The sequence below is a fragment of the Gossypium arboreum genome, chromosome 10 (genome assembly GCF_025698485.1).
Source record: "Gossypium arboreum isolate Shixiya-1 chromosome 10, ASM2569848v2, whole genome shotgun sequence".
In the NCBI taxonomy this organism is placed as follows: Eukaryota; Viridiplantae; Streptophyta; class Magnoliopsida; order Malvales; family Malvaceae; genus Gossypium; species Gossypium arboreum.
Genome location: NC_069079.1, coordinates 125,453,715 through 125,525,803, shown reverse-complemented (window position 1 = coordinate 125,525,803; position 72,089 = coordinate 125,453,715). Strand labels below are relative to the sequence as shown.

At 31.9% G+C, this 72,089-nt stretch overlaps 5 protein-coding genes and 1 long non-coding RNA gene across 6 annotated transcripts; 2 read left to right on the top strand and 4 right to left on the bottom strand.

Annotated features, from left to right (window-relative positions):
• Positions 1–100: 100 nt before the first annotated feature.
• On the bottom strand, positions 101–1,029 carry LOC128282285 (uncharacterized). Its single transcript, XR_008272506.1, has 2 exons — positions 743–1,029; positions 101–475 (listed from the first exon to the last, which is right to left on the bottom strand). It is a non-coding gene; the product is annotated as an uncharacterized LOC128282285 (long non-coding RNA).
• Positions 1,030–20,223: 19,194 nt separating this feature from the next.
• Positions 20,224–22,442, top strand: LOC108451312 (F-box protein At2g39490-like). The gene is given in 6 exon segments (XM_053020344.1): positions 20,224–20,463; positions 20,465–21,022; positions 21,381–21,533; positions 21,640–21,679; positions 21,895–22,209; positions 22,390–22,442. Coding segments are annotated over 6 exon segments (1,359 nt in total).
• Positions 22,443–40,983: 18,541 nt separating this feature from the next.
• Positions 40,984–42,747, top strand: LOC108451311 (F-box protein At2g39490-like). Its single transcript, XM_017749015.1, has 3 exons — positions 40,984–41,778; positions 42,140–42,292; positions 42,400–42,747. The coding sequence occupies exons 1-3, from the start codon at positions 40,984–40,986 to the stop codon at positions 42,745–42,747; spliced, it is 1,296 nt and encodes a 431-aa protein (XP_017604504.1).
• A 2,928-nt stretch (positions 42,748–45,675) lies between these two features.
• On the bottom strand, positions 45,676–46,961 carry LOC108452003 (aquaporin TIP1-3). The gene is made up of 3 exons (XM_017749729.2): positions 46,714–46,961; positions 46,336–46,586; positions 45,676–46,249 (listed from the first exon to the last, which is right to left on the bottom strand). The coding sequence occupies exons 1-3, from the start codon at positions 46,844–46,846 to the stop codon at positions 45,875–45,877; spliced, it is 759 nt and encodes a 252-aa protein (XP_017605218.1). The 5' UTR covers positions 46,847–46,961; the 3' UTR covers positions 45,676–45,874.
• Positions 46,962–51,258: 4,297 nt separating this feature from the next.
• LOC108452025 (receptor-like protein kinase THESEUS 1) lies at positions 51,259–54,089 on the bottom strand. Its single transcript, XM_017749755.2, has one exon. The coding sequence runs from the start codon at positions 53,914–53,916 to the stop codon at positions 51,412–51,414; it is 2,505 nt and encodes an 834-aa protein (XP_017605244.1). The 5' UTR covers positions 53,917–54,089; the 3' UTR covers positions 51,259–51,411.
• Positions 54,090–60,673: 6,584 nt separating this feature from the next.
• LOC108453452 (ABC transporter B family member 6-like) lies at positions 60,674–68,872 on the bottom strand. Its single transcript, XM_017751559.2, has 11 exons — positions 68,103–68,872; positions 66,703–66,757; positions 66,426–66,601; positions 66,113–66,313; positions 65,070–65,329; positions 64,685–64,995; positions 64,347–64,567; positions 63,899–64,239; positions 62,987–63,765; positions 62,656–62,897; positions 60,674–62,478 (listed from the first exon to the last, which is right to left on the bottom strand). The coding sequence occupies exons 1-11, from the start codon at positions 68,505–68,507 to the stop codon at positions 61,249–61,251; spliced, it is 4,221 nt and encodes a 1,406-aa protein (XP_017607048.1). The 5' UTR covers positions 68,508–68,872; the 3' UTR covers positions 60,674–61,248.
• Positions 68,873–72,089: the final 3,217 nt, after the last annotated feature.

Sequence of the window (72,089 nt, the reverse complement as noted above, 5' to 3'; positions counted from 1 at the left end):
TTGAAATAGCACCCAACTAGGTGCCGTCTTCTGCATATAAATTTTTTGGGCTCAAATGAAAATGGGCAAATATCATGAATAGTCCCCATATTTTACAAACTTTCATGATAACTAATTTTAATTACTTTCAATTATTTTTTTTTCAGTTTCAATACAATATTAATAGGTTCCAAGACAAGACTTTGGTGGGAACGACAAGTAAATATTGTACGAGCCCAAATTTATCCAGCCTACTAGAAGACCCAAACACATAAATAAATAAAAGTTTCAAAGTATAAAAGTCCAAATTACAAAATTGAAACCCATTACATATCAAGACCAAAAGCAAGCCAAACAAGATGACCTAAACCCTAGCCCAATTAACCCAAACCTAAACAAAATAAAAAAAACCTAGCTTCGACCACTGTACGCCTCTACTGCTCCTTCCCCGCACGCTACCGCCGCCTCCACGCACGTCAGACGCCACTGAAATCACCTACAACACACAAACGAAAAAGAAAAACAAGAAAATGGCAAAAAACAAAAAATATGGACAAGAACAAATCTTGTACTTCGGCTATAAAGGCCTCAAAATTTCATTGTATTTTATTACGGACGAATATTAAAGAATCAAAAGCAAAAACACAAAAAAAGGTCGACTTGATTTCCATTTCTCGTGTTCTTTTTGTTCCTTTTTTATTTTTTTTATTTTTTTACTATAAATCGATTTTAAACAATAAAAAAAAGAGAACGGGACACTTACCTGAATCGCCCCTGGGACGCGCGTCGAAGCCCCTCTCCGCCGTCGAGACCGAGTCCAAAGGGAGAGGGGAGGCCTTCTTCTCTCGGGCTTTCGGGTTGAGAAAGCATGGCCTTCGGGCATTTTAAACGGGGGATAAAAACCCCCACTTTCACGCGACTCTGACCACCACTCGCCGTGGATGGACGGCGAGCTGACGGCGGCGATGATGGGTCTCAAAACCCTAGTAGAAAAGGGAGTGGGAGAGAGCAAAAAAGAACTCTCTGATTTAAAAAAAAAAAAAAAGAGTGCAGAAATGAAGAGAATTTTTTTTTTTTTTGCTTTAATAGAAAGCACAAAACGGCAGCGTTTTAGGTGGCCTTCCTAGATGCAAAACAACGTCGTTTTGGGGAAGGTCGACCTGAATCCGACCAGGACCCAGGGGGGATCCGCGTGTTTCCCATTATTGGGATATTTATGCGCGAGGTCCCTCTGCCTTTGTGTGCGCCACAATTTGGCCCTCTCATTCACTTTATCTATTTTTATAAATTTGACTGCACAGTTTATTTTTAATTTCGTTTGGGTTCTTGCTGAAACGATGCGCATAAGGGTTGGGAACATTTCCCAGTCAGTCCTTCATCGTTTCAGCGCATTTCGTCTCAGTCCTTGACCACCTTTTTCTCATTATTTACAATTTTTACCTTTAAATTTTTATTTAATTTCAGTCTAGTCCTAGTCTGTTAATTTACTGATTTATTCATTTATTCAGATTTTTTTTAGGAATTGTTTTATTATTATTATTTTAAGTTTGTTTTCAGATATTATTTATTTTAAAATCATTTTCTTATTATGTATTTTAAGTCTTTACATTTTAAAACTACTATTCATTTTAAATTCTACATATATTGTTTGTTCTTAACTATTATACATATTACTTATTTTGAATTTTTTTCTTTTTCTTATATCTTTTTATTTTAAACTTTCGTATGTGTATATTATTTATTTTAAAAATTTCTTATATGTTATTTTGTTATACTGTTTTAGATATAAACTATTTTAAATTCTTTTATTATTTGTTGTAAACCTCTTATTATTATTTATCTTAAGATTTCATACATTACTTATATTAACTGTTTTTATATTGTTTATATATATATTATTTATTTTAAATTTTTCACGTATTATTTATTTTAGACTTTCTATGTGTTCTTTTAAATTGTTATATATATTATTTATTTTAAGATTGCATTATTTTATTTTTAAATTACTTTATGTATTAATTATTTTAGATTGTATTATACTATTCACTTTAAATTGTTTTTATAATATCTATTTTAAACTCATTTTTATGTATTACTTATTTAAAATTATTTCATTATTTATTTTAAATGGTTTTATGTTATTTATTTCGTTCTCTTGATTATTATTGTTGGTATTTAAGTGACGTATGTCATGTGATTATTGCCATTGTTTGTTTTATAATTCGTTCATCCGTATTTTCATATCATTGTTATTCACTTGTATAATATTGTATCCATGCATTATTATTCCATGAACATTACTATATTCTTATTTCATGTCATCGTATCGTGTATTAAGCTTCAACATGCTTATCCAATATGGATCATTTTATTTTACTCCAAACAAAATAATACACATCGTTAAATATCATACTCGCTATATTTCAAAATAAAAATTTTCTAAATAAGGCTATATTTCTCGTTTTAGGAAATTCGAGGAATTGTGCCCTAACGGGGTTTCAATTTTCTCGTTAAACCTAAATGACCAAATATCCTTTTAAATTCCAAAACACATGAAATTTCAATCAAAATTAAAGACAAACTTGTGCTCGGGAGTTTAAGGTATCGTGTCCTAACTTACGGGATGTGATACTCTGATATCTCGAGACGAGAAAATCTTTAGCAATCGTTTTAATCTAATTCAAGCTCTTTTAAAATCGTCGTTAATAAAAAAAGGAGATCGTATTTTAAATCTGTTCCCGATTTTCAACTTTCGACATTAAGACATTAACTAATCAATTTGGTACTAATTTTGGGCGTGACGAGGGTGTTAATCCTTCCTCGCACGTAACCGACTCCCGAACTCGTTCTCTCGAGTTTCGTAGACCAAAAACACCATTTTAGTATACTAAAACGTTTTATTAAAACAAAGGTGATCCGATCACACCTAATAAAGATCGGTGGCGACTCCCGTTTTAATTTTCATTTTCAAACAAAGTCGATTCCTGTGTTTAAAAAAATGGTTTTGACAAATAAGACATTTATTTTATCAATTTCCCTTTTTTTTAAGAATTTAACTTGAAATTTTGATAAAATTATGAGGATCATTTGTCATATTATTCCTTTCTTATGATCAAATAAAAGAAAGGTTAAAATATGTCATAGGTCCCTATAATTTTCATAAATTTGGAACTCAATTCTTATATTTTATCTATAGGAATTTGATCCTCTACTTTTCAAAATGATGATGGTGTGATATTTTGAAACAAATAAAATACTCACTTTGTAGCATTATAACTTAAAAACAACATTGTAATAAACATGATTTTAAAAATATTTTTAACAATATTAATAGTTGGGTGGAATTTTAAAATTTGAAAAGTAGGGATTAAATTATTATAGATAAAAGAATAAGGATTAAATTTTAAATTTCTGAAGAATAAAAACTTATAATATATTTTAACTTGACAGAAATTATGAGTATTGAATTGGAAACTAGCTCTAGAAAAATAATTCCTATAGCTAAATATTTTGCCCCCTGATCCCTTATGTACTCGACTCACAAAAGCTTTATATTCACTTTTACACAAGAAATTAAGCCCTAACTTAGATTTCAGTTTATAAGTGATTTGAAGCGTAGATTATCACCATACTAATAGATTCCAGTTTAGATGAGGATATATTAGAGTTTTAGCCAAGTGTTAGAGCAGTGAAGTTGAGGGTTTGCTTCCTTGAATTCATCATACAAATAGATTTTGGAGATTTGATTGTTGATTTTCGTTAGTCTAACTTAATTCTTTCTTTTGGCATTGAGATTGAAGTTAAGGAGAAAACAAAGGAAGTTTAGTTGGTATCGGTTTTTACATCCGATATACTCTATATGCTTCCTACATTCTTAGCTTAGACAGATTTGTTAATTTGAATGGTCAATAATGCCAAATTATGTTTTGAAATGATTTGCTTGAGATTTGTATGAGAATGTGTGCTTATGTATGATGAACATTAATTTAACTGTTTGCATTGGTTGTGGATTTGACATGTTGTGGATTTAATATGCTAAAAACATGCTTCTGAAGTAAAAGAGATAGAATTTATATTATTAAGCACTATCAAATGATTTGGAAAAGAAAATATTGGATATAGTTAATATCACATAGGATATTTTGAACTTATAATGTGATGTGTATGGGTTGGATTTGCTTATGCATTTCGGGAGATTATGTTATCATACTTATGTGCAGTATTTTGGTGTGTTCGGATGGTTTATTGTTGTGCTTTGCACACTTCAAGTGTGTTTAGATGAATATTTAATGTGTTTGGAGGAATATTTGTTATGATTGGAAAAATATTTAGTTTGTTCGAATGGATATTCGGTGTATTTAGTGAATTATCCGTGTGACCAAATCTTTTCTTTCATATTTGTTTAATAGGGAAAACTTTGGATAATATTTATATGTGATATATGGTTAATGAGATTTGAGTTGATTTTGAATATGACAACTTGTGTTGTATGGATACCTATTGATTGTGTGTGTACAAATAATAATACAGGTCCTGAGGAAACCAATTAAACTAAAGTAAATGTAATACAATTATACATTTTAAAAATATGGACATATGTATTTAGAAATTTCCTCTTTTAGTAGTTACGATATATGTAGATATACCTAAGTCAAACATTTAGTAAACAATAAAAGATGTTGATTGAGTTTTAATTCAATTGGTATTAATATTATTATCAATGTAGGAATATGTAAGTTTGAACGTGTTGAAACGCGTTTATCCTCCTATTGAAGGGTTGAGATAAATTATGAGTAGTTCTAAGCATTGTATCTACTTAAAAAACAAACTATTTTCTTCAGTAAATATTAAAAGGAGACAAGCCATGAAATCATTAAAGCGTGGGAACTAAAGGTGCTCAAGGGTCGGGTCGAAACATGATATTAATATATTTTATGTTTGTTCAAGTTCGGCTTAGCTCGAAATATGGGCTTAAAATTTTACCCAAATCCATCCATATTTGTAAAAGACTAACTCAAGCCTAATATTTTAAATATTTTTTTATTTTAATAATTTTTTTTAGTTATTGAAAATTTTTGTATAATCATTTTAACATAATTTTAATGATTACGTTAGAGTAGTATTGTAACGCCCCAATTTTCGGGAATCCTGTGAATGTTGGTATAGGTTTAATTATGTTAGTGGGCCTCTAGAAAGCCCAAGCTTAAGATAGAACCCGACAATTTTAGTTAATTTTTGTTCCATAAGAAAAAGGGGGTGAAATTATGAAATAGGACCTATGTGAAAATGTTTGAAAATGCTATAGGCTAAATTGAAGTGGCCAAATAAATAGGAGTGCAAAATAGGAGGATTTGCATGACAAACCTCCCATTTTACATGTAGTGGCTGGTCATCATGTTGTTGTAGACAAAATGTGCACTTGGTATCCATAATTTATGGTACAAATTGACACAAATTGATAATGGGTTAAGTAAATGTTCCATGATAATGGGTTAGGTAAATGTTCCATGATAATGGGTTAGGTAAATGTTCCATGATAATGAGTTAGGTAAATGTTTCATGATAAGAATTTCATGTCTTTTGTATTAAAGAATTAAATGGATGAAATATGAAGTTTTATTAAAAGAAAAAGGGGTGAAAAGAACAAAGTTTTGTCCATCTTTGTTCATCATAGCTGAAAGTTAGAGAAGAGAAAGGAGAGGAGAAAGCTCTTGAGTATTTGGTCATTAGGAGGAGGAAAATTGAAGGTAAGTTCTTGGTACCTTGCTTTTATCTTGATGTTCATGAGTTCTTCTTGATTCTACCTTAACTCTTGAAGTATATTTTGATTTTTAGTTGTGTTGTGAGCATTTAGTCATGAATTAAAATGAAGGAAATGGTTGTTGTTTCATGTTCTTTTGATGAAAAATGGAAGATAGGTGAAGTTGAGCCAAACAAATGAGCATGCATGTGCCTTAGATGTTAAAGGGAAAAATCAGCTAACATGTTGTGCTTTAAAATGATGAAATGGAGATTATACTTAAGTAAAATCATAGATATGTGATGATTGATTGGTGATATACATGTTTAAATAACATGCATGCAAGGTATGTGTGAAAGAGTGATTTGGTAATAAATCTGCTTGGGACAGCAGCAGTAACGTGACTTTGGAAAATCACCATAAATTGTGGGAGATGAATTAGAAGCTGAATAAATTATGTAATTAAATCTTATTGAGTATAGTTTCTAATGAAATAAACAAGAACATATTTTTAATTCTGTACAATGAGAAATTTGATTCGTAATGAAGAGTGGTCAGATTAGTCAAACAGTGAAACATGGGAAACTTTGAGAAAAATCTGGTATTGATTGGCTAAACCAAAAATTATGAAAATTTTATGGATAGAAGATATATGAGTCTATTTTCAGGGAAAATTAACGGAACTTGATTTGGAGTTTTGTAGCTCCAGTTATAAATGATTTAGTGACTGTTGCTCAGGAAGACAGCTTGCAGTGAAATTATGATTATGTGGTAAACATTGACAAAAATTTGTTAATGAGTTGCTTATTGATTTCTTATAAGCTTACTATGATCTGTAGGTGTGGTTGGCCGAATATTGTAAGGGGTTAATGCGTAGTTTATATTTGAATAGTTAGATTAACGTGCTAGTAATCCAATTGTAGGCGGTTCGTGTGTGGATCTCACAAGATATCGTCAAAACAGTGTGTAACCGACACCCTCTCATAGACTAGATTGGCAAAAGCGAAAAGTGAAATGCCGAAAAGTCGGTATTTTGGGAATTTTTGAGAGTGTCGAATGCTCGTAAGATAGTTGGGTTTGTATATTTGGTAATCTAAAGTAATAAACTGCAGACGCGCGATTTCGTACATTTTGATAATTTGGGATTAATGGGCCAAAGATCGAGTTCATGGGCCAACGGGCCCAATTCGGTAAGTATGCGCGGTAAGTGTTCTGATAGTACGTAAATAGTTAGGATATGCATGAAAACCCTGAAAGTAGCTAAATTACTATAATACCCCTATGTATAGAAAATTACTGTTATACCCCTAGGTGCAAAATTACCGTTATACCCCTAGGGTTAATTTTGACTGAAAAGCATGACGATCGATTTTGTATGATGTATGCCATGATTATATATCATTGCATGGGGACATGGGTTATATTATGGAGGAAGCGTTCGGTGGCTATGCCACAAATATCGATCTGGTGGCTCGCCACAAATATCGATCTGGTGGCTCGCCACAAATATTCGATCTGGTGGCTCGCCACATATATCTGATACGTGGCTCGCCACGATTATTCAGATCTGGTGACTCTGTCACATTATTCATTCTGGCAGCCATGCTGCAAATTCGTGGTGTGTAGCGGTTGGGTGGGTCGAGTTGTCTCCCCACGGTGTAAGGTTGGTACGGGGTGTATACGGTTGGATATGGTTGGGTTTCGCATAAACATGTAATATCTATTCGTTCATTATGGGCCTATGGGCTTTATTCGAATTGCTTTTGGGCTAAGGCCAACTTAATCTATTTCTGTGGTTTAAGCTGATATAGGCTATGGTTGGGTTAATTTACACACTGAGTTTCCCCAAACTCACCCCTTTTATTTTCATCCACGCAGGAAATACCCAACCATAGTGGGCTTGGAGTCGTGAGGGAATTCGGAGTGGCCACCCGCTCGAAAGTTTAATTTTCTTCCGTGAATGGACATCCTTTTAATTACGTTTGAGGTTTTGGGCTTTTAAATGTAATAAGGCCGCTTATTTATTTTTTATGGTTTTTAATATGTATTACTAAGATAGGTAATACTTATTTTAACTGTTGAAATTGGATAGCTTTAGGGCACGTTTTCAAAAACAACAGTTGATTTCAAAATAACACGACAACAAGCAAAGCTTCCGCAATGAAAGTATTTTCCAAAATTAATCACTTTTCCTAAAAATGACTTAATCGAATCGGTTTCCTAGAAATATCCATGACGTTGAGGTGTGGCAATGGCGGTATGCATGTCTAGGATTGGATCCGAAGGAGCTTGGTATAGCGATCCGATGGACTCACCACCTCTTTTCCGGTTTCCTACCTGGTGCACAGCTTCCATTCACTTTAATACTTAATGAATTAACCTTTTGAACATCAAGTACGATTTTCTGGACTTAGAATGGAAAATTTTTTTTAACGTTTTTGATGTAGCATGCGGATCCGCCATAACTTGAAATTTGGGTTTGGGGTGCTACAAATATTATATATTTAGTATAGGTTTATTTTTTATTGTGTTATAAATTACATAATACATAAAAACAACGTAATATAAAATATTATAAACTTAAAAACAGCTCAGGCTGAGCCCAGACCTTAAATATTCAAACTCGAGCCCGACGTATATTTTAAACAAGTTTAATTTTTGTCCAAATATATTTTTGAGTCTAATATTTTATTTAAATCTTTTAAATTTCAGACTAACTTTTAAACTTATACGATAACTCAAATTATGAACAAGTCTAATAAAATTATGAAAACACTATGAAATATCAATATTTAGTAGACAAAGACAAGTACTTAGTTATTATTGACACTTCGAAATTAGCATATCTTTGAAATTATTTAGCATAAAGTAAAAATTTTATCAAAAAGTCCTATGGCTACAGTGTAAAATTAATAGAAATCTAAGTTGCTTGTGACTTTTGCATTTGACTTAGCTTAAAACTAAGCCAATCCAATTGATAAACTTGTATACACAAGCAATTGAGATTAATTTTGTATATAGAGATTTTTGAATAATTTATTAATTTATTAATTTATTAAATTTCTTAATAATTATTTATATTTTTAAAACATTAAAACGTATAATCCTTTTTGTTTTCTGTATTATATTGGTTGGTTAAATTATGATAATATATTGACTGATACTAGATACTAAAGCTTATAGTCATATATTAAAGAATAGGAGGTGTTGAGTGTCACATCCATGGGAAATGAAATTTTCATGGGAGAAGTTGAATAATTAAATCAACTTGCAGAAAGACTTGAATCTGAGAAAAAAACCCTTAACTATCAATGAAAGATTTTTTATTTATTTATAGATACTATGTAATAGTCTAATAATTAAGGATATTTACTGTTTTAAGTATAATTTGAATTTGAGTCGTACTAATTACGTTGATTATTCAGATTTTGTCTTATTATTATAATTTTAAAAAATTTGTTTATAGTCTTGTATTTTAATTTTAGAAAGAAAATGAAATTTATGTGATAGGTAAAATATAGGTGTTATAATATCCTTCAATTCTCATTGTATATATGAAATGTAGTTAATTTATTTTTATTTTAAGAATTTAATTATTTTACTTTTTAAATTTAAAATTTATTTTAATTGTTAATATCATTAAAATATTTTGTTAAATTGAAATTTATTACAACGTTATTTCTTTTATTACATGACTATAGAACAAATATTTTATTATTTCAAAATAAATTTAACAATTTTAACATTTTCACTTGAATTTTTAAATTAAAAAAGTAAATAAATTAGGTTAGATTCCTAGTAATAAAAAGTTGAAAAGAATAAAATTATAAATATACAACCTATTTTAACTAAGAATAAATTTTAGTCATCCAAGTTGCAGGAAATCCGGGTACCAAATGATGCACCAAAGGACGTCACATCATGGTAAGCTTCGCTATAAAATCCTTCAGATTATATTTTATTTTACTAAAAATATACGTCCTCTAATAAAAATAATATTGTGATTCGGAATAAAATAGATAAAATTAATAATTTAATTATCAGAAAAAAAATTTAATTATAAAATGAAGAAGCTTTTAAATGCTCTTACAACACAAATATAAAAACAAATTACAACCACAACAAAATACGATAAGCCCAAATTTCACCACTGAGAAACAATCACTTTCAATTCATTTCCCTAAAAATGTCAGACAGAAACTTGGCCCCTGACATGATTTCTTTTTGGTTAAAAATCATTTGAAGACAGAGGCTGATGGGTGCTATCACAAATGAAGATTATGGCAGCAATTGCGGTCAAGTATTTGGAGGTAAGTTTGTTTTTATGATTTCTTTTTTATTTTTGTGTGTGTTTTACTTGTCTTTTTTAAAAGTTAATAGATTTACAGCAAAATTCAATGGACCATTTGTTTTTAAAGATATTTGGACGTGTACAGCTTGATATAGATTCCTTGTTAAATAAGGAAGGTTACTTTTCATGTTTTGAAGGTATTAGATTCAATCAAAATCTATAAGGAAGTAGTATTTTACATTATTAGTGTAACGCCCCAATTTTCAGGAATCCTGTGAATGTTGGCATAGGTTTAATTATGTTAGTGGGCCTCTAGAAAGCCCAAGCTTAAGATAGAACCTAGTAATTTTAGTTAATTTTTGTTCCATAAGAAAAATGGAGTGAAATTATGAAATAGGACCTATGTGAAAATGTTTGGAAATGCTATAGGCTAAATTAAAGTGGCCAAATAAATAGGAGTGCAAAATAGGAGGATTTGCATGACAAACCTCCCATTTTACATGAAGTGGCCAGCCATCATGTTGTTGTAGACAAAATGTACACTTGATATCCATAATTTATGGTACAAATTGATACAAATTGATAATAGGTTAGGTAAATGTTCCATGATAATGGGTTAGGTAAATGTTTCATGATAATAGGTTAGGTAAATGTTCCATGATAATGGGTTAGGTAAATGTTTCATGATAAGAATTTCATGTCTTTTGTATTAAAGAATTAAATGGATGAAATATGAAGTTTTATTAAAAGAAAAAGGGGTGAAAAGAACAAAGTTTTGTCCATCTTTGTTCATCATAGCTGAAAGATAGAGAAGAGAAAGGAGAGGAGAAAGCTCTTGAGTATTCGGTCATTAGGAGGAGGAAAATTGAAGGTAAGTTCTTGGTACCTTGCTTCTATTTTGAGGTTCATGAGTTCTTCTTGATTCTACCTTAACTCTTGAAGTATATTTTGATTTTTAGTTGTGTTGTGAGCATTTAGTCATGAATTAAAATGAAGGAAATGGTTGTTGTTTCATGTTCTTTTGATGAAAAATGGAAGATAGGTGAAGTTGAGCCAAACAAATGAGCATGCATGTGTCTTAGATGTTAAAGGGAAAAATCAGCTAACATGTTGTGCTTTAAAATGATGAAATGGAGATTATACTTAAGTAAAATCATAGATATGTGATGATTGATTGGTGATATACATGTTTAAATAACAAGCATGCAAGTTAGGTGTGAAAGAGTGATTTGGTAATAAATCTGCTTGGGACAGCAACAGTAACGTGACTTTGGAAAATCACCATAAATTGTGGGAGATGAATTAGAAGCTGAATAAATTATGTAATTAAATCTTTTTGAGTCTAGTTTCTAATGAAATAAACAAGAACATATTTTGAATTCTGTACAATGAGAAATTTGATTCGTAATGAAGGGTGGTCAGATTAGTCAAACAGTGAAACATGGGAAACTTTGAGGAAATTCTGGTATTGATTGGCTAAACCAAAAATTCTGAAAATTTTATGGATAGAAGATATATGAGTCTATTTTCAGGGAAAATTAACAGCACTTGATTTGGAGTTTCGTAGCTCCAGTTATAAATAATTTAGTGACTGTTGCTTAGGAAGACAGCTTGCAGTGAAATTATGATTATGTGGTAAACATTGACAAAAATTTGTTAATGAGTTGTTTATTGATTTCCTATAAGCTTACTATGATCTGTTGGTGTGGTTGGCTGAATATTGTAAGGGGTTAATACGTAGTTTGTATTTGAATAGTTAGATTAACGTGTTAGTAATCCAATTGTAGGCGGTTCGTGTGTGGATCTCGTCAGCATATCGTCGCAAACAAGTGTGTAACTAACACCCTCTTTCTTAGTCTAGATCGGTAAAAGTCGAAAAGTGAAATGCCGAAAACCGTATTTTGTAGATTTTGAGTGTCTGCGAATGCTCGTGAGGTAAATCGATTAATGTTTTTGGTAAGCTGCAATGTTTGGACCGCAAAGTGCATGATTTTTGTACCCTCGATATTTTTGGGCTTAATGGGCCAAAATTGGAATGATGGGCCAACAGGCCCAATTCGGTAAGAACCCTCAGTACGTGATTCTGTTAGTACGTGAAAAGTAAGAATATGCATGAAAACCCTAAAATAGATAAATTACTGAAATACCTTTAAAAGTGAAAAATTTATAGTTTTACCCTAGTAGATAAATTACCGAAATACCCTAGGGTTAAATTGACCTAAATGCATGTTTGATGTTGTTATTTATCGCATGTCATGTTGTTATTATCGATGCATGGGATGGGATATTGACGAGGAAGTACTGAAAGTGGCTTGTCCACGTCTTGGAGGCTCTGCCTCAATATATTGATAATCGAGCAAAGCAAGGTCGCAAATGTGGAGTGTTAAATTTGGGTGGGTTGAGCTATTCCCACATGGAGTGTATGGCTGGTACGGGTAGAGTGTAGTGGTTGGTGGGTTGAGTAGTCTCCCCAAATAGGCTTGCATATGTTTACTGATGTTGCATGTATTTTGAAATGGGCCTATGGGCCATACTGTTATCTGAATAAGGGGCTAAGGCTCAGTTTATTGTAATCTGAAAAGGGCTCGCCCGATACCACTATTACTGAATGGGCTTAGGCCCAATGGGCTTGAGCTGACTTGGACTTTGAATGGGTTTTCCTTACACTGAGTTTCCCAAACTCACCCTTTTATTTTCCTCCACGCAGAAATCCCCAACCATAGTGGGCTTGGAGTCGTGAGGGAATTCGGAGTGGCCACCCGCTCGAAAGTTTGATTTTCTTCCGTGAATGGACATCCTTTTAATTACGTTTGAGGTTTTGGGCTTTTAAATGTAATAAGGCCGCTTATTTATTTTGATGGTTTTTAATATGTATTACTAAGATAGGTAATACTTATTTTAACTGTTGAAATTGGATAGCTTTAGGCGCATTTTCATAAACAACAGATTGATTTCAAAATAACACGACAACAAGCAAAGCTTCCGCAATGAAAGTATTTTCCAAAATTAATCACTTTTCCTAAAATGACTTAATCAAATCGGTTTCCTAAAAATATCCATGACGTTAAGGTGTGGCAATGGCAGATGCATGTCTAGGATTGGATCCGAAGGAGCTTGGTACTTAGCGATCCGATGGACTCACCACCTCTTTTCCGGTTTCCTACCTAGTGCACAGCTTCCATTCACTTTAACCCTTAATGAATTAATCTTTTGAACATCAAGTACGATTTTCTAGACTTAGAATTTTTTTTTTTTACGTTTTTGATGTGGCATGCCGGATTCGGCCATAACTTCTGGGCCGGGTTTGGGGTGCTACAATTAGATTATGATTCTTATGTAAACAAAGTTTAAGTAGCATATAAACTGAAATTTTGTTTAGGTCAAATTCAACATTGAGAGAGTTGAGACTTTGAGAGTTTGATAAAGCACAATTTGTTCACGTTAGGAATGTTTTATATTTGCATTGTTTTTATAAGCAATCAAGAGAATCTCTTGAGTTGTAAGACTAAGCTTTCGAGGGGGAAGCTTAGAGGAAAAGTGGTCTAGTCTTTGCACAATTGTGAGGTTGTTAAATTAGTGAGTGTTAAGCCAATGTAAGGACTTAAATCATTTGTTGAACTATGAGAAAGATAGTGGATCATTGTGTAACACCCCTAACCCCGCTTAGACTTTATGGCCGAATCTGGGAGTGTTACGAAGAAGGGTTTTAAATTACATCTTTCAGGTTAAAACATATCATTTTATTAGTTTACCAATCGGAGTCTTAATATCCGAAAAAACTTGTGTTATTAATCTTATTTGAAACCATTTTAAGTTATCAAGAATTTGCAGCAGAACTTTGAAAATCATTTTATTAGAAACCATGCTTGTGTTTCCAAAAACAATTTGTTAAAACCATTTGTTTGCATAATGTGTTTTTGTCAACGTTGCGGAAAAGAAAGCAAAATAAAATCCAAATCCAAAAGTTAAAACCATACAGTCCAGAGAGTCCCAAAAATTACAAACTCTCAAGAAAAACCAAATTTTAAAATAAAACCGTTATATTAAATAAAAACAGTTCTCCATCGAGTGGTCACTATTGAGCCTTCGTCGCACCGGCCCGCCTAAGTTTCTGGATTACCTGAACAGTTCAGACAAACAGATGTAAGTTTTCATAAACTCAGTGTGTAACCCAACAGATATAGTCATGCAACATTCACAGAATCTCAAATGTAGACAGAAATAGAATCGGACCTAAGTCCTTAATAGATACAGATATAAGAATCAGATGTACAGAACAGATATAAAGAATCCTACCTCCATCCTCTATACACCATCTCTGTCTATCCCATCACACCATGTGGGGTTAAAAACACCCATCCAACCCTACACACCATATAGTGTCGATGCGACACATAACAGATAATATGCAGGTGAAAGGTCATCGTACAGATCACATCCTCCACATATGTAAATCCCACTCAAACACAGACACAGAATACGGATACAGAAACAACAGATTTAACATGCTTAACACTTTCGTATACGGATAACATACAATCTTAAACATTGCAATCAGACATACATATCAGTATCCTACTCAGATCAAGTTATCAGAATATCAAATCACATGAAATAAGGTTTGGTTAGCCCTTACCGACCTTACGGTAAGTCCACAGTCGATCAGAATGACCTGCGTGACCCTTGGGAAAATTTCAGAATTTTGGATCCACATGCCCGTATAGTTTGCCCGTGTGGGACCATATGCCCAAATTGGCCTTACCGGTGTGGCTCACTCATGTGGTCCCACACGCCCATGTAGCTCACTCGTGTGGTCCCATACGCCTAATCCGGCCTAGCTCGTGTGGCCCACATGGCTACATGTTCACCGTCACACGGTTGTATCTCATACACGACCAGTCACACGGCCGGGTACACGCCCGTGTGGCATCGACAATACCCTTTTTTGGCTTGTACTGAACCTTAATTTTTTGTGTTTAGGGTACACACCTGGTTCATTTTTGAAGAATTCACACCCCCGGAGTGAACAGCACCTAAAATTTCCAACCAAAACACCTACAATTAACTTTAATTCACAAATCCAACCAAGACACCTCTTAGGCACAACTCGAAAAATACAACAGAAAAATGCATTAACGATCAAAAAGCTTACCCTTGACAATAGCAACCTCGAAACTTCACTACACCACCAAAGGGTCTCGGTTTTCCTGAAAAGCACCTACCAAAACGGTATATCGAATTAACTCAAACATCAATAGGAACAAAAGTAAAAATAAGACTCTCATAACACCACGACGAACCTTTACCTTCAAAATCATACGATGGAAACAAAAACTAAAACACCGTGATTGGAAGAGGAAATTTCAACAGGAATCAAAAAGGAAGAAAGAAGGAAAATTTGATAGGAGAAGAATATAGTAGCATCAGAAAGAGAGAGAGTTTTCTTCTTCTTGATTTTTAACTCAAATTAATTTTTGTAACACATCTCTAAAATCTCTCTAACTCCCCATTACTCCACTAACCCAAACCAAACACTTCAGAATTCCAGCCCCATCGAAACTCTGTCAGACAACGAGATAAAAATTAACATCCACATTCACATAAAGATTTGAACTCAAGACCTTAGGGCAAACTAACTCCTTACCACTCAAACCAACAAACTCATTCTAATATGAGTTTACAAACAATATAACATAAGCCTACCCAACAGGGATAAGGCTTAGATAAAAAATAACAAAATTTTCCGAATGTGGGACTTAAACCCAAGACCTCAAACACACAATTAAAATACTTAGCCACTGAAGCAAATACATATTTATATTAGATTTCACAAAAACAAACTAAATTATTCAGGGCATTACAAATTGCTCTAGACAAGACTCCGCAGGCGTAAACTGAAGTCAAACTGCGTAAACAATCTCTATGTTCTTTATTGTTAATGCACTTTATGTTTCATGATAGAAACCATAGCCACAGTTCCAAGCATCATTTTAGCCATAGTTTTTGTTTCTTAAGCAAGTGCACCCCCTCTATTTCTTCATAACGGTTTAGCACATTCGAATTCATAACAGTAACATTGTTGATGTCAATCAAGATAAAGGCTCAATCAGCAATTTTTGAGATTTAGAAGAGTAGTTAATTTATGATAGGATTAATATGTAGTTTATCCCCTGAACTTGTTCAAAAATACTCAGTTAGTAACTGAAATTTTTTTGTACCTAGTTGGTACTTGAACTTGTATTTTGTCGTGCAAATTGGCATATACACTAACACCATTAGTTTGTATTGACGTGATACTGATAGCTAATCTGGTGGTGATACATGACAGCTTTTCAGTATGTTAGTCATGTTCCGAAAATAAATAATCTTTTTTTTAAACTTTGAAATTAAATAAATTAATTAAAAATATATAATTTTTTGCCTAGGTTCATTCTAAATGTGGAAAAAAACAATTAATTTATATTTTTTAAGTTTTTTTAATTTTGAAATTTATATATGTCATGTGGCATTTTGAAACATTATCACGTGTGTCGAAACTAGTTTTTTATATCTGAAAAAAATGGGGATCAACTTTTAAAACAAAATGTGGAGTCACCACCAATCTTTTTGTTTAGACGTGATTGGATCACCTAATAAAACATTTTAAAACAATTTTGGTCCACGTAAATTTAAAAATGGGTTCGGGAGCCGGTTACGTATAAGGAAGGAATAGCACCCTCACTACGCCCAAAAACTGGTACCAGATTGATTAAGTGTTGTCCTTATGTCTAGGGTCTTTTCAAAAAATTTGAAATATAATTCCTTTTAAAACATTTGAGTGGTTTAAGCTGGTCGTCAAAACTTTCTCGTTTCAAAGGTATAAAGCATCACATCCAACACGATAGGACATGATCCTTTATACTTTTGAGAACACGATTGAGTTTTGATTTCCAAAAGCTCTTAGGTCAAAAATTACAAAAGGATGTCCAAATATTTAGTCCAACGAAAAATCAAAACCCAGCACAGTAGGGCACGATTTCTCGAATTTTTAAATACTGAACATTGCCTTATTTTAGGATTTTTAAAAAGATTTGTAAACTCAAAACATATTAATTTACTTGAAATAAAATGGAATAATTGATTTTAAGGACTTGGAAATTATAGAGCGATATTTGTAAACCAAAAAGAAAAAATAAAAACATGTGATAATATGCATGCATAAAATACAATAATTAGTGAATCAAGATAACAAAACTTTATTTGACCAACCTTCGAACAAACAATTAAATATAATTAATTCAAAATATAATCAAATTCACAAGCATGGGTGAACAACAATTAATTTAATAATACATAAAACGAATAAATGTGGTGTAACAAATGTACATGAAATGATATAAAAACAATTAACACATGAAATACCAAGCAACATAAAACCAATATGATACAAAAATCATTTCTATAAATAATGGATGAGCAAATAACATATGCTAGAACTTGAAATAATTTATAAGAAAAATAAAGAATATAAATATAATAATTAATTTTTCTTTTAAAATTGATATTGCAAAAGAAGATATTTAAATCAAATAATATGCCAAACATTTAAAAAATATTATATATATATATATAAATTGACAATATACATACAATGAAGGAGAATTTAAATAATATATAAAATATGAAATGATAGTAAGAATGCAAAATAATATTTTAGGAAATAAATTATACACATAATAGATTTACAATATATATATATATATATATAGATTTATAAGCCATTTATATGCAAAAATAATCATGGAATTTAAAAATATGAATTATAAGATTAGATTAATTTTATTATAAGTTATATATGTAATAGATTTTAAAAACATAATTATGTATACAAAGAAAAATATATATATGTATAGAATATATGGATCTAGTAATGCATATAGATAAAAAATATGTACCAATGTATATGTATGTGTATAATAATAATTTAAATAATGTATAAAACATGTGGGATTTTCTTTTAAATAACAAAATATATATTAAAATATGTGAATAGATTGAAAAGCAGTTGTATGTATGAAATAACATAATATTAATAATATACATAGACTAAAATTACCTTTATTATTAATTATATATATAACAATGTGTAAAAAACATTTACATAAAATAGTAACAAAATGTGAAAATGATATGATAAAAAACAAATTTACAATATAAAAAATACAATTACCAAGGTAATTCAAAATATACAAATAAGTAAACAAGAATAAAAAATGACTTGTGAAATGAATCTAAAAAAACTTAATTAAAATCAAATTAAAACAAAAGAGATAATTTACAAATAAAATAATCAAAAAGAGGACCAACGCGCCACGTGTGCAAATGCACAAGGACCAAATCTGGAAATATTCTAGATCTCAAAACGCTGCTCTAAGGCGTGGTCTAAATCGCAACAACACACAAATTTTAGGGAAATTTTAAAAAACAAATAAAGTAAAAATAAAAGCCAATTGAAAATCGGCGCGAAGGGGAGGGACTAGCCACATAATTTTCCCATTTGAAGCGCAAATGCGCGGATCTAGGTTTTGGAGCGGGTCGGCACGCGGATCTACTTCCCTTAAACGACGCCGTTTTATTTTGTTCTAAAATTAAAAGAAATTGAAAGGCCTTTTGCCATTCCCTATAGCAATTGAATCAAAACCCTAATGCCCCATATTTTTCCCTCATTTGGCTGATTCTCATCCCCCCAAACAACAAGCTACACGTTCAAGCTTGGGGAATGACTTTTCAGCCTTGAAATCTCCTCTTGGCTTCGATTTTAACAAAGTGAAAAGGAAATCTATGGCGTATTTGCCAGGTAAGAACCTCTTTCTTTTCTTTTTATTTGCTTTCAAATATAAAAATGATAAACCCAAAAGAACGAAAACCAGAAAAAAAAATAGAGTATCCAGAGATTTAAATCGAAAATCACCTTTGAATTTTGGTGGCCTTTTGGTGTATTTCAGTATGCGTAAATATTTGCAGGTACACTCGGTGGCTTTTATAGCCGAAAAAATACAAATTTAAAAATCTATTTTTTCTTTTTGCTATTTTTCCATTATATTTTGCTGCTTCTCGTGTATTCCTTTTGCTGTGTTTGTTTTTCCTTCTCGTAGGTTCTGTTGACGTGGAGGCGTACGGAGAAGAAATCACTCGTGGGGAGGCCGTTCGTGAGAGGAGCAATCTGGTGACCTGGTGTTTCCAGAGGCTTCCCCTGCACGGGCCATTTGGACCAATTCTAGGATTGGGCTTAGTGGAGTGCTATTTTATTTGGGTTGTTTTGGGTTCAAGTTAATAGGGTTTTTTTTTTTTAGTTTGGGCCAATAAATTGGACTTTGGGTTAGTGTTTTAGGCCTTTATTTTTGTAAAAGGACTTGGACTTTTTAATTTATTTGGCTCATGACTTTATTTTTTATTATTATTATTATTATTATTATTCTACTTTTGGTTCTGGTTTAGTTAATTTTTTTATGGGCCCGGGCAAAATGGGCCTATTACAACGTGTCACCAATTGATTAGTTATAAGTATCATATCAGCATAAATTAATTGTGTTAGTACAGAGGTACCGACCTAAGTGACGGAATACAAGTTCAAGTATCAATTAAGTATAAAAAAATTCAAGTACCAACTAAATATTTTAAATAAATTTAAGGAGCAAACTATATATTAACCCTTTATTTAATTTAAAGACCATCTAAGTTTTATTAATATAATCAATATTGAAAACGAGAGTTTTCTTATAATAATAAAACTCAATTCTCTAGTAAAACTCAAGTTTTTCTTAGAAAATTTAAAATTAATTTGATAAAAAGAAGAAATATAAAGAAAATTATTGAAAAAATGATTTTTTTATAAACTCAAGGTTAATAATTTCTTGTAAAATCCTAATTTACAGAAAAAAGACAAAGAGTAAGTGTTTGGTTATTATTAACACTTTGATACGGCATTTCCTTCCAATTATTTAGCATAAGTAGAAATTTCTATGGAAATCAAAGTTGCTTGTGAATTTTGAATTTGACTAAGGTTAAAACTAAGCAAGCCCAATAAAGAAACTTGTATATAAAAGCTCAAAGTAATCAGAAAAGCAACTGAGATTGATTTGCAATTGATCTCCATTTTTGCAAATCACCCAAGACAATCAAGCAATATAGGGGCTTCCAACATCTCCAATTTTGAGTACTGTAGAGAGTTGTCATGGAAGATTTCATAAGTAGTTTACCAGATGAACTACTTTTCCACATAATTTCTCTACTTCCCTTTGAATCTGCAATCCAAACCATCTTCCTATCAACCCGATGGAGATTTCTATGGAACCTGCCATTGGTTCAACATGGCACCAAAGAAGATGTTCCCTCTGCAGTTTCTGGGTTCATTGCAAATTTTGATGAACACAATACAACAAGGAATACCAGAAGATTTCGGTTCCATTTCGGGGAATACGCGCGGTCTCTTATCGGCCATACTTGCACCTAACAATAAGCTTCACCTTCATTTCTCAGCTGAAAACATGCAAAATCCAACACATTTTAGTTGGCAAATTGAGTTGAATAACCCCCAAAATCTCAGTGATCATCAGCCAACTCCCTCTACTTTTTTCATTAAGACCCTTAATTTGATATCAGTAAACCACCTTAGCAGTGAAGCAGTTTCGTGTATGGTCTCGGAATTTCAGCTTCTTGAGAACCTGAAAATCATTGGGTGCCATGGATTGGAATCAATGAGCATTGATTCTGATACAAAGCTTTTGAGCTTAACCATCTTTGATTGTCCACACTTAAAATCTCTCCATATTAGATCCTATAAACTTAGGACTTTTTTATATAGAGGGAAATTTCCTTGGTTTCTGCCTGAGTTTCATTTCAACCTTGGAAATGCCATGCTTGATTCTAGGCAAGGCCCTGCTTTCAATACCTTCAAAACATGTGATTTTGATCGAGTGCTGCTGACCATCAAGAATTCTGAAATTCTTACCTTGTGCAAATGGACTTTTGAGGTATGTTCTCTAATTCTCCAACTCTAGTTTCTAGTTCTAACTAATAAAAAAATTCTATTTAGTTTAATTGATTCATACATTCACCTCTAAGAGGTTGACATCAGTTTAAGATTTGAGTCCAGAAATTTATAAATTATTTTTTATCAAATTATGTGACTTCCAACATGATTATAATGAAATAAAAATACTAAACTAAATTCAGTTGATTCGTGCAGTAATCTTTAAAAGGTGACATCTAATAAATTTTAACACTTAAATTTAACATTTTTATATCAAAATCGATAACTCTATTAATTAAAAATATATTATATTATGTTTTCTTTTTATTGAATGTAATTAATTTTTTTTCCAAATACAGGCATTAATTTGTCCATCACTATCATCTTTTTTCCAATTTTATAAACTAAAGGAGCTATGGTGGATCGATAATTATTCAAAGGGATTTTACAATTGTGATGCTTTAATCACATTCTTAAAACTTTGTCCTTCCTTAGAGCTACTCTTTGTGACTGTAAGCTTAATTTTCCTTTCACTTTGAGTGTGTGAAATTACTCATTTAATCATGAATTAGACATAGCACTGCAACTTTCCTTTCACTTTGATCCTTACCTGTGCAGATCGATCACAATAGCTATGTCATGCCAAATGCAACTAAATGTTACAAGCAAGTGAGCAGATGCAGGGGCGAAGTCAGAAATTTTTTTTAAGGGGGCCGGATGATATTTTAATTTTTTATAGTTTATATTTTTATAATTTGTAAAGGATTAAATTGAATTTTTATAATTTTAGGGGGGCCAAAGTGCAATTTTACCTTTACTAATTTAAAATTTTTAAAAAATTTCAAGGGCCTAAAATGAAATTTTCTATTTTAGGGGGGGCCGGGGCCCATGCTACGCCCCTGAGGAGCTGCACAAAATTACAGCATCTCAAAGTGGTTAAATTGGAAGGATTTGACAATCAAGATAATGAGATTTTATTGATGAAACGTTTACGAGATGTTATCACCGTCGAGCCATTAATCTTATCGACATCGGACGGAACATGTCTCCGAAACTTGATTAGGGTTTCTTCTCATGATTCTCACCCCCCAACAGTGCCTCATTCATTAGTGTCACAAGAAATATATTCTTACAAGTTTGTTCAAATGAAACACAATAATCAGTTATGTCCCAAACATGGTCACATAAGTTTGTTGGGTTATGAAATCATAAGTATAGATTCCAACATTATTTTTATAATGCACTTTTTTATTGTATAAATTCTACACTTCAAAGATATATACATAATTAGTAAGATCATGTGAATTAATAATATCCACCTTTTTCCTTGTTTTTCTTCAAACTTTTTAAAGTTGAATACTTAAATAGGAGCAATGAAAGCATACGACTCTTCCCTGTTTGGTTACCGGGAAAGTAAGTAGAGAAAATGTAAAGAAAAGGGTGTGCTACATGTTTGAAGATGAAGAGAGAGAAAATATGTTCATAGGTTTCTTTTTTCAGTGAGTCCTTTTTAATAGCGAACGCAAAGTCAAAATCAAAAATAAAAAATAAAAAACCTAGAGAGGGGAGAATTGGATTATAAATTTTTGGAAAATTAAAATTGTCGTATATTAGTTCCCAATTTTACAATATCTATAAGAATTTAATAGTAATTTTATCATTTTTGGGATCAAGAGCTCTTCTTCCTCTCTAGAATTATAGAAGTTTTCATAGACCAAGCTAGACTTAAGTGTAATACTTACACATTTTATACTTGTCCAAGTCCAATCAGACCTAAAATATGAGTATAAAATTTTATTCAATTTTGTCCATATTAATTATTAGTTAACCCAAATCCATTTTAGGTCCACCTATATTATCTTTTACAATTATTTAAAAATATTTATATTATTTTAATTTAATATTTAATATATATTTTTATTTATTAAAAGTTTTACATAGGCAACTTATTTTTTATAATATTTACATTATATAATTATATATTACTATAAATTTAATTTTATGGATTATAAATTACATAATATAATATATTGAAAACTTAGAAAATGGGTTAGGGTGAGCTCAAGCTCGACCCATGTTTTAAACAAATCTAATTTTTTATCTAAATTTTCAGTCTAACATTTTTTTCTCAAACCCTCTAAAATTTTAGATAAACTTTTGGATTTCGATGATTAACCCAACATTTGAATAGGTTGTACTAATTACTTGATAAAATATCCAAATGTGCACTTCTTTTTTAAGTTTTCCTCGCGTTAAAGAATGAGATAATATGTATTTTGATCTCTGAACTTGTCCATTTGTACCTAATTGGCCATTAAAAAAAATTTGATCTAATTGATCCTTGAACTTGTATTCCGTCAACCAAATTGATCCTCTACACTAACACCGTTAGCTTGTGGTGACGTGACATTTCTATCCTATCCAGTGGTGTCAATTGACAAACATAATTTATATTTTTTATTTCTTAATTTATGTTTATCATGTGACACACTAAGAAATTACCATGTGAAACTATCGAATTAGCTAATGTTGCCATGTGGCACCACCGACTTGGCAAATAGTACTAAATTGAGTAAAATATTAATAGTGTGTGTCAATTATGCTAGCTCGATTGCGATTTTACAAGTGTACAACTCTATTTATCAAAGACTATTTGCCTATTGCTTTATTTACAAGTTTTAGAGAGCATTTATTTATTCAAGATTGAAACTTGTTTTGAGTGAATGTTGGATTTACTGTTTTGATTAATTGGTGACTAAGTTTTTGAGGGAAAGAACTTAGTGAAAGAGTGAATCTAGATAATATTGAGTGTTGTGCAAATTTGACCAATTCAAATATGGATTACGGGAAAGAAATCACATGAGTAATATGTTATATCTAGAAAACAAAACTTTATATACTCACATACCAAAGTTCTAATAAGTTATACATCAAAGTATATAAACTTTGGCTTTTTTGGAATATGGATGGAAAATGTTGTTATTAGGTTATTGTTAAAACTATTTTTTTGACCAAAAATTAGTTTGATGATATTTGAAAACACATTAATTTTTTTAAAATATCGGGTTTTGTTAAATAAATAGGAGCTGCCACAAATCTTTTATGTTAGGTATGATCAATCACCTATAAAATCATCTTTTAGAAAGAAAAGTTTTAAAATTCTTTAAAAATGCAATTTTGGGTTTGTGTTCAAAAAATCAAAGAAAAATTTTGATTTGGGAGCCAGTTACTCACAAAAAAAATTTTAGCACACTCGTTACACCCAAAATTAATACGTTAATAAATACGTGTTGTCTCGAGCCTCGAAAATTAAAAGTTCAAAATTCGATATTTAATTATGATCCCAATTATACATTTTATTTTTATTTTTGAGTGAACCGAGTTTTAAATATATAGATATAATATATTTACTAATAACATATATATTTAATATAGTATTTTCTATATCTCTCGAGTTGACGAAAATATAAGTTGAACAATTTTTCGATTTTGAAAACATTCCATCTTTAATTATAATTAATGAAATCTTTTCTAGCAAGATGAAAGAATCATGCATTATAGTAATTAAATAAATGTTGCCTTTATTACAAATTATTTGGAATTATTATTATTTTTATAAACACATTCATGAAAGGAAAAAGAAAGTGATTGAGTGTGGAAATAAGAATCCAGATCATGAGTAAATCAATTAAAGTAATGTAGCATAATGGTAATCACATTTTAAACGTAAAAGCAAACTAATTTATCTAGCAAATATTTAAAAGGAGACAAGCCACGAAATCATTAAAGCATGCATGGGAACATGAAGACACATGGAATATTGGAGCATCAATATTTGGCAGAAAAAGACGCGATAAGTGCTAAGTTATTATTCACACTCTGAAATAGCATTTCTTTGAAATTGTAGCGACGTAAAAAAAAATTTAGTTTCGCTTGGTCGCTAATTGTGGCAATTTATTAAACATTTGAAAATCAACTTTCGATTTTATTAAAAAAGGGAGTCGCCACCGATCTTTTTTCTAGGTGTGACCGGACACCTAATAAACCATCCTTTTTTAGAAAAAGAAAACTTATTATTGTACAAAAATGAGGGCCGAATTTAGGTCTACGTCAAAAGTCCAGAGAAAAATTGGGGTTCGGGAGTCAGTTACGCGCGAGGAAGGTATTAGCACCCTCGCGACGCCCAAAATTGGTATCTCATAAACATGTGTTGACTTGATTTTCAAAAATACGAGTTCAATATAATATTTAATCGTGATCCGATTGAAAATGAGAATTTTAGTTTTCGATTTTTTAGAAAGGGTGTCCGTTTTTTAACACAAGCCATTTAATTTCACCCAACATAGCGATGAAATCGATAGCTTAATATTAAATCGGTACATTGCCTTATTTTTGAAATTAATTAAAACATGAGAAAAATATTCCTAAAGTGAGAAATTAAAATAGATAAAGGACATAAAAAAAATGATATCATTAATGAAAAATATTAACATGGAATACTAGAATATTAGAATAACAATAATAATGATATTTACAAAATAAAACAAATCATGTACTAATAATAAAATAGGAAAAATGATATATTTGGTAATAATAATATAAAATAATAATATGTACATGAAAATACATATATATATATGCATATAATAAAAGTATGTAATAATAATAATAATAATAATAATATCTACAATAAAAGAAAATATTAGGAAAGCGTACATAAAAAATATATACATAAAAATATACAACAATAATATAAAATAATGATATTTACAAATATATATATATGTATATATATATATACATATGTACATAAAATATACATTAATATAATAATAGTTATAATAATACTAGCAATAGTAATAATTTGTAATAATAATATATACACAATATGGTATTTAAAATATATATATATATATAATAGTATTTAAGAATATATACATAAGAAATATATAACTAATGGCATTAAAAATATATACATAATATATATAAAATACCTAAAAAAGGGAAAGAAGAGAGAATGGAGGGGAAAGGAAATCCGGCCAAGGGGGGGTCACATCGGTCGATCGTCGTCGTCATCATTGTCACGCCAAAACCGCATTACCTGGGCGGAAAAGGTAATTTTTTAACAATATATGTATATATAAAGAAAGAAAAAACAACACAAAAAGAAAGAAAAAGATTGAAAGAAGAGGAAAAAAGAAAAATGCAACCTTTTATTGATGTTTCTTTTGTGTTCAAAATTTGAAGGATTTTGTGTTTGTCTACTCTTTTTTTTTAATCTTTTCAAAATCCCCCCTTACATGATTTTGAATGGCTTTTTATAGCCATCTTTTACATGATTTTCTATTATTTCTTTTTCTATTTTGTAGGTGGTGGTGGTAGACAATGAATATCAAAAATAGGAGGAAAAATGGGGCAAGTGGGAAAGTGGTTAGGTGGCTAGGGTTTCTTGGTTTTTTTTGGGGGGTTAGGTTTTTTCTTTTTTTTTTGGGGGTTAGGTTTTTTCTTTTTTTTTTGGTTAGGTTTTTTTTTTAGGGGGGAGGGCTTAATGGGCTTTTGAATTGGGTTTAATATTTGGGTTTTGTAATGGGTTTGGGTAGATGTAAATGGGTCATGGGTTAAGGGTTTTAGTGGGTTTAGAGGTTTGGTTGGGTTTGATATAATCGGGCCGGGCAATTTGGGCTTCTACAATTGCCCTCTTTGCTCATTGTTGTGCAACGATAATAGAGCAAAGACTTTCAAGAAGACCAAACTTGCCAGTCTTGCTAGGTCTTGACTTGGTTTGGAACTCTTCTTGTTTAATTAGTCCCTTCAGGTCCACCGCATCTTGCGACTTTGGTTCAATCCATCGCAAATTTGGAGATATGCCTTGTAGCTTCAATCTGCTCCAATGTAACTTCAAGGATATGAGATTTGTGGCTTCGATCCGCTTCATCGTAACCCGGAAAGATAAGATCTACAACTTCAATATGCTCTTCTATCGCCGGTGAGATAAGGTTTTGGTCTTCTTTCTGCGGCTCCGAAAGGTAAGATCGATGCCCTCGATCAACTCCACTCGCAACTTTAAGGAGACAAAATCGGCGTCTTCAATCAGCTTCAATCTTTATTCTCTACTCAAGCATGTGATCCCGAGCTCAACTCATTTTTCGCAATATGAATTGACTTTCTAAAAACAGACATTAAAAACAGAAATTGAAAATAGCTCAGCGCGTGAGCCAAGGCTCAACTCACCTCTCGCAATATGAGTTGATTTTTGAAAAACAGAAATTAAAAGACTCAACTCAACTCTCGTAGAAATTAAAAAGCTCAACTCACATCTCGCAATATGAGTTGAATTTTTTGAAAAAAACAAGAATTGAAAATAGCTCAATCGTGAGCCAAGGCTCAACTCACTTCTCAATATGAGTTGATTTTTGAAAACAAAATTTGAAAACAGATTTTGAAAATACCTCGACATGTGACCGAGGCTCAACTCACATCTCGCAATGTGAGTTGATTTTTTGAAAAATATAAATTGAAAAAATGCCTCGGTGTGTGATCTCAAGCTCAACTCACCTCTCGCAATATGAGTTGATTTTTTCGAAAGATAGAAATTGAAAATAGCTCGGTCGTGAGCCAAGGCTCAACTTACCTCTCGCAATATGAGTTGATTTTTTGAAAGGCGAAATTGAAAACGAAAATTGAAAATACCTCGTGTGACTGAGGCTCAACTCGCTCTCACAATACGAGTTGATTTTTTGACAACAGAATTGAAATTACCTCAGCGTGTCACGAGGCTCAACTCACCTCTCGCATAATATGAGTTGATTTTTTGAAAATGAAATTGAAAATACCTCGGCATGTCTTGAGGCTCAACTAATTTCTCGCAATATGAGTTGAATTTTGAAAAGAAATTGAAATTACCTCGGCGTGTCTTGAGGCTCAACTCATTTTGAACAGAAATTAAAATTACCTCAACGTGTCTTGAGGCTCAACTCATTTCTCGCAATATGAGTTGAATTTTGAAAATAGAAATTGAAATTACCTCAACGTGTCTTGATGCTCAACTTATTTCTCGCAATATGAGTTGAATTTTTTTTGAAAGATAGAAATTGAAAATACCTCAGCATGTGAACCGAGGCTCAACTCACTTCTCGCAATATGAGCTGATTTTGAAAAAGTAGAAATTAAAAGGTTCAACCCACCTCTCGCAATATGAGTTGATTCTTGAACAACGTAAATTGAAAACAGAAATTGAAAATACCTCAGCGTAACCTGAGGCTCAACTCACCTCTCGCAATATGAGCTGATTTTGAAAAAAGTAGAAATTAAAAGGTTCAACCCACTTCTCGCAATATGAGTTGATTCTTGAACAACGTAAATTGAAAAGAAATTGAAAATACCTCGGCGTGACACGAGGCTCAACTCACCTCTCATAATATGAGCTGATTTTGAAAAAGTAGAAATTAAAAGGTTCAACCCACTTCTATAATATGAGTTGATTCTTGAACAACGTAAATTGAAAAAGAAATTGAAAATACCCGGTGTGACTTGAGGCTCAACTCACCTCTCGCAATATGAGCTGATTTTGAAAAAGTAAAATTAAAAGGTTCAACCCACCTCTCGCAATATGAGTTGATTCTTGAACAACGTAAATTGAAAACAGAATTGAAAATACCTCGGCGTGACACGAGGCTCAACTCACCTCTCGCAATATGAGTTGAAATTAAAACACAAAATTGAAAATACCTCAACAGTGCTCGAGGCTCAACTCACCTCTAGCAATATGAGTTGATTTTGAAAAACAAAATTAAAAGGCTTAACTCACCTCTCGCAATATGAGTCAATTTAAAACGTAAACTAAAAATACCTCGGCGTGCCTCGAGGCTCAACTCACTTCTCAATATGAGTTGATTTTGAAAACAAAAATTAAAAATACCTCAACGTTTCTTGAGGCTCAACTCATCTCTCGCAATATGAGTTGATTTCCTTGAAAAGCATGAATTAAAAACATCAAAATACCAAAACACGTCCTTTGGTAGAATTCGTGTCTTTTCCTTTGATTCATGTGACTCTCATTCAAGATTTCTTGCTCATTGGGTACTGTATATGCCATGTATGATGTTATCATGATATGCACATGTTTGTCTTAAATGCTTTTATGCCTACATGATTATGCAAAGTGCTCCTTAAGCATGTTTGTCGGATGTCCATTTAGCCACGATTGTTGAGGATCTGTGTTCATTGCTTTGATTCTCGACTTTCTCTTGAGCCTTCTACTGTCTTCAAGCTTCACGAGTAATCGACGTTTCTCGATATCACTCTTCCGCTTCGATTGAACTTTGTTCTTACTTTGAGACTCTTGTGCTTATCAAATTTTCATCCAGGTAATGCTTAACATTTTTTTTGTTTAGAGTATGTCATTTCACCATTTATCATGTAAATAAACACATAATGAGATGCATGAAAAAGGTCAGGTAGGGACAAAAATGATATTTCATATTATCTATTTCAAATGTGGCAAACAAAGCAAGTTAACCAATGAGAGTAAAAAATGTCAAAAAGAAAGAAAGGATCGTATTCAATGGATACAAATGCTCTAGATATTCAACACATGAACTCTTCCTCGTTCCTCAATCAAAAATTTTTTCGAGCGCGGCTTCTTGCGTAGAAGATTTCGAGCTTTCAGAAATGCTTCAAATACTGTAGCCTCACTGCTTGACCTATCGTTCAACCGCCAGGTTTGTTTCATTAGGACGCCCTCTCGGGTTTTCATCCTAATCTTTTTGTACTAATCAAGACGCCTTTTGGTTTTCGCCTTGATCCCCCCCCCTTTTTTTTTTAAGATGCCCTTTTCGGGTTTTCATCTTAAGCATAATATTTCTTCACAGCATCTGAGTTCACTGGATTCGACAACTCTTTCCCATCCATCTCGGTAAGGATCAAAGCTCCTCCTGAGAATGCCTTCTTTACGACATACGGTCCTTCCCAGTTTGATGCCCATTTCCCTCGCAGATCTTTTTGTATTGGGAGAATTTTTCTCAGCACGAGTTCTCCTTCATGGAATTCTCTTGGTCGTACCTTCTTGTCATGGGCTGCTATCATTCTTTTTTGGTACATCTGCCCATGACAAATTGCCCTGAGACGCTTTTCTTCAATGAGGTTCAGCTGATCATATCGAGCTTGTACCCATTCTGCTTCTTCCAACTTTGATTTTATTAAGACTCGTAGGGAAGGGATCTCAACCTCGATAGGTAGCACAGCTTCCATTCCATAAACCAGAGAGAAGGGAGTTGCTCCCGTAGATGTTCGTACAAATGTGCGATATGCAAACAAAGCAAATGGAAGCTTCTCGTGCCAATCTTTAAACTTCTCAATCATTTTCTCAATGATCCTCTTAATATTTTTATTGGCTGCTTCAATGCCCCGTTCATCTTTGGCCGATAGGGCGAGGAGTTATGATGCTTTATTTGGAATTGCTCGCATACTTCCTTCATCATCTTGTTATTCAGATTCATGGTGTTATCTGAAATGATTCTTTCAGGCAAACCATATCGACAAATGATTTCCTTCTTCAAAAACCTGCAAACTGCAGTCTTGGTCACATTGGCAAACGAAGCGGCTTCTATCCATTTTGTGAAGTAATCAAAGACCACAAAAATGAATCGATGTCCATTAGAAGCTTTCAGGAAAATAGGCCCTATGACATCCATGCCCCACATAGAAAAAGGCCACGGAGAAGTCATGACGTGAAGGGGCGAAGGGGCTACATGAATTTTATCGCCGTAGATTTGACATTTGTGGCATTTTCTGGCAAAACTAATGCAGTAGCTTTCCATCGTCAACTAGTAGTAACCGAGTCTCGTAGTCTTTCTGGCCATACTGAAACCATTGGCATGTGTCCCACAGATTCCCTCATGGACATCTACAGGTATCTTTCTAGCTTCAACATCATCCACACATCTCAAAAGCATCTGATCCTTTCCTCTTTTATACAGGATATCCCCATCAAGAACAAATCCCGCTGCCATTCTTCTAATTGTTCTTTTATCGTTCTCATTCGCTTGTTCGGGATACCTTTGATTCTTGATATATTCTAAGATATCATAGAACCAAGGTCGTCCGTCTACTTCTTTCTCAATGCTACAACAGTGTGCAGGGACCTCGTATATGCTCATTTTGAGGGGCATTATTTCTGCTTCTTTACTTGCTTTGAACATTGAAGCCAAAGTGGCCAGGGCATCAGCCAGTTGGTTCTCTTCTTGTGGGAAGTAATGAAAAGTTATTTCTTTGAATTGCTTGATCAATCCAGCCACTAAATCGCTGTACTTAATCAATTTTGAGTCCCTTACTTCCCACTCTCCACGAATTTGGTAAATTACTAGGGCTGAGTCCCCGTACACCTCTAAGATCTTGATGTTTCGTTCGATAGCTGCACGAAGCCCCATGACACAGGCCTCATATTCTGCGATATTATTGGTACAGAAGAAGTTAATTCTTGCGGTGAACGGATAATGATTCTCGTCTGGTGATACCAGGATTGCTCCTATTCCATGCCCTAAAGCATTTGACGCACCATCAAAGCACATCTTCCATGACTTCTCTTTTGATGACTCGGATTCTATTTCTGTGATGCACATTAAGTCTTCATCTGGGAAATCGAATCTTAAAGGCTCATATTCCTCTGTCGTTCGAGTTGCTAAGAAGTCAGCTATTGCGCTCCCTTTTATCGACTTCTAACTTACATAGGCAATGTCATATTCCGAAAGGAGGATCTGCCATCGTGCTATTCTTTCTGATAGTACCGGCGATTCTATCATGTATTTTATTGGGTCCAGCTTTGAAATTAGCCATGTCGTGTGATACAACATATATTGTCTGAGTCTCCAAGCTACCCAAACCAGAGCGCAACAATATTTCTCAATGGACGAATATTTTACCTCATATTCAGAGAACTTTTTGCTGAGGTAGTAGATCACTTTTTCTTTCTTTCCTGACTCGTCGTGTTACCCCAGTAAGCAACCCATTGAACTTTCGAACACAGTCAAATACAATATCAATGGTCTTCCAGGAGTTGGCGGTACTAGCACTGGAGGACTGGACGAATATTGTTTTATCTTATCAAAGGCTACCTGGCATTCCTCGTTCCATTCTCCCGGGTTATGTTTTCAAAGAAGCCGAAAGATTGGGTCGCATTGGTTGGTAAGTTGAGCGATAAACCGGGCGATGTAGTTTAATCTCCCTAAAAATCCTCTAACTTCCTTTTACATGCGCGGAGGTGGTAATTCTTGGATGGCTTTTATTTTATCTAGATCAACTTCAATACCTCTTTCACTGACAATGAAGCCTAGCAACTTTCCCGAGGTAGCCCCAAATGTACATTTGGCTGGATTAAGCTTTAGCTAAAACTTTCTCAGCCTTTCAAACAACTTCTTGAGGTTCACTACATGCTCCTCTTCCCCTCGGGATTTAGCAATCATGTCGTCGACGTAGACCTCTATTTCTTTATGCATCATGTCATGGAATAACGTTACCATAGCCCTCTGATATGTTGCCCCAGTATTCTTTAACCCGAATGGCATCACCTTGTAGCAGAACGTTCCCCACATTGTTATGAAGGTAGTTTTCTCCATATCCTTAGGGGCCATCTTGATCTGATTATACCCCGAGAATCCATCCATGAAAGAAAACAATGAATGTTTTGCTGTGTAGTCCACCAACGTGTCAATATGTGGCAAGGGAAAATTATCTTTTGGGCTTGCTCGATTCAGGTCACGGTAATCCACGTACATTCGTACTTTGCCATCTTTCTTTGGTACCGGGACTATGTTAGCCACCCATTTTGGATATTTGGAGGGTTGTAGGAAGCCAGCGTCACATTGCTTCTTGACTTCCTCTTTTATTTTCAACAACATTTCGAGTCTCATCCGTCTTAATTTTTGCTGGATGGGCTTGCATTCTGGATTTAATGGGAGCTTATGGACCACTAAATCTTCATTTAGCCCTGGCATGTCCTGATATGACCATACGAAAACATCTTTGTATTCGCAGAATAAAGTGATCAAACTATGCCTGGTACTCTCTGAAATAGAAGTCCCAATCTTCACTTCTTGTTTCCTCTCTTCAGTGCCCAAATTTATTATTTCCACAGATTCTTCATGAGGCCAAATCTGTTTATCTTCTTGTTCCACCATTCTTAACAATTCCGGAGACGAAACATAATCTTCAGCATTTTTTTCGGCTTCAAATTCTCCTAAGCAAACAGCCTTCTCAAAATCAATTTCAAGATTCGTAACGGGCTTATTCACGTCGTCAATATCTGAGCACCTGAAATTTGAATGGAAAAGGAAGCTATAGAGGGACATCCAAGTATTGGAAACAACAAACAAAATGTTATGTCATGGCAATGAGGCAAATGTAAGGGTAGGCTATGAAATGAGAAAATAATTATGAAATTAGCGATAATGCGAAAAATCGTGACAAAATGCATCTTCATTGATGTTCATTTAAATGATAAAGAGCGAATGCAAGCTCTTACAAAAGAATTCTATTTTATCTAAGGACACAATAGATGGTTAATGTTTAGCATTACTCTGAAGACTTATAGACTATAAGAATCTCCTCGGCAGTCCAATTGTTCAACATGAAACCAGGAGGGCAAGGGGGTATCCTCGAGACATCTTTACTTGCACCAGCCACTTTGTCAATGGCATTTATACTGACATTCTGAAAACCCCTTTCAATTAACCCCAGCATGTTTCGTGGATCATCTTGTCCAGGGTACATCATTCCCACAGATGTAAATGTTTTTGATAAAGGAGGGTACTCTATTGGTTCCCATTCTGGTTCTCGGCCCAAAGTTCTTGCAATTCTTCTCTCTTGATCATTCTTCCACTGTCTTCTTCTTTGACGCATGTCAGGCTGGAACCCCAAACCGTATCAGGCCCTGTGGTGCACTGGCTTTAAAGCCCTGACTATTCTTTGCAGATATCTTCCATTGAATTCAGCCTCCATTACTCTAGCTTGTCGTCGCGTTTTATACGGATGACGTGGTTCCAGTCTTGTGGTATTACAACTGCGAATTATATATTTTATCTTCAGCGACCGAGTATGGGATATGCAATGTATGAATGAATGTATGAATGAATGCATGAATGTCAAATGAATGTCGATCATGAATGAATATGCAAAATTTGGTGTTAATTTCAAGATAGCCCCTATTTAGGCATTTCCTTAATCAAAGGAGTATTACACAATGTTTCAGTCACTCGTATAATTGACTCCTCCATTAGAAACCCGTTTTTGGCAACCAATCTCTAATCAACACCTTCCTAACAAGATGCCTTCGATGCATGATGAAAAATAAAAATACATACAAACGACCTTGGTTAGCGCAACACATATAAACAGAGAAAAATTGTGGAAAATCTAACAAATTAAGCTACTTGGTCCAGTGGACTTGATTCCCTTGCTTAGAAAGCACAAATGTAAAAGAAATAGAAGGTAAGATGTGCTTTTCCTGTGTACTTATTTCGGTGACTACTAAACGAGCGGAGGTTCGGCATGGCTCTAGTTGGATGGCTCGTATGGTTCACTATATGCGGTTTTCATTCTAGATGGGTACTCGAATCGTCTGCACTGTCATCTACTAAGATTAGTACAGAGCCTCGGTCATGGCCCATCATAGGCTTACGAGATCAATTCGAGGGATTACATTTACTTATACCTATGCAGAGGGACAAGTTAACTCACGAAAGCATAAGTCATATGTAACCCGAAAGTATTCACTAGCCTGTGCGGAGGAACGAGTTAACTCACGAAGGCGTAGCGTTTACTTTCACTTAATGGGGACGAGCCGGGTATAGAGCTCATGTTATGTAACAAAATGCACGTGCACGGTGTGTGGGATAAACTTGCAAACCTTTACGTTTTAAAAAAACTAAACCTAAACTAAAATCACAAAAATTTAAAGTGAAAAACAACCGGATAAAACAAGTTAGAACATATACAACACGATGCAAATGCATGATTTTTTGAAAACAAAAATTTGAGGATCACGACTAAATGTTAATTTGAACAAGGAACTTTGAAAATTTTGACAACGCGAGTTTAATTCGACTCGACTCTCAAAAGGTTCCCAATGGAGTCGCCAAATTGTAGCGACGTAAAAAAATTTAGTTTCGCTTGGTCGCTAATTGTGGCGATTTATTAAACATTTGAAAACCAACTTTCGATTTTATTAAAAAGGAGTCGCCACCGATCTTTTTCTAGGTGTGACCGGACACCTAATAAACCATCCTTTTAGAAAAAGAAAACTTATTATTATACAAAAATGAGGGCGAATTTAGGTCTACGTCAAAAGTCCAGAGAAAAATTGGGGTTCGAGTCGATTCTGTGAGGAAGGTATTAGCACCTCGCGACGCCCAAAATTGGTATCTCATAAACATGTGTTGACTTGATTTTCAAAATACGAGTTCAATATAATATTTAATCGTGATCCGATTGAAAATGAGAATTTTAGTTTTCGATTTTTTAGAAAGGGTGTCCTGTTTTTTAACACAAGTTTATTTAATTTCACCCAACATAGCGATGAAATCGATAGCTTAATATTAAATCGGTACATTGCCTTATTTTTGAAATTAATTAAAACATGAGAAAAATATTCCTAAAGTGAGAAATTAAAATAGATAAAGGACTTAAAAAAAATGATATCATTAATGAAAAATATTAACATGGAATACTAGAATATTAGAATAACAATAATAATGATATTTACAAAATAAAACAAATCATGTACTAATAATAAAATAGGAAAATGATATATTTGGTAATAATAATATAAAATAATAATATGTACATGAAAATACATATATATATATGCATATAATAAAAGTATGTAATAATAATAATAATAATAATAATATCTACAATAAAAGAAAATATTAGGAAACGTACATAAAAAATATATACATAAAAATATACAACAATAATATAAAATAATGATATGTACAAATATATATATATATATATATATATACATATGTACATAAAATATACATTAATATAATAATAGTTATAATAATACTAGCAATAGTAATAATTTGTAATAATAATATATACACAATATGGTATTTAAAATATATATATATATATATATATATATATATAATAGTATTTAAGAATATATACATAAGAAATATATAACTAATGGCATTAAAAATATATACATAATATATATAAAATACCTAAAAAAGGGAAAGAAGAGAGAATGGAGGGGAAAGGAAATCGGCCAAGGGGGCGGTCCTTGGTCGATCGTCGGTCATCATTGTCGCCAAACCACCACACACAGTGTATGAAAAGGTAATTTTTTAACAATATATGTATATATAAAGAAAGAAAAAACAACACAAAAAGAAAGAAAAAGATTCGAAAGAAGAGGAAAAAAAGAAAAAATGCAACCTTTTTATTGATGTTTCTTTTGTGTTCAAAATTTGAAGGGATTTTTGTGTTTGTCTCCTCTTTTTTTTTTTAATCTTTTCAAAATCCCCCCTTACATGATTTTGAATGGCTTTTTATAGCCATCTTTTACATGATTTTCTATTATTTCTTTTTCTATTTTGTAGGTGGTGGTGGTAGACAATGAATATCAAAAATGGGAGGAAAAATGGGGCAAGTGGGAAAGTGGTTAGGTGGCTAGGGTTTCTTGGTTTTTTTTGGGGGGTTAGGTTTTTTCTTTTTTTTTGGGGGGTTAGGTTTTTCTTTTTTTTTTTGGTTAGGTTTTTTTTGGGGGGCTTAATGGGCTTTTGAATTGAGTTTAATATTTGGGTTTTGTAATGGGTTTGGGTAGATGTAAATGGGTCATGGGTTAAAGGTTTTAGTGGGTTTAGAGGTTTGGTTGGGTTTTGATATAATCGGGCCCGAGCAATTTGGGCTTCTACAGAAATTATTTAGCATTAAGAGAAAAAATTTATCAAAAAGTCCAATGGCTACCGTGTAAAATTAATCAAAATAAAAGTTGCTTGTGACTTTTGAATTTGAATAAGGTTAAAACTAAACCAATCCAATTGATAAACTTGCATATACAAGCAATTTATATTAGAATTGTTCATGAGTTAGGTTATTCATTCATGTCTGAAGATTCACTTGAAATTTGAGAGGATTTGGACAAAAATATTATGTCCAAAAAATGGGCTTAAACAAAAAATTAGGCCCGTTTAAAGTATGGGTCGAGCTCAAACTTGAACATTTAAGGCCCGTCCTCAAACCAACTCGACCTAGCCCATTTTAAAGTTTATAATACTTTATATTATGTTATTTTTATATTATATATAATTTATAACACTTTAAAAAAATAAATGTATACTAAATATATATACTCTAATGTAAACATTAAATTAATGTTAAGGTGACTAGATAAAATTTTAATAAATAAATAAATAAATTAAAATAATTAAATACTAAATTAAAATAATTCAAAAATAAAATGGGTGGGACTAAAATGGGCTTGGGTTAGTCTTTTTATGCCTATATTTTAGGTCATGCTGGGTTGAGACGAGCCTATGCATAATATTAACATACTTTATTCTTGTCCAAGTCCGGCCTAGCCCATGGGCAGCTCTAGATTCAATAATTTAAATAAAAATATTTTAATAATTAAGTGACTATTTTATAATTTTTTAAAGTAATTGAAACATAAATTTATTAATAATTAGACAATTTACTTGATATATTTATATATAATCCTTTCTTGTTTTCAGTAATATGTTGGTTGGATGGTTGACTTTGATTCTATATACTAAAGCTTAAAATCATATATTAAAGAATGGGAGGTGTTGAGTGTCACATCCATGGGAAATTAAATTTTGATGGGAGAAGTTTTAATTAACTTGTAGATTGTAGAAAGAATTGAATCTGAGAAATGACTTTAACTATCAATCAAATACTTTTCTATTTGTAGTCTTGTATTTGAATTTTAGAAAGAATATTGAAATTTATGTGATGGGAAAAAGATAGCTGTTAAAATATCCTTCAAGTCCCTGTATTTATTATATGTTTAGAATCTAGTCTATTTACTTTTATTTTCAAGAATTTAGTCTCTTTACTTTTGGATTTAAAAATCTAGTTCCAATTATTAATACGGTTAAAAATCTTTTGTTAAATTCAAGTCCATTGCAATGTTATTTCTTTTGTTATATGGCTATCAAATCAGTATTTTTATTATTTTAAAATATCATATCAATAAATTTAACGAAAATAAATTTAACAGTTTGAACATTTTCACTTGAATTTTAAATTTAAAAAGTAGATAAACTAGATTCCTGAAAGTAAAAAGTTGAAGGATGAAATTCTAAATATACAAAAAAAATACAAGGACTTGGAGTCTATTTTAACCAAGAATAAATTTTAGTCATCCATGTTGCGGGAAATCTGGGTACCGAATGATGCACCAAAGGACGACACAGCATGGTTACATGGCTCCGAGAAATATATATATATATATATTTTAATACAGTATTGGGATGAGGGAGACTTTCAATTCTTAACTCTGGTGGGCTTCATTACAAAATCCTTCAAATTATATTTTTATTCACTTAAGTACTTAAAGTTTTTTTATCAAAATTAATATTTAAATTATTAATTTTATCTTATTTTATTAAAAAATACGTCATCAAATAAAAATGATATTGTGATTTGAAATAAAATGAGACAAAATTAATAATTTAACTATCATTTTTAATAAAAAAACTTTAAGTTTTAATAGTAAAATGAACAATCTTACAACACAAATATAGAAACAAATTACAACTACAACAAAATACGATAAATCCAAATTTAACTTGGCCCCTGATATGATTTCTTTTTTGTTAAAAATCATTTGAAGACAGAGGCTGATGGGTGCTATCACAAATGAAGATATTGTTATAGATGATGGCAGCAATGGCGGCTCCAATGAAGGGATGGATGAAATATTTGGAGGCAAGTTTGTTTTCTGGTTGCTTTTGTGGCTGAAATAATGACAGTACTTTATATTTTAAGTGTTGGCAAATTTTAGAATAAAATTATTGGGCTATTAATTTTAGAATAAAATTATTTTAGATGTATAAAGTTCGTATTTAAAGACTAGTTGAGTTGAAATTGAAAACTTGAAGTTTGATTTCTTTTGGCTCAAGACAAATTCCTTGTTAAATAAGGAAAGTCACTTTTCATATTTTGAAGGCATTGGAATAAATCGAAACTCTTATAGAAGTAGTATCTTGTATTGATTTTTAGACTTCTTCAATTTTGTCTAGGTCAAATTGAACATTAAGAGAACTGAGACCTTCAGAGATTGATAGAGCATAATTTGTTCAGGTTAGGAACGTTTTATGTGTGCATTATTTTTGTAAGCAATCAAGAGAGTCTCTTGAATTGCAAGACTAAGCTTTTGAGAGAGAAGCTTAGAGTGAGAGTAATCTACTATTTATATAACGGTGAGATTGCTAAATTAATTACTGTTAGACTAATGCTAGGACTTAAATCATTGGTTTTACTATAAGAGAGGTAATGCATCATTGCTCCGGGTAAAACCCCGCAAACGTAAATTAAGGTCGAACTATATAAATAATCTTAGTGTTCTTTATTGTTAATGCATTTTCTGTTTCGTAGTCGAACTGTGCATGGCCACAGTTTCAAGCATCATTTTAACCATAATTTTTGTTTGTCAGGCAAGTGCATCCCCTCCATTTCTTCAATTGATATCAAAGTCTTACACTTAATACAAATAGTGTTTATTCTTGATAATATTTAAATTTAAATGATGGAGAAAAAATTATTTATTTGTTAGGTCATTAAATAGAATTATAAGCACGATTCAACACGTTCAAACTCATAACGGTAACATTGCTAGTGTCAACCAAAATAAGACTCAATCGGTAATATTTTAGATTTAAAAGAGTATACGTAGTTAATTTATTATAGAGTTTCTATGTAGTTTTGCCCTCTAAACTTGTTCAAAAGTACTTAGTTAGTACCTAATTTTTTTTTTTTGTACCTAATTGGTACCAGAGCTTACATTTTGTCACCTAAGTTAGTACATTTACACTAACACCGTTAGTTTGTATCAGCGTGGTACCGATAGCCAATCTGGTGGTGGCACATGCAGCCTTTTAGTATGTCATGTGTTGAGCATAAATAAAAATTTTAAAAATATTTAAAATTAAATAAATTAATAAATATATATAAAAATTTTGTCCAAGTTCATTCTAAATGTGAAAAAATTATATTTTTTTATTAATTTATATAATATTTTATAAATTTTTAAATTTATATATGCTACATGGCGTACTAAAACGTTGTCATGTGCTACTAATGGATTGGTTATAAGTATCATGTCAGCAACTAACAATGTTAGTGTAAAGGTACCAACCTAGGTGACGGATTACAAGTTCAATTACCAACTATGTACAAAAAGAAAATCAGATACAAACTAAATACTTTTGGACAAATTTAGGGACAAATTACATATTAACCTTTATTTAATTTAATAATATTCTAATGTTTTATTAATATAAACAATATTGAGAATGAGAACGAGTGTTTTCTTATAATAATTCTATGTAAAAATTCAGATTTTTATAAGAACAAATTAAAATCAATTTTATAAAAAAATAATAAAAATATATATATATATATATATATATATATAAACTCAAGAGTTTGTGTTTGGTTATTATTAACACTTTGATACAGCATTTCCTTCCAATTGTTTAGCATAATTAGAAAATTTTATCGAAATCAAAGTTGCTTGTGATTTTTGAATTTGACTAAAGGTTAAAAGTAAGCAAACCCCATAAAGAAACTTGTATATAAAAGCTCAAAGTAATCAGATAAGCAGCTGAGATTGATTTGCAATTGATCTCCATTTTTGCAAATCACCCAAGACAATCAAGCAATATGAGAAGGGGCTTCCAACATCTCCAATTTTGAGTACTATAGAGAGTTGTCATGGAAGATTTCATAAGTAGTTTACCAGATGAACTACTTTTCCACATAATTTCTCTACTTCCCTTTGAATCTGCAATCCAAACCATTTTCCTATCAACCCGATGGAGATTTCTATGGAACCTGCCATTGGTTCAACATGGCACCAAAGAAGATGTTCCCTCTGCAGTTTCTGGGTTCATTGCAAATTTTGATGAACACAATCCAACAAGGAATACCAGAAGATTTCGGTTCCATTTCGGGGAATACGGTCTCTTATCAGCCATACTTGCACCTAACAATAAGCTTCACCTTCATTTCTCAGATGAAAACATGCAAAATCCAAAACATTTTAGTTGGCAAATAGAGTTGAATAACCCCCAAAATCTCAGTGACCATCAGCCAACTCCCTCTACTTTCTTCATTAAGACCCTGAATTTGACATCAGTAAACCACCTTAGCAGTGAAGCAGTTTCGTGTATGGTCTCGAAATTTCAGCTTCTTGAGAACCTGAAAATCATTGGGTGCCATGGATTGGAATCAATGAGCATTGATTCTGATACAAAGCTTTTGAGCTTAACCATCTTTGATTGTCCACACTTAAAATCTCTCCATATTAGATCCTATAAACTTAGGACCTTTTTGTATAGAGGGAAATTTCCATGGTTTCTGCCTGAGTTTCATTTCAACCTTGGAAATGCCATGCTTGATTCTAGGCAAGGCCCTGCTTTCAATACCTTCAAAACATGTGATTTTGATCGAGTGCTGCTGACCATCAAGAATTCTGAAATTCTTACCTTGTGCAAATGGACTTTTGAGGTATGTTCTCTATTTCTCCAACTCTAGTTTCTAGTCCTAACTAATAAAAAAACTCTATTTAGTTTAATTGATTCATACATTCACCTCTAAGAGGTTGACATCAGTTTAAGATTTGAGTCCAGAAATTTATAACTTATTTTTTATCAAATTATGTGACTTCCAACATGATTATAATGAAATAAAAATAACTAAACTAAAATTCATTTGATTCGTGCAGTAATCCTTAAAAGGTGGAATCTAATAAATTTTGACATTTAAATCTTAACATTTTTATATCAAAATCGATAACTTTATTAATTAAAAATATATTATATTATGTTTTCTTGTTATTGAATGTAATTAATTTTTTTTCCAAATACAGGCATTAATTTGTCCATCGCTATCATCTTTTTTCCAATTTTATAAACTAAAGGAGCTATGGTGGATCGATAATTATTCAAAGGGATTTTACAATTGTGATGCTTTAATCACATTTTTAAAACTTTGTCCTTCCTTAGAGCTACTCTTTGTGACTGTAAGCTTAATTTTCCTTTCACTTTGAGTGTGTGAAATTACTTCATTTAATCATGAATTAGACATAGCACTGCAATTTTCCTTTCACTTTGATCCTTACCTGTGCAGATCGATCACAATAGCTATGTCATGCCAAATGCAACTAAATGTTCCAAGCAAGTGAGCAGATGCACAAAATTACAGCATCTCAAAGTGGTCAAATTGGAAGGGTTTGACAATCAAGATAATGAGATTTTATTGATGGAACGTTTACGAGATGTTATTACCGTCGAGCCATTAATCTTATCGACATCGAACGGAATATGTCTCCCAAACTTGATTAGGGTCCCTTCTCATGATTCTCACTCCCGAACGATGTCTCATTCATTAGTGTCACAAGAAATGTATTCTTATAAGTTCGTTCAAGTAAAACACAATAATCAGTTATGTCCCAAACATGGTCACATAAGTTTATAGGGTTACGAAATCATAAGTATAGATTCCAACACTATTTTTATAATGCATTTTTTTGTTATATAAATTCTACACTTTAAAGATATATACATAGTTAGTAAGATCATGGGAATTAAAAATATCCACCTTTTTCCTTGTTTTTCTTCAAACTTTTTAAAGTTGAATACTTAAACAGGAGCAATGAAAGCATACGACTTTTCCCTGTTTGGTTACCGGGAAAGTAAGTAGAGAAAATGTAAAGAAAAGGGTGTGCTACATGTTTGAAGATGAAGAGAGAGAAAATATGTTCGTAGGTTTCTTTTTTTAGTGAGTCTTTTTTAATAGCAAACGCAAAGTCAAAATAAATAAATAAAAATAGAGAGGGAAGAATTGGATTATAAATTTTTGGAAAATTAAAATTGTCATATATTAGTTCCCAATTTTACAATATCTATAAGAATTTAATAGTAATTTTATCATTTTTGGGATCAAGACCTCTTCTTCCTCTCTAGAATTATAGAAGTTTTCATAGACTAAGCTAGACTTAGGTGTAATATTTACTCATTTTATACTTGTCCAAGTCCAACCGGACCTGAAATATGAGTCTAAAATTTTATTTAATTTCGTCCATATTAATTATTAGTTAACCCAAATCTATTTTAGGCTCGCCTATATTATCTTTTACAATTATTTAAAAAATAATTTAAACAAATCTATTTTTTTGTCTAAATTTTGAGTCTAATATTTTTTCTCAAACCCTATTAAATTTTAGATAAATCTTTGGATTTAGATGATTGACCCAACCTTTGAATAGGTTGTACTAATTGATCAAATATCCAAATGTGCACTTCTTTTTTAAGTTTTCCTCACATTAAGGAATGAGATAATATATATTTTGGTTTCTGAACTTGTTCATTTGTACCTAATTGGCCATTAAAATTTTTTTTTATTTAGTTGGTCCCTAAACTTGTATTCCGTCAGTCAAATTAATTCTTCACACTAACACTGTCATTTTGTGGTGACGTGACATTTCTATCCTATCCAGTGGTGCCACTTGACAAACATAATTTATTTTTTTATTTTTTTATTTCTTAATTTATGTTTGTCATGTGGCACATTAAAAGATTACTAAGTGGGACTACCGAATTGGCTAGTGTTGTCACGTGGCAGTATCGATTTAACTTATAGTACTACGTTAGCACACTTAATGATGTTAGCGTAGAGGTACTAACTTAATTAATGAAATACAAATTTAAAAATTAACTAAATCAAAAATAATTAAAAGACCTACATATATATATATATGAACAAATTTAGGGGGCAAATTATATCTTAATATGTGTTGAGTGTCACATCCACGAAAAGAAATCTGATGGGAGAGGTTGAATAATTTACTTGTAGAAAGAATTGAATCTGAGAGGGAAAAATGTATAAGTTTATATATACCTATAGGAATGTCCTATTTACATGACACATGTCCAATATTTTATTTTCTTTACATAAGAAGATAATATTAGCTAAATTTGAATTTTAATTTCTTTAAATTGTTATGATTCAATCAAATCTATTGCTTATATGATATATGTCCAATGTTTTTTTGGCTAAATTTTAATTTTAATCTCTTTAATTTTATGGTTAAATTTTAATTTTAATTCTTATATTTCACTTAATTTTCTTTTTACATGAAAAATAATGGTTAAATTTTAATTCTAATAAACCTAGTTAAATTTCAGTTTTGATCTTTATATTTCTCTCAAATCAATAGCCTAAGGCCTTCCTTACATGACACATGCCCAATGTTTTCTTTTTCTTTATTTGACATGAAAGGATAATGGCTAAATTTCAATTCTAATCTCTTTAATTTTTATGGTTAAATTTAAGCTTTGATCACTATATTTCAATTAAATTTGAGATTTAATTTCTATACTTTAATTTTAATATAATTTTTCAACTTGACAATGTCATTAGTTAGTCAAAATACTTTATTCGATTAAAATGCTTACGTGAATTTTAAGAATTGATAACACCATTAAAATTCTCTATTAAATTCAAGTCAATTATAATTTCATTTTTTTGTTACATGGATACCAAGTGAGTATTTATTTTCAATTTTCAAAATGTTATACCAACAAATTTGATAGAAGAATTTTAACAATGTTTTTAAATGAACCTAAAATTTTAAATTTGAAAAGTAGAGGATTAAATTCGAAAATAAAAATATAAATATTAAATTTCAAATACGTACAAAAATTTTAAGCATATTCTAATATTTAATTTTTATTATATAATTTAATAAAATAAATAAATAAGTAAACCAATGCTAAACATGAATCAAACCATACTCATTAATTATCAATTAAATACTTTTTATAGAGTTTTGATAGTCTGATATTTGAATTTTAGAAAGAAGAGGAAGAATAATTTTAGTCATATTTGTTGTGGGAAATTTGGGCATTTTTTAGGCTTAATTATAAAATTGATCCTTAAATTATATCCTTTTTTTTCATTCAAATATCTAGAAAATTTTGTCAAAAGTTGTTACTAAACTATCAATTTTGTTTTATTAATTAATATTATGATTTGGGGTAAAATGAGACAAAATTAATAATTCAATTACTTTTTATTAGAAAGTTTTAAATACCTAAAAGGGCAAAGTGATAGAGGGTTAATTTTGCATTTAGGTCACTCTTTAAAGATGGAATGGTTGATGTTTATAAATAAGATGTTCATAGATATTTTGAACAGTGGAAGATAGTATATGGCTCCTGCAGGTAGATAGATATCTGGAAACAAACAACACAATTCCTGCAAAGTGAAAGCTTGTGTTGTCTTGTTTTTGAAACAGCTGTCTTTAATTGAAGAAGTTCATGGACAACTTGAAGTGGGAAACTTGCAATGATGAAACTATTTAAATAGATTAAAATTCGAGTGAATGTGTGATACATGTACGTGTTTAACATAATCAAAAACTTAAGTGGGATTCAGTAAAATCAAGAGGCTTTTAAATGCTCATACAACACAAATTTGAAAACAAATTACAACTACAACAACTCTAAATTCATTTCCCTTTTTTTTATTTTCTTTTTGACCTAAAAATGTCAGAGAGAAACTTGGCCCCTGACATGAATTTGTCTTTTTTTTTTTATTATTATTAAAAATCATTGGAAGGGAGAGGCTGATGGGTGCCATCACAAATGAAGATATTGTCATAGATGATGGCAGCAATGGCGGCTCCGATGAAGGGACCAACCCAATAGACCCAATGGTTAGTCCATGTCCAGCTGACAACAGCAGGACCGAATGAGACTGCCGGGTTCATCGAGGCACCATCGAAAGCACCGCCAGCCAAGATGTTGGCAGCAACTATGAAACCAATTGCAATAGGAGCAATGATCCCCAAATCTCCCTTTTTTGGATCCACTGCTGTGGCGTATACCGTGTAAACTAGGCCGAATGTCATGACGATCTCGAAGATGAGCGCGTTCCAGGTGGATACACCCGAGGATAGCGCGAAAGCTGATGTTTCCTACAGGTCATCGAAACAAGCAATATTAAGCATTAAACTAATACTTTTTTTTACATGAAATTAAAGCTATGGATATGAGAGGTTACCATTCCACCGGTGGCAAACTTGAGAAGCAAGCAAGCGACAACGGAGCCTAGCAACTGCGCAATCCAGTACCAAAAGCTTCGTAACAAAGTAATGTGGCCACCGATGAATGCCCCAAAGGTGACAGCAGGGTTAACATGACCACCTGAAATGTTTGCACCAACCGAAACCGCCACAAACAAGGCAAAGGCATGTGACAATGATGCAGCTACCAGCCCCGCTGGTGTGCTTGACCCATTATTCGTTAGCTTGTCTGCCATCAAATAAAACATTAGCCCCTTAATAGTACTTATTTGTTAGATTAATAATTTTTTCATTTTGAACCTTTAATCATCCATTCTACGTGAAAATAACAAAAGCAAATGAATTTTGAATCTTACTATAAGCCATCCCGGACCCTTCTCCGGCAAATACAAAAATAAGCATGGAAAAGAATTCAGCCAAAGCCGCTTTTATCACAGTCGGATGGCTGGCCTCTCCCGCTGTCCCAACCGCAATTCTATTCATCGGCATTTTTACTCAGCCTAAATTTTCTTTGATCAAAACAAGTTTGCTACTTTGGTTTCTAAGAAAGTAGCTTTTGTGTGTTAAAGTGTTTAATAAGAGGTTGAATTTTAAATATATCTAAAATAACGGCTAAGTAACCGGTAATGCAGGTACCCGGTAAAAAAGGAGCACAGTGGAAGAGCAGGGGGCCGTGGTTTTTTATGCCACATGTCGGTGACTTTACAGCTAATGAGTGGGACCTCTGATTGCCACTTGTGTGGCTGTGATTGATTGTAGTTACGTGGAATTCGGCTTGATAGCCGACCCAATGATGCGGTGGGCCAAGATGATAATTGTGTGGTGTGTGGTCCATTGAGAGTCTCGTAGAGGCGACCGAGATGGGCGGCTAGGAACCGACCATTTGAATATTCTATATCACAACGTGCAATTATTGTGGGCCCATAGGGATAGGCTATTTAATGTGGTTGTAAACGGACCCACTAGAATGCAACCCCTAGTATTGAGTTCCAGGGATGAAAAACCCCGGATCCGATGGGTTTTGATCCAACTCAATTTGATTAGGTCGGATTTTTTAAACCGGATTTTAAGGTGAGTTTATGAAAAACCAGCCAGCTTTGTCACAATATAATTATTAAAATATTCTTTTATATTGATTTAAAATATATAATAATAAAGTTTAGCTTAAAATATTGAAAAACTTTTCAAAAATCAATTAGGTCTTAGTTGAAAAGTATAAATAATGAGACCTTTAACTCAAAAGTAATAATTAATTGAGTCTTTCGAATTGTCATTTTCATTAAAGGTCTCTCACGGACTATTAAGTGTTAACGTAATGGATGATGTGATAGATGATATGATGGTTGACATGAAAATTTTGATGATGTGGTAGTGACATTGAGGGTTTAATTGAAGTGTTATTAATTTTGAGATTATATAAAAATTTTGATGAATTATAGAATTTTTATAAAAATAACTAAAATGAAAATATTAAATTTATTATAAAATTTATAGAAAATTATTAAATATTATAAAATTTTAAAAATTACTAAATGTTATAAAATTTTATTAATATGCTATGAAATAATGAAAATATTAAATAAATATTATAAAAATCTAGAAATGATAGAAAATTATATAAAATTAATTAAAATAATAAAATTTATAAAATTAATAAAAAAGTTAGAAAAACTTATTGAAAGTATAAAAAGTTGTAAAAGTTAAAATATATATAAGAAAATTATAGTTTTTTTTAAAAATTTGAAGGTTTGGATTAAATTTTAATAAGGGAGCTTGAAATGTGATGATAATCGACTTGGATGGGGTGTTGAGTAAAAGGTTCAAGAAATAATAGATTTAGTGTGTGGTAATTTAAGGTAAGTAATGAATAATGGTTTTGATTGAGGAAACATGATCAATGCACGTTGATAAGGATGGTTTACATTTTGACGTGGGGCAACATGTATGGGAAAACAAAAAAATGAGTAGTAATTTTATTAAAAAACTTAAAACTTATTATAAATTACTATAATAGTATAAATTTTTTAAAATTATAAAATATATATAAGTTATTAACTGTTATAAAAAATTAAAATTATTGCTTTTTTATAAATTTTTATTATTTTTATAATTTTTGAAAGTGTTATATAATCCCTAAAAATCAATTAAGCTCTCCTAAAATACTTAAAAAGTCAATTAAGACCTCGTAAAATAATAATAATAAATCAATTAAGCCCTCCACGCCAATCGTCATGTCATCAAAATTTTCATGTCAGCTACCACGTCAGCATTTAATAATCTACTAGGAGCATGAATAGAAACGATAATTCGAAAAGCCCAATTGATTGTTATTTTTGGATTTAAAGTTTAATTGATTACATTTTTCAGCTAAAGACCCAATTAATTTTCAAATTATATCCGAGAAAGCCTTTTAATACTTTAACGTAAAATTTATATTAATATTTGGTTTTGTATAATTATAGCTAAAAAGCTATTATTAAAATAATAAAAAATTTAAAATTTGTGGCATATTAAATCGAGTTAACTTTAATTTTTCGACTTGGGTTGAAAATTTAAATAAACTTAAAAGGAGAAAAGGAAAGGAAGAAACCAAAATTATTGGTAGGGGGACAAAATGAGATGTGAAATGTAAATGTTACACCAACCCCCAAAATTAATAATGTAGAGTCAGATCATATTGGACCGACCATCTCCCCAACAAAGAGCTTCTGGTACAATCAATTACGTCTTTTTGTTAATAATTGAATTTATTTTCCTTCTCCACATTTATTCTTTTTCTATGATTGATTTTATTTCATCCATCGTGCAATTTTTGTTGATTATTATTGAACACTTGTCTCCTCACGTCTCCAGAAAGACGTAATAATTTATTTCATTAATTCTTTGTTATAATTTACGTGACTTGAATAAAATATTATGATTTGCCCATTTTCCTCCCCAGTTTAGGGTAATAATTTATTTTAGATTCTATTATTAAAGTTATTCATATGCCAAGTCAAATTAAGCTGGGAAATTATATAGTCATTCATGGATAGCTGAGGCACACTTTTAAAAATATTAAAATATTTCTATATTTTTATAGTTAAATTTAAATAAAAATTTTAAAATTTATTTAATTTAAATTTGAGTTAGACCAATTAAGTCACGTGAGCTACTCAGTTTATGAACAAATCTATATTGGAATAATGAGAAGCAATTATAAATGTGAGATTAAGCTTTACGATTATTATATACATTTTTACTATGTTGAAATTAGAGATTTATTCTAACTACTTTAATTTGACATTATTTAATATATTAGTTTTATAATGTTATTAATAAATCCAAACTAATACCGACAAGTGTTGGGTGTAGTGGTAAGACAAATTACAAAATTGTTGAGAAGAACAACCATAAATCTTAAGCATGGATTATAAAACGGACATAGAGAACACAAAAAAAAAATAAGTCCCAATAAAGAATACTTTTAGTTGATGTCATTAAAGTAATAAAATATTTTTTTAAAAAAGAAAATTAGTTTTAAGCTTTTAACTGATATGTAAAGGCGAATTTAGGGGCCCTTAAAATGGAAATTTTGTCATTTTGACCCTTTAAATTTTAAAAAATTTAAATTAGTAAACGTAAAATTATATTTTAATCCCATTAAAAATAATAAAAATTTATTTTAATTCTTTAAAAATTATAAAGACATAGACAATTTAATTTCAATCCCCCTAAATTTTTTTCTTAACTTTAACCCTGCTGATTTGTAAATTGATTATTATTTCTTTTCTAGAGGGTTAGGGTGAGAGTTGTCCAAAATTTAACTCGAAATTGATGTTAATTGAAGACTTGAGCACAAGTCCTTTACCACTCTATTAATAGCTCAATAAACATATACATTAATGCTAGTTACACGTTCTAATTACACCGTTAATTACAATTCACTTTTCAACTAAAAAACTATTCAACTTATCATATATGTTTACATATTTTAATACAAACTATGTGATTAATTTTCTTAGATTTTAAGTTCAAGCAAGAATTTTAATTGAAGAGTTTGTGTGATCAAGTTGAAGGAGATCTAATTTGTATAGAAATTCAAATGAAAGAACTTCACTGCCATAGAGAAACTAATTGAAAAACAATTCCAGTTGTATATCTTGTTCACTCTAACTGAAGATTACAAGTCTACATTGTTTATTTTATTCAATTGTTTTAGTACAAAATACTTCTAAATAAACTGTTTTGATGTTTTGTTTGTAGTTAAGTTTTTAAGGAAAAAATTTTAGTGGAATTTAATAAATGAGTCTAACTTAAATTATCGACTTCTATAATTACTAGATGATAGATTAATTTCTTGATAAATCTCAATAAATATATAAAAAGGTTGCAACTAAACCTTCAATTAATAAATAAAAAAACTCAACGCTAACAATGTAAATTTATTATAGGTTGCACATGATTGACCCAATTTTCATATGACGTTGACTATGTGATGTGATCAAGTAACAATGGCGGGTAGACAGTGGCTTTGTCCCAAAAATGGTGAAATTACAAATTTAATTAAAAAGTTGCAATGTTAATGCATAAATTTACATTTTGATCCCTTAAAATTTTTAACTCAGTTTCAACCTTTCTTAAATATTTTCTAACTTCGCTGCTAACAACCCAAAAAAAAACTCATTAATGGCATCAAGTAATAATGCTGTTAATTTGGATTTATGAATGAGGTTTTAAAACTAGAGGATCAAATTAACCAAGGAAAATTAAAATAGAGGGACTAAATCCAAAATTTAAGTATGCCAAAGGGACTAAAACCAGAATTAGACCATTTATATTTGACACTTGTTTTGAACCATGTAATTTTTGTAAATACTTATAGGCACCACAACAGGGCTGTTTCATAACAAAAACAAAAATTTATCAACACTCAATTTTCATTTAGTATCAATAATCAAAACAATATAAAATTCAAGTTATGATCAACTAAACTAATATTTCTGCATGCAAAAATGTAAAATGTTTGAAACACACAATAAAATGAAACAAATAAGGCCCTACCCCTTCCAATTCTATCTTCCTCTAGGATCCATAATCTGTGAAAACACATCACTCGTTGTTGTTGCATCCGAAGCTACTTGATCGCTGACAATATCGTAACGATCGGTGTCAACCGATTCGACTTGAGGGATCCATCCTGGGATTTCCGGAATATGTTTCGCGCTGTTATCGGATGAATCGTTTTGTATCGAAGCCTCTTGTAGTTGAAGAGCATACTCCAAGTTCCATAACACATCACCCATTGTAGGCCTTTCAACTCCGTGTTCGGCCAAGCATTTCTCGGCCGTTTCGCCGAATTTTCTCAAGGAATCGATGTTGATTAATCCGACTAGATTTGAATCTATGATCCTTTGTAATTGACCTCTCTTTTTCCAATACATACCCCATTCAGCAATGTTCACTTGTTCCCTTGGAAGTGCAGGGTTAATTGCAGGCCTAGCGCATAAAATTTCCATGAGAACGACTCCGAATGAGTACACATCGGATTTCTCGGTGAGTTGCTGTCGGCGGAAGTACTCTGGGTCGAGATAACCGAAGCTTCCTTTCACTGCAGTGCTTACATGAGTTTGGTCTAATGTAGGGCCTAGTTTCGACAATCCGAAATCCGCGACCTTTGCTGTGAAATTTTCATCGAGGAGTATGTTCGTTGTTTTCACATCTCGGTGAATGATTATGTCCGATGCTCCTGTGTGAAGGTAGTGCAGGCCTTTCGCAGCTCCGATGCAGATTTCGAGCCGTTGTTTCCAGCTTAGTGATGGAAGATTGGAGCCGTACAAGTGTTTCCGCAATGGACCGCCGGCCATGAACTCGTAAACGAGGATCATCTCGTTTTGTTCTTCACAGTAGCCTATAAGAGAAACTAGGTGCCTGTGCCTCAACCTGGAAAGCATCAAAATTTCCGTCCTGAACTCGGTTAGTCCTTGCCGGGATCCGGGATTTCCACGCTTTACCGCAACCATGACCCCATTCTCTAGAACACCTTTATAAACCTTCCCAAATCCACCTACACCAATGACCAAGCTCTCGTCAAAATTCTTGGTTGCTTCACGAATCTCTGCGAATGATAGTACCCGGCCTAAACCGTGAGATTGTGCAGTTGAAGCAAGGCTGCAAATCGAAACTTTCGAATCAGAATTTCCCACATTCGTTGGGAGAGAAAACCAGGTAGAGGAACAACGTTTAGGCTTCTTTGGCCGGTGCAAACGCAATAACAGAGCTGCTACGACGAACACTAAAACTGCGAAAACCACTGCCGAGGAAATTGCTAGAGCAACCAATTTTCTTCTCGGGAAATTCGATTTCTTTCGGATTTCACACACATTTCCAACAAGGCTACCACAAGGATTGCTCATTTTCATGATCTCTAAACCACTCAAAATTGCATTGGTTGGAAGATTTCTAAAATCAGGTGGACCGACTTGAACCAAAATCCGATTAGATCCCATCGAAACATTTGTGACGAAGTCGGCATAGTAAGCAGCCGATAACACCATCGTCTTACTGGAAATATCGAAAGATGTCAAAGCAGATTGTTTGTTGATATAAACATTGAAAATCAAGTTGTTAAGAACGGTACTAACAATGTCACAAAAATGCAGCCTAATGAAATAAGTGAAGCCCTCATCGACATCAAACCTCCACGAAATGTTAAACCTCTGATCGGTCACGTTTGCTTCAGCCATTTCTTGTGCAGTAGCATAAACCGAATTCGGAGCAATTTCAGCTGAGACACCATCGATGTACTTGATCAAATTCGGATTCACCGAAACATTGTTGGCCGATGCAGCATTTATCAAATAAGCTTGATCTGTCTCCCATGTCCTCCACATAGAATCATTCTTGGGAGTCAAAACAGGGCCTCCCATGTTTATCCTGTAAACCGTCTCGAAAGCTACACGTTTTGGGATCTCAACTTCCGGTCCAAACGGAACCGGCACAACACCGGAAGGGAAATTCGTGTCGGGTAAAGCCACAACCTCAATCCCATTAACAAATGCAACCGAGCCATTGCTTGGAGAAAACTTCAATTCCAAACCCGAATCTCCGATCTCGATCACATATTCCTTCATTACTGGAGAGTTTTGACTCGATTTCGAAAACGAAAACCGGTGCAACGTGATTCCATTAGCCATAACTGAAAAAACTGCAGATTTCAAACTGCATCTTGTGTTTTGAACAGGAAAAAAGTGCAACCTTAACCAATGGCGACCAATCTGCTTAGTTCCAATAACATAAACTGATGTTTTTTCAAAGATTCTAACAGAACTATAAAGAGCTGAGTTACTTAAACCGTTAATTACATCCCCAGAAACAACAATGCCACTAAAAGGTGACAATTTCACATTCCGAAAACTATTATCGGGTCGAAAAACCCGAGAACCATCAACTTCGACAGGATTGCTTCCGCCGCAATCAATTAAGAAAACATCAACAGGAGTAAAACCAGAACAATTGATGGATTGAACAAAGAAAAGAAATGTGAAAAAGAACAAGACCAACACAACTGAAACTTCCATTTTTCTAATACATAGCTTGTCTTAATGAGAACACAGTTTGAAGTTGAAACATACCTGAAAAGAAATTTCAATGTCAAAGGTGAAGGTTTTTTTTTGGGGAGGGGGGTGATGAGAGTTATGAAACTGACATAACTGAAACTTTATGAGATTTGGTTCTTTTTCATTTAATATTTTGCGGCATCTAAGGTGAGGAACATGAGGGCCTGATATTTTTCTAAAGAAAAAGAAAGAAAGAATGACATGTTGCAGGGTCATTGAAGGGGGCCCTGTCTTAAAACACAAACTGACTCCTTTTTCTCTAAAGCAACAAAACCATATTTGATTCCTTGTTGACCAACTACCTTACTTTTTTAGCCCTTTTGTTTTTACCATTATATTCTCCATATCTTTCAGCTTTTTAGCTAAGCTAAAACTTTGTAAAATTTTAAAAATAAATTGGTAAAAAAAATCGTAACACGATTAATATGACTCAAAACCAGATCAAGAAATATTCTATTTATTAAACCAACACATAAAATTCTAGTTATTTGCTTTTAAAATTAACAATCATTCAATATTTTGATTAAACGAGACCGAAAATATCTCTTAATCTAAAAACTTAAATATATATATTTATATTAAAAACTATTCATATCTGATATTTATCAGTGTAACTTTTGTGAAGCATAAGCAAAGGTTTTAGCACATGTTCACATGCCTGATCCTAAGACATTGTTTCAACAACTTGCCTTAGATTTTGTAATAATAATAATTTAGTTCCATGGAAGTTATCATTGGAGATTGGACCGCGAAAAGTGCTGTTTATGATTAAAATAAGCAATGTGAGAGAGATTTATAGCAGCTGGGTCTTCGCCTAGTAATTTGCAGTAAAGCCTAGGAGAATGAACTGAGAATTCTTTTTTAATTAAAATGAAATAAATAAATAGAGAAAAACAGCATGCGTATGAAGTATACAAGGTTTTTAATGTCGTAAGAATAAGAGTTAAGGTGGAAAGAGATTCAGTTGGCATATATAGTCAAACTGACACAGATTATAATAAGCTAACAAAAATATTGACAGTTAAAGTTTGAGAATGAATATTTATATATAAACTCCATCATTTAGTTTTATTTTTATTTTTAATATCAAATCTAAATCCCATGAAGCTACAGAAGTGAAGGGTAGGAGGTGGATCTTATTATCATAGAATGAATATATATATAAACAGCTGGAGATTGGTCACCTTATCTGTTACATATGAGAGGATCCTTTCTTAAGTTTTTTTAATTATATTATTTTTCTCGTAAATTATAGATTTAATTCATATATTTTAATTAAGTTATCTTTAATTTTTATTTTTAAAATCTAACGTGACAAATATATTATCGTATGTGTAATCTTATGTCAGTTTATTATTTTTATATGTTATTCACTAAAATTTAGATAATGGATTAACGATAGTAATTTACGTCAAAATTAAAATTTCAAAGTTCGAAAAATATAAAAAATTTAAAAGATTCAATTCGAGAATATAAACTAAATTTATAATTGTACGCATAATAGAGGACTAAGTTTATAGTTTCGTTAAATTTTATTGTTGATTTTTCATGTTTTATTTTGAAGTATGCTGATGAAATTGGGTGGTATTAGATCAAGAGTGTTTTAAGTATTTTATATAGATGGACATTAAAAATTGTCCTCTAAAGTTCAAATATTTGCTTAATTGGTTATTTATGTGATATGTAATTTGTTAGTCGCTCAAGTAATTAAATTAGAAAGTTTTTATAGATGTGAATAGAATCGTATGTATAAATTCTCAATATCCATATAATTAATAAAATATTTATAATAAAAAATTAATAAATTGATTTCCACTATACATTAGAATTTCGAAATTTATCCAATGATGAATTATTTATTCTATAAATAGTGAAAATTATGAAAACATTAATTTTTATTAAACTTATATTTGAATATCTAGAGGCAAAATGTATATATATTCGATGGTAATTATTTATTTGTTCATTAAAATCAATCTACCTAAAGAAGAAGTAGGATATATTTAATTGTGTGCTTATCTAAATTCATAAAGTAAATTTTGAGCATTGATATATTATTTTGCAGCTATTTGCTTCATTTGTAAGCTTCATCTGTTCCTTTATTTAATGGGTTAATTTTTTTAATTTAAATGGAGTAAATAAGTCAAGTTTTATTTAAATGTTTTGAATCTTAATTTGGCACTATTAGAAGATAAACTTACTATTATTATTAACTTAAGCAGTGAGAAAGAGAGGTTCTATCATGAACAATAAAATATATTGAGACTTATGTTTTTGTTAATGACTACTGCCAAGAAATTTATGACTACAATTTCACAAATTGAAAGTGCTTTTACATTTGTGGAAGAATGTTTTCATTCGACATACTAGTCTCTTATTGGTAGTTCAATGGCACAACTCACAACTAAGAAGTTTGATGGGTTGAGGGGAATACAAGAATATATCATCGAGATTACTAGTATTTTTGTAAGATTAAAGATCTTAGTGTAGTTAATTTTGAATTCATTACCTTCGAATTATAGTTCAATATTCCAAATTAACTATAACACTGTTAACGATAAGTGAAATGTTAATGAATTCAGGAGGCAAGATTATAGAGTTAAGGAAGTTTTTCAAACTTATGGATCAAGGTGCTAACAAAGACTTCCGGTAAAAACTAATAAGTTTAAGAAGAAGAAAAATATGCATGTGAATGTATTTAATGGTGGGAAAAAAAGAACATATGTCATATAAGTGTCATATTTATAAGAAAATCAAACATTATAAAAAAATTTGCCAAAAAATTCAAAGATTGGTTCGAAAAGAAATATCTTTTTTATATTTTTGTATATTTCGAATCAAAATTAATTAAAATTCAACATAATACTTGATGGTTCGGTTCTGGTGCTACTACTTATATATTCAACATGATTAAATGATTCTTTATAATCCAAACCACTAACCCAAATAAGTATTTCCTATATGGGTTAATATTTGGTACACTAGTAGCGTACTTTTTATTTCACAAGTAGTATTAAAAATTGACAAGTACCTATTTCATTTTAAATATTTATTTTTAATGTAAGGCCTAAAAAGTAATCTAATGTAAGGCAATTAAGCTATTTCCTTTAATAGAAATTAAATCACAGTCATCCATTTAATTGTTTGATGGATATAATATTAGATTAAAACTTGATTATTATATATTGATTTTCCTCAAACTATTAGAATTACACACAAAAAACTCATATAAAGTTATAACCTTTATCATTAAGATTGTGTAACAAAAGGAAACAATAAGAAAGAGAAATCAATTTACCGTAATATTCTTTATCAAATCCAATAACGAACTCCAATCCCACGTCATATAATTTTATATTTATAACAATCATATTATTTTAAATATCTTAAAATTATTACAATATTAACTTTTATTTTCACGATATTTACAAATCCAACATAAAACATAAAGATTTTTAGGTCTCCAACACTGTAAGAAGAGATAATTAAACAGCAAGGAGAATTGATATTATACCCAATGGGTGGAAGGGGAAAAAAAGTCTGAAAAAGTAGTTTAATGATTAAAGAACATTCATGGGTGGCTCTTCTTTATCAGATTCATATATGACAGGCAGAATTGCTTAGAGAAAATTAAGTAACTTTAAGCCAAGAACTGATATTCAATCTATAGGACCCTTTTTTACCACAAATATAATGGGGCTTGAGTTGGTTAGACCGATGGCATTGCATATTATATATTCCCCATTATAGTTTTACAGTACAAACTAGTTTAGTATTTAAATTTTGTTTCAACGTTTAAATTAGTATTTAAATTTTTGATTTTGAAGTTCAAATTAGTGCCTCAGGATTATTTTTTCTTATAATTAGATATTTGAATTTAGCTTCTTAAATTAAATTGGCACTTAAATTTAATTTTTAATTTAAATTATACTTAATTATTTGAATAAATTTAAACTATGAAACCAAATTTAAGTGGCTACTTAAACCTAAAACGGTTTAAGTAACAAATTAAGTTTATGTACTTAATTACAGGAATAGAAGGCTGTAATTACCTTTTTAATGAATTACTATCAATTGAATCACGTGTCATAGCAGGAATAAAAAGGACAAAAAGGTACAAAATGAGGTGTGCAAAGAGAGTGGGAAAGGAATAGTCCCCACTTTGACTGTCCCATCCAAATAGGAACCAATGCTTTATGAGAGGCTTCCTGCTGCTTCAGCCTTCAATGCTCTGAATTGGCTGTTTCCCTTAAATGGTTACTCTCTCAATCACCTCTTAGCTGGTTTTTGGTTTTTCAGTTTGTTATATATATCATGCAAGTACCTGTACTATAAATTAATTTTATTTTATTCAAAAAAAATAGATAAATAAATTTTATATATTACTATTAAAATTTAATATAATTAACAAAATAATCAAACAGACACGTATATCTCATGTTAACTTACAATAGAATGATCAATTTATTCTTTAAGTTAATATACAAAGATTAACATATTTATTTTTGAATAAAAAATAAAATGTAATCTGATATATAGTATAAATTTAATTAGTTAGTTATATTCCATATATACTTAAATATAACTATAAGTACAAGAAATATTCATACCCCACACTCAAATCCGAGATTATTTCTCTCATAGATGTTGAGTTTGCTCTATTAAGTGTTTATACTTTCCACTTTCCAGTAAAATGTGCCTCACTCCATTACTCCTATTAGCTTATCTCGAGCTACTGCTTTTTTATTTTTTCTTTGCAGAAGTGTGGCAAACTGCACCAAAGCTACCACTTCGAATGGAGAAAGTTAAAAAGAATAAATCCCAAATTTGATATTTCCAAGACAGGCATCATCATGACCTGAAATTGAAAATATTGTATTCATGCAAAAAAGTAAAAGATTGTTACTGTTGGGAACAGCAGCTGTAAACAGCAACCTCACTTCATGGTGAAGCTACTATAAGTCTCTCTGTCGTGTCAGTAAATCATTTTATGGCCTTATTTTTCTTGGAAACAACACTTATAGCTCTATTCAATTTCGAAATTTAACGAATTAGTCACTTTTTTTAAAAAATTAGCAACTTTTATTGATATTTCTAAATCAATCTTAATTATTGGGATTAAAAGGAGTTGGCTCTCAAGATGGTCACTACAACGATCTTATTATTGCCACATATGGTGTAAAGATGACGGTTTAAACAGAGATGGGAAGATTTATTGGAATTTACCTCAATGTTACCTAACCTAAATAAGACTAGCTTTTACTGTAAAACGCAAGGGTGTAGCTAGTGGAGCCTTAGCTAAATGGGAAATTTAATTCTAAACCCCCAAAAGTAAACCTACTAATTTAAGTCTTTTATCTTTAATCAAATAAAAAAAACTGCACTTTTGACCTTTTTAAAAATTGAAAATTCCCAATTTAAGATTTTTTAACATAAAATTTTAGTTTTGACACTTCAATATTTTATAGTTTTATCATTACCTCTCTTAAAAAAAAATTTAGCTTTTACTCCTCCCGTAAAACCAATAACATATTTTTAGAAAATATTACTATAATGAAAAAAGAATTCTTTTATTTTTCATTATAAAAACTCGCGAGATCATTTGATTATTTCTAACTTTGAAATTTGAATATTTTTGAAATAGTTGCGAAAGATTAAAAAATTAAGAATAGAAAATTCCAGTTAACTTTATAATCTATCGATTTTTTTATCACTCCTTTTCAATCAAAAGAGATAAGAGCCGGTGAATCAAAAACGATTAATTAAGAAAGAAAAAAATCTCTTATTGGATTACGAAAAAAAATCTCTTATTGACCTTTAAATAAGAGAATAAAAACATTTCAGCGTATTTAAACTTATGTATTCTTTCATTGACAATAATATCATTAGCATTGTTAATCGAGTTAAGACTCAATCGGTAATATAAATTAATAGTTAAAACAACCAAAATTTGTAATATTTTTATGACTTAATATTCACCATTTTTCTCAATTTGATATTTAAGCACTAACATCGATAACGACCATCTCCTCCAACTTATAAGAAGCCGTCATGTGTATAATTTTTTTCCACCTCAGACATCTATATGGAATTACTGAATAAATTATACGAAATCTTTAAAATATTAAAATAATTTTTTTTCAACACTGTTAATAGACCCCGTAACACAAAGAAACACTTTTTTTTTTAAATATATATATATTCTTTCATTAAAAAAAGTCCAACAAGGAATGGGCCCATACAAAATTAAAGCCTTCCCCACAAAAATCTTAATTATCAAAGGAGAGTAAATTTCCCAATATTTTAAAAAGTTTGGATTAGACTCTATTTTTTATGGGACTAGACTGAAATAACGAAAACATTTTCAGCTTATTTTCTAAATAATTTTTTTTATTTCGGTCTAATCCTGTAATTTTTAGAAAATACAATCTAATCCAGTAATTTTATTTTAAAAAATGACATTTTTTGATAAATTTACTGATAGAAGGATACGGATGGGGCTATTATGCCGAAAAAACCAAACACTTGTGATAAATAGTTTAATGATCATCAAATATGGCATCAAATTGAGGAAAAGCTTCGAGGGCTAAATTGAATATTAAACCTATTTTTAGGCAGCACAAAATATACGAAGTTCAACAGAACATCACTCAATTAATGGCAAAGTATAAAAGAAATGTAAATTGCATATTTATTTACAAAAAGATTAGAACCTGACTTTTTGCCTCATCTAAACATTTCTTTTGGTAATCAAAGTGGAAAAATTTACAGAAAAACACATACATCATCCAAGTTTTGGTAAAAGAAGAGTTGCAGAAATTTATAGAAACAAGTGGAAAATCCAAAAAACCACACCTCAAATAACACTAAAATTATCAACCCTTTTCTGATCAGTAAACAAAATTAATATACCCCGGAGACAAATGAACAGCCCCAATCTAAATGCTGTTTTGCCCCCTTGAAAGAATATGGATTTATCCCTCTCAACAGCCACCCCAAATTCACAAACCCTATTCCTAAAACCCTACTTTTAAACAAATGTAACTACAGTCACTGTGGTGCCTACTCACCGGTGTTGACGTTACTACCCTCAATCATTCTCGTGTGTTCTTTGGTTCACCTTTCACATAGAACATCGTTACAAGTTGCATCATCCCCCATTTGTCTGAAATGATTCAGGATTGTTCGACCAAGAGATTCGTAGCCGACAGCTTGGTGGTAGTTCCAGTAATTCAAATGAGTGCAATGAGCAATATACAGCAGAACCAAGGTATGTTATACTTGCAAGCCAAACTAAACCAGCCGATGCTGACGCAAGCCCTTCCCAAAATGAGGTTGCATTAAACGAACATACAAGCCATTTTTGGCTACCAAAGAATCATGTGTTCCTTCCTCTACAATTCGACCACCATTAAGTACTACAATGTTGTCAACATGCCTCATCATTGCAGCTCTATGGGCTATCAAAATGGTAGTTTTGTTCCCCATTATCAGCGTATCAAGTGCCTCCTGGACCACTCGGCTAGACTCAGATTCAATGGAAGAGCTAGCTTCATCCAATAATAAGATAGGAGCATTCTTCAACACAACTCGAGCGATGGCAATTCTTTGTTTCTGTCCTGGGGTCAAATCCACACCCCTCATACCGACATGTGTGTCATAACCATGAGGCAAGCTGCTGATAAAATGGTGAGCATTAGCTATCCTTGCAGCCTCTTTCATCTCAGCTTCACTAGCATTGTGCCTTGCATATATTATGTTTTCCCTGATAGTAGTTGAGAAGATTATGGGTTCCTGTTGAACAAGACCCAAGTGATTCCTCAACCACCTCAAATTGTAGGTTTTTAAATCCCGCCCGTCAAGTAGAACCTGACCTGCTACTGGATCATAGAATCTTTCGATCAAAGATATTATGGTACTCTTCCCAGAGCCTGAAACTCCAACAACAGCTAAAGTTTGTCCCCCATTAACTTTAAGACTAAAATTGCTCAAGACCAACATTTCTGGACGAGTAGGATAGCAGAAATCAACGTTTTTCAACTCAATGCTTCCGTAGACATTAGGTGGCTTCAATGCTGTGTTATCATCTGGCTCGATTTTAGGGACTCGCTCAATAATTTCAAACACTGAAGTGAGAGATTTCCGCCTCTTAAGAATGTATGGTGCCAATCCAAATGGCTCCACGAGTGCAAAAGTAGCAAAAGAGAAAACCATGTACTCCTTGACAGCTGTAGGCAGATCCATGTACCGTCTTTTAACACAGAGTGCAGTGTACCAAAGGAGAAGAGCATTGCAGGCAAAAAGAAGAAACTGTGAAAAGCCAAACGCAAACCCTATCGCCATTCCATGAAAGAAACTCTTTTTCAATATTCTCTTCAGCTGCAATCTGTAGAGCTCCATTACCTTATTACCAGCGCAAAATGCTACAACAGTGTAAATGTTTCTCACTGCATCCTCAAGGACCAATGATGCCTTCCTATGCATCTCCTGGATTCCCTTAGAAAATCCAGCGAGCCATAATTTCTGCAACATTTAAGTATGCAACAATTCAGAAATTCGGACATGGAAAATTTAAGTTCAATAAGAAAAAGGCAACGGCATGGAGGAGATAAAGAAGCAAACAAAATACATGGATAAAATTGAAACTCCACTTCTTTTTCAATAATGAAGTGAAAACCAAATAACAAAAGATATGCAAACCTGTGCAATAGCGGAGACAGTTAGAACTGGCAGGGTTGCAAATGCCACAAGCGCCAACCGCCAATGTAGCAACATCCCAATTAGCAAAGCAACAAGAACAGCAGTACTATCCTGTACAAATATTGAAAGTCGGTTGCTAAAAGCAGCCCGTACAAATGTAGCATCATTTGCCAAGCGCATGGACAAGGTGTCAGCATTATTCTCTTCTTCATCAAACCATCCAACTTCATTGCGCAGCATTGCTGTCGATGATGGGCAAAACAAGGTAAACAATATGCACTGAATTCAGCATTCCAGTAAATTTGCAAAATTGATTTGAAGATTCAGATACCTGAAAACATCATCCTGCGAACCCGTTCAGTCATCTTTTCCCCCATAATGCCAAAGTAGAAATGTTGCAAAAAGTTAGCAACAACAGTCACTATACCCATACAGGCAATTATCAAACACCACCTGTCTACTTCATCCTGTAAGTGATGAGGTTCCTGACGCCTATAATATGCAGTTACTATCAGAGCAATAACATAAGCAAGAAGTGGATTAAAAGAGCCAAAGATTGCCGCGCCAATGCTTCCCAACACAGCATAGAGCCACTCTGCAAAACTAAGTTGTGCCAACCTCCAAAACGATGGAGCTTCCCTATGATGTGCTTCCTTATCTTTCATTGAGATGTCACCAGAGTGACTGAGAGGACGACTAAAAGTCTGAGAATGGGAACGTTCACTTTTAGGGTCAGAAGTCAGAAGCGGTGATACGGGAGATTCTGGGTCTGAACCACTTGATTTCGGCCTCTGGGTAGACTGAACGTCAAGTTTTGGCAACTCTGGTAGTCTCATTTCAAAACTATCCTGCCTCCTGATTGATGGTTCCTTATCACCATCATCCACAGGCAAACCGTTTTCCTGCATTTTCTCTGGTGGTGGACTATGAGCCTTAGGTGATTCTTGTGAGTTAAAAGCACCATCATGGGCCCGGAATCCACCAGGAACTCTTTGAAGAGATGGTGATTTGATCAATTTTGGAGATGATGATTCTTGGAAGCTGTAAATTGATGAAGACTCCTTTTCAATCTGGAAAGTAGACGTCTCCTTGTAGTTCCTGACTGGTGTCCTGAAAAATTATAAACAATCATAAAAACACAGGAGTACTTTTGTTTAATCTAAATGAAGAAAAATCACTAACATGAAACAGACTTTCATAATCTTCCGGCCTTTTTAATAAAAGCATCTATAGTTCTTATTACCTCCTTGGAAGTTTTGCAGCCTCTTCACATTTAAGGAGCTCTGCATACAAGCCATCAAGGGCTAGTAACTCGTCGTGTGTACCCATTTCAACCAGCTGACCCTCTTCCATCACAGCTATATAATCAGCATTTCTTATGAGACTAAGACGTCGAGCAATTATTATGGTTGAACGCCCTAACATGAGAAGATCTAGAGCTTCCTGTACAGTTCTTTCAGCCTCAAAATCAAGTCCACCAGTCACCTCATCAAGCAGAAGGATGGTTGGGTTCAAAAGCACAGCTCTAGCAATAGAAAGTTTGATTTTCTGTTCTTCTGTCAATGCTAAGCCAGCCCTCCCCACCTGAAAGTCACAGTAAATGATTTTAACAAAATATGACACAAATATGAAATATATATATGATCAGCAAGATAGGCAAAAGTAGTATATCTTGTGCTCCCATATTTCACCTGTGTCTCATATCCTCTCTCAAGCGAACTAATAAATGTATGGGCATGTGCTATTTTTGCAGCTTCTTCGATTTGATCAAGCGTAGCATCTCGTCCATAAGCAATATTATCTTTTATGCTCAAACTAAGTAATGCAGGTTCCTGAGTAACAAGTCCTATTTGGCTTCTCAGCCACTCCAGCTTTAGATTTTTAATATTCTCTCCATCTAGAAGAACTTCCCCTGCATCACACAAAATAAAATCATTTACATCATGTTGGCTAAACACCATGCAATGGTTTCAACACCTAAATGGCACGCCACTGCAGTGCGATAGATAACATCATATGATCATAATACCTAATGTAGGATCATAAAACCGTTCCATGAGCGGAATAATACTGCTTTTCCCAGAGCCATTTCTGCCAACAAGGGCCACAGCCTTTTTAGCAGGTACAGTGAGGTAAAATCCACTCAATATAGGGATTTCAGGTCGAGAGAGATAACTAAAATATACATTGCGAAACTCAATATTTCCTTGAAGGGAGGGTGACATGTTCCCTTCCTGATTAGAGCCCGAGGATGACCGACTAATCATCTCAAAAAGTCTATAAGCAGCAATTCGTCCTTGGTCAAATGAGTAGAAATTTGTTGCTGCCTGGTTCAACCCACTGCACAATATGGAAAGGATTGGTAAGGAAGTGCAGATTAGACAGAGCAGGAAGAAAGAGAAGCTGATGCTTACAGGCCACTTAAAATTACAGCAAAAAGAGCTGTTATTATTTCACCACCATGAGCTCTGTGATGTGTGACCAGGAACCTTCCGACCCAAAGTTGTAAGGCACAAGAACATATAGCAAGCCCATATGTAAATCCAAGCCCAAGCCCTTGAACAAGACTAATCAAAATACCATATCTCAAAGTTGCTTGCAATGAGGTTGCATAAGAATATTTGGCCAAAGTTTCATTTGTAAATGCATACAAGGTCCTAATGTAAGAGACTGCCTGCAAAAAAACAAAAACTATATGTATATTAGCATCATTCTCTACTGTGCTTACCCTTAGAGAAGGCTGATTCTATGTAGAAAGTGAAGTTCAACAAAGAATTCATGTCATCATTTCAACAAATTCAACAGTAATGAACCCTCAAAGGTATAATGTGCGTGATGCATTGATGATAAAGAAAATCTCTAGTGCAAGTTTTCCCTAGCTTTGGGCAGCTTCTTTACTCCAGAAAGCAGAAGCAGTGTCCAAAGTTCAAAAAGAGTTTTAATAAAATTGTTTTAGCTTATAAAGAAACTGCAAATCAGCTTTCTGCAGGCTGAAAGGGATCTTCTGACAAGAACCTCTACATACAAGTTTAATAGAAACTTCAAATAAACAGAAGGTATTGTTATGTAAAAAAAGTTATTTCAAATCGACAACACCTTTGAAAAGCTAGCAGCAATTTTTTCCCATATCTCCAGCCTGGCTGGAGAGGCTTCTAAACTAAGCAACTAAACATCCCTATAAATATCAAGCAAGCATTGGAGGTAAACCTTGCCATCATTTCTGTTTCAAATACAAATAACTAGCAAAGTTTAGTCCATAGGTCCCTATATTAATGGCCAGTTCAAATAAACTCATGCTCAAATGTCAACAATAACTGCACTCATAAGTCAGTGTATACCATTTGGACAACTCACTTTAAATGAACATTAAGCAAAGTAGCCAACTTAAATTCACTTAACAACATTGAGAAAAATAAGTCTGGTTGAAAGTAATGGAGCCAGGAGAGAAGAGAAAAACCTGTTCAGCAACACTAGCTGCCTCAGCATAAGCATCTTGGATGTTCTCAGCAAGCCTATGAAGAAATATATTGGATATGCCTCCAGCAGCAACAATGAATGGACCAGTAGCTAGTGTTATGAGAACAATCTCCCAACAGTTGATAAAACCAATAATTAGACCACTGAAAAATGTAGCCATGTTATGAATGTAATTCCCAACCTGTATCATCATAGGAATATTAGGATTGGAGCAGACATCTATGAGGAAATACCACCAAAGAATAAGTCACTAATTAAAAAAAGTAGGGAAACCCACATGTAACTGAACATACTTTTTCACTAAGAGCAGACTGGATGAGCAGTACATCACTCAATACTTGACTCACTATGTCTCCATTATTCCCATAAGTATCAAAAAAGCTCATATCTTGGTTCAATAAAACTTGAACATATTTTGACCTGATGACAGCAGTCTGCCTCTCTCCCGTCAAAATCCAGCACGAAACCTCTATTACACAGAACAAGTCAGTGACAAGTGGCAGGAATGATGCATCAATCAGAAGGAAACAGAGATGAAGCAATAACCGGATTTGATATAGATCAACTTACCAATCCAGCCAGCGGCGAAAACACCAGCAGCAATATAAACAATGGTTAAAGCAAGCTGCAAAACAAGAATGAAACAGTTGGTGGCATGCAGAAGTACAAACAACAGAGAGTCTGAAGAAGACTATAAATTTTAGCTGCTTATATCAAGCAAAAGAAGAGAAGAATTAGACAAAAACTAAAGCTACAAAAGATGGTTTTGCTTTTTCCCATGTTATTTGCACATTAACACCTATAAGAATAAAAGCAATCCAGATTTAATCCAGAAGATAGAGAGTTTTTACATCTTCATAGTAACAATTAAAAATGATATATTAGTTGCAAACAAGTAGAGATATTCACATGGAATCGGTTTACATGCACCCATGATAGCAATTACATGAGAGAGTTGCAATACACATAGCATCAAACTGTAACTACAACCAAAATGTCACAGTTCGATTTGCAATTAACTAAACCATCAAATTAAAAATTCCATTCTCTCTGCAGTTCACACCTATTCATCCACCTTCTTTCCGCTAACAAATATAAAAGCCTCAAAAAATCTAAAGATGAAACACATCCTTCACTTCTGAATAATATGCTAATCATTTCTTCTAATGAAGGCTTTAGCTTGAATGTGTAAGAATGATGCCGTCCCCAACCTAGAGGGAAGGAAGTAATTAAGCCTATGTTTAGCGGATTGAGGGTTAGGGTCAGATATGGGAATGTGTCCAATACAGACATGCTCAAATTTGTCCCAAGTTTTCAATATGTTTGGAGGATTATATCCATATCCATGTCCAAATATTTGGAGGATTAGGTGTCAAGACAAAGGTATCTTCTATTTTAAGAAAAATGAAGATCCCATATAACATAGGTTAAAGACCATCCATCCACCCAAAATACTAGAACAGCAATATCCTACTATGACAGTACAGAAGCCTATAAAAGCAATAACCATTAATCTTAATCTCATATAAAATAGATTTCCAACATTTCATGTTTTTTGACACCACAAAATTTCCTTACGATCCATTTCAAAGCTAAAATCTCAGCCCCCCAAAAAAAAAAAAACCACAAACCAAAAATAAATTGCTTTTGCCAATTGGAAGCCAACAAAACTTAAAACCCAAAACTTTTATACACCTTGTCATTTCCAGAACACATTTTCAATAAACAAACCATTATCCAATATACCAAAAATTAAAGACTAAGGAAATTGCTTAACTTCAGAATCAAACGGTCCATCTTCCCAAATTATACCAACTTTCCAAATATAAAACATAGTTAACTACACTGTCAAAATTGCAAACTCCTGAGAAACTATAAATTGATCAACTAAGACACTAACCTAAACCTTTAAAATCCTAAAATTTAGGTTTTTTCTTTACTTCCTTAATAAATAAATAAAAATAGCTAACCTCTCTAAACCTGTCAATCTGCTCATCCAATCTCTCCGGCCCCGTTAGTGACGACCCAATTCCAAGAACATGAACAATCTTCGCAAAGTAATGCAAGTAAACAACAAGAGCCGTTCCATGAGCAGCAGCAGCAACCGATCCAACGATCATGAGAACCCAATCAAGCCTATCAGCACAGGCGAAGAGTCTCGAGAAAGGAACAGCAGCAGGTGGCGGCTCCAGCTCTTCAGCCTCCTCCATTTCCTCCTCCGCCTCCACCTGCGCCGCAGCAGCAGCTGCTGCTGCTTCCGCAGATGTATCCAAGTATGGAGAAGGCGATTCCGGTGGTTCCGAAACCTCTGATACTGGTGTCAACGGCTGTATATGGGGTGGTGACCACCCAAACAAACCCCTTGATATCATCATCTTGAAACCAAACCCAAACCCTAACCCTAAGTACTCTTCCTCTAAATTTAGCAGAAACTTTAAGCCGATCTGCTAAATTCAGAGACCAAAAAAATTGCAAAAAAAAAAATATCAGATTTTTCCTCCACTTAGTTAATTAAAGGTTTGGGTTTTCTTTTATATAAATTGGGTTTTTTTGTTCATTAAAAATTTGGAGAGCAGGTCAACTATGGCGGAAGAAACATAAGAAAGACGAGAGAAAGAAAGAAAAAAAAAAAAACTGAAGTAACCCACGGTTACATTCAAGCAAAAGAAAAAAAAAAGTAAAATTTAGGAGATTTCGATTTTTGGAGGCTTTTTAATGATTCCATTTTTTGTTTTTTGTTAACGGCAAAAAGTATATACATATATATATTTGCTTATAGGATTTTTCTTTTTTGACAAAATTTTGCTTATAGGATATATATTTTTCTGGTAAAATGCTTATAAGATATTTCAATTTTCTTTTTTAATTATTTTTCTTAATTAAATTGTCTGAAAATATATTCAAAGTAGATTTTATGATATTGAGCTGTGTTTATTAATAATTTTATAATTATAGGATATTATGTAAGTATTTTTATTGATTTATGTAAAAATAATATATTGTTAAAATAATATAATTTATTTAGTAAAATCATAGTTTTTTAATATTAATTCAATTAAATATGTAGTATAGATATTAAATTATAATAAAATGAATTATATAAATCTAAAAGGTGAAAATAATTTTAAAGTATATTTGAAAGCCTACTTATAATATTTATAAATTCCATAATTGGTGTTGTTTATTAATAGAAAATTAATACCAACTTCAATGTGTCTTAAATTCAAAAACTGTTTTCTCAAAAATTAATTATAGGTTAAATACAGGTATTAGTCCTTCCACTATTTATATTTTCAAATTTTCATATTCTTATTTAAACCCGAAAGATAACAGATAAACCTATACAATAATTTCTACTATTAATCTCATGTTATTTAAAAATTATTTATTTAGTCTCAGTTTTCTAATTTAATTATATTTAATTTCTATATTTTTAAATTTTTAAATTTTAGTCATGACTTAAAATAATAATCATTAAATTCATTAATAAATGTATTTATATTTTTAATATTATATGAAAATAATAATAATTTATTCATGACTTAAAAATTAAAAAAAAAAAAAAGAAAAAGAAAAGAAGATTTGAAGTAAATTAGTGTAATCCAAATTTAAAAGTATATTTTTGGGAAATAGGGTGAACAGCTGGATCTTCGCTTGACATTGGATATTTAAATAATGACACGTGTGGATGTGTGTAAGTGTCAGGGTAAGTTTAGCATTGCTCAGAGGAACATTTTTAGAGACTAAACCTTTTGATTTCCCCTCTGCCATTGCCAGTCCATTTGCTCTGTTGTTGTTCCCTTTGCTTTTTTTATCTTTTCACTTTCTCCCTTTCTTTCTTCTCCTTTCCTTTATTTTTATATACAATTTGGCTATGCCAATGATTGTTAATTATTATGATTTTAATTTTTATTTTTATTTTTTAAATCGATTAAGTTCAGTAAAAGTACTATAGAGGCTCTAATATTAAAAATAAAAAATTAATATTTATACATTAAATTAAAGAACAAATTGATCAATTACATTAAAATTTTTATTCATTTATCTTTGTTAAAACTAGCATGATTGATAGAATAATTAGATAATGACATGTAGTATACTGTATACCTCATATTGATGTACAAATATCAATTTTAACAATTAAAATTGATGGAACTTTTAACAAAATAATTACTTTACTCTTTGATCTAATATATAATGACAAAAGAGATAAAAGGAGCCAAATGTAATCAGACTTTTAGTACAAGAACCTCCATAGTATTTTTACCATTAAGTTCTTCTATTAATTTAACCATTAAATTAAATAATCTGGATATCAAAAGCTAGTTTGAATTTTACCTAAAGCATATTTAAAACATATTGATTAAATTATGAATAAATGTAAATTTATTATATAGATAGTTTAGACTTAGCATATTAAAAAAAAAGACAACCTCTTAAAATTTATGATGATTGTCCTTTTAATGCGTTAAATATAAGTCATCAATGCAATAAATATGTGTTTTAAATGTGTTTTAGTAGGTATTTTAACGCCCAAAATGATACCTTAATTGATTAAAAGACTCAGTTGATTGATATTAATTTTATTAAGTCAATTAAAATATTTTGAAATTTAAAAATCAATTTAAAATTTAAACAATGATTAAAAATATTGAGCAATTTGGAAATGTCCTAAAATTAATTAGTATCATATTTAAAGATATAAAACTCAGATTTAAGTATAAAACTAAAAACCAACATCATTTATATGCATTTAAAAAAAACAGATAAAATTAAAAATAATCTAATAAATTTTCTAGGAACAGTTATAGAACCTCATTTCTATCAAAAATCATCTTAGTAATATAGTTAACTTCTAATTGTCTTATCGAGGGATATGGATTAAAACCAATATCATTTATGTAATACATCTTAAGCTTTGATTATTAATAGCATAATTTCTTTTAGGAGCATTCCCACTTGACAAGTTTAAAATACAAGTTATGATCACTATAAAAGATTGATTACAAAAAAAGTATGAACTAATTCCTTTAAAGTTTCTTGGTTGAATTTAAACCTATTTCCAAAGTAGGAGAATCATCAATGGATTGATTTAGATGAAACCAAGAAAAGAAGATTTATTTTTAGAAAAAAAAGGGGGTAAATTGTGATTCCAAAATTTGTGTTGTGTTGTTTTTGATAATAATAATATGGGGTATTTGATCATGGACAGATTGGAGCATATGTCCTATTGCCACAAACATCAATAAAATATTTAAAAACTTTGGATACCATTAAATACTTCACTGCTTTTAAGAGTCAGAGGCTGCGAAAATACCACAGCCATGTAATATTAAATTTCTATTAAACTACCCTAAATGATGAATCAAGTTAAGTTAATTTAAAACTTAATCAGTTTAAAACTTTATATGTTAGTCAGGATATTCATCGTTCTAGATATGGCCTGAGTTCAAGTCACGCTAATTACATTATTATTAAAGTTTTTCTTTTCTGTTGTAAATTCACTAAAAATATTAATCATTTTAATTTTTATTGGTCACTTATTTAATTTTATATTTTAAAAAATTAAAATTACTTAAAATATAACAAATAAATTATTTAGGTTAAATTATGCAATTAATTCCTATTATGTATAAGTTATGGATTTGGTCTCTATTCTCTAATTTGATACTTTTAATCTCAACATTATATGAATTATGAAATTTTAATACTAACTCAAACAGTAGATGCCAAATCCATTAACTAAAATAACCATATTTTTTTGTTGTTGTAAATATCATATGAAAATAACAAGTTGATATAATATTATATATATAATATTATGATTATTGTATAAAATTATAAAAATAACATAATTTAATTTAATGAAATTATGGATACAGCCTATGTCAAAAACCAAAATTTTAAAATTAGAAAGTTATAATAACTAAAAATGAAATTAGAGTATAAGAATTAAA

Excerpts from the sequence above, each read along its gene's own strand:
- LOC108452025 (XM_017749755.2), bottom strand. The coding sequence starts at position 53,916 with ATGGAAGTTTCAGTTGTGTTGGTCTTGTTCTTTTTCACATTTCTTTTC.
- LOC108453452 (XM_017751559.2), bottom strand. The coding sequence starts at position 68,507 with ATGATGATATCAAGGGGTTTGTTTGGGTGGTCACCACCCCATATACAG. Across the intron at positions 65,330-66,112 it reads CAGCTAGTGTTGCTGAACAG|GCAGTCTCTTACATTAGGAC; the intron begins GTTTTTCTCTTC and ends GTTTTTTTGCAG. Across the intron at positions 64,996-65,069 it reads GCTGTAATTTTAAGTGGCCT|TGGGTTGAACCAGGCAGCAA; the intron begins GTAAGCATCAGC and ends CATATTGTGCAG.
- LOC108452003 (XM_017749729.2), bottom strand. The coding sequence starts at position 46,846 with ATGCCGATGAATAGAATTGCGGTTGGGACAGCGGGAGAGGCCAGCCAT. Across the intron at positions 46,587-46,713 it reads AGGGTCCGGGATGGCTTATA|ACAAGCTAACGAATAATGGG; the intron begins GTAAGATTCAAA and ends ATTTGATGGCAG. Across the intron at positions 46,250-46,335 it reads AGTTTGCCACCGGTGGAATG|GAAACATCAGCTTTCGCGCT; the intron begins GTAACCTCTCAT and ends GATGACCTGTAG.
- LOC108451311 (XM_017749015.1), top strand. The coding sequence starts at position 40,984 with ATGGAAGATTTCATAAGTAGTTTACCAGATGAACTACTTTTCCACATA. Across the intron at positions 41,779-42,139 it reads TGTGCAAATGGACTTTTGAG|GCATTAATTTGTCCATCGCT; the intron begins GTATGTTCTCTA and ends TTCCAAATACAG. Across the intron at positions 42,293-42,399 it reads TAGAGCTACTCTTTGTGACT|ATCGATCACAATAGCTATGT; the intron begins GTAAGCTTAATT and ends TTACCTGTGCAG.